The sequence below is a fragment of the Lycium barbarum genome, chromosome 3 (genome assembly GCF_019175385.1).
Source record: "Lycium barbarum isolate Lr01 chromosome 3, ASM1917538v2, whole genome shotgun sequence".
Taxonomy (NCBI): Eukaryota; Viridiplantae; Streptophyta; class Magnoliopsida; order Solanales; family Solanaceae; genus Lycium; species Lycium barbarum.
The window spans coordinates 145,069,876-145,140,727 of record NC_083339.1 but is presented as its reverse complement, the minus strand read 5'-3'; the positions used below and the strand labels follow the sequence as shown (position 1 = coordinate 145,140,727).

The 70,852-nt window shown below is 35.8% G+C and overlaps 6 protein-coding genes across 10 annotated transcripts in view; 2 read left to right on the top strand and 4 right to left on the bottom strand.

The window, feature by feature from the left end:
• LOC132633339 (regulator of telomere elongation helicase 1 homolog) overlaps positions 1-11,945 on the top strand; it is a 14,373-nt gene extending 2,428 nt beyond the window's left edge. The window contains exons 4-23 of one of the 3 annotated variants that reach the window (XM_060349677.1): positions 627-708; positions 783-930; positions 1,052-1,208; positions 1,421-1,597; positions 2,115-2,242; positions 2,382-2,427; positions 2,565-2,706; positions 2,800-2,954; positions 3,065-3,156; positions 3,238-3,345; positions 3,427-3,495; positions 4,717-4,803; positions 5,227-5,286; positions 5,393-5,508; positions 6,008-6,065; positions 6,150-6,255; positions 8,576-8,640; positions 8,735-9,322; positions 10,946-11,091; positions 11,339-11,945. In XM_060349677.1, coding sequence (XP_060205660.1) covers positions 627-708; positions 783-930; positions 1,052-1,208; positions 1,421-1,597; positions 2,115-2,242; positions 2,382-2,427; positions 2,565-2,706; positions 2,800-2,954; positions 3,065-3,156; positions 3,238-3,345; positions 3,427-3,495; positions 4,717-4,803; positions 5,227-5,286; positions 5,393-5,508; positions 6,008-6,065; positions 6,150-6,255; positions 8,576-8,640; positions 8,735-9,322; positions 10,946-11,091; positions 11,339-11,594 — 2,786 coding nt within the window. In that variant the 3' untranslated portion in view covers positions 11,595-11,945. Of the gene's footprint in view, positions 1-626; positions 709-782; positions 931-1,051; positions 1,209-1,420; positions 1,598-2,114; positions 2,243-2,381; positions 2,428-2,564; positions 2,707-2,799; positions 2,955-3,064; positions 3,157-3,237; positions 3,346-3,426; positions 3,496-4,716; positions 4,804-5,226; positions 5,287-5,392; positions 5,509-6,007; positions 6,066-6,149; positions 6,256-8,575; positions 8,641-8,734; positions 9,323-10,945; positions 11,092-11,163; positions 11,305-11,334 lie in introns of those variants that run through there. The other 2 variants (XM_060349678.1, XM_060349679.1) reach the window with 2 other exon arrangements.
• A 953-nt stretch (positions 11,946-12,898) lies between these two features.
• On the bottom strand, positions 12,899-14,479 carry LOC132634353 (transcription repressor OFP14). The gene is made up of 2 exons (XM_060350615.1): positions 13,940-14,479; positions 12,899-13,524 (listed from the first exon to the last, which is right to left on the bottom strand). The coding sequence occupies exons 1-2, from the start codon at positions 14,350-14,352 to the stop codon at positions 13,017-13,019; spliced, it is 921 nt and encodes a 306-aa protein (XP_060206598.1). The 5' UTR covers positions 14,353-14,479; the 3' UTR covers positions 12,899-13,016.
• A 2,528-nt stretch (positions 14,480-17,007) lies between these two features.
• Positions 17,008-19,383, top strand: LOC132634352 (uncharacterized). The gene is made up of 2 exons (XM_060350614.1): positions 17,008-17,166; positions 18,551-19,383. The coding sequence occupies exons 1-2, from the start codon at positions 17,106-17,108 to the stop codon at positions 19,186-19,188; spliced, it is 699 nt and encodes a 232-aa protein (XP_060206597.1). The 5' UTR covers positions 17,008-17,105; the 3' UTR covers positions 19,189-19,383.
• Positions 19,384-38,021: 18,638 nt separating this feature from the next.
• On the bottom strand, positions 38,022-41,537 carry LOC132633338 (uncharacterized). Its single transcript, XM_060349676.1, has 3 exons — positions 40,771-41,537; positions 38,608-38,679; positions 38,022-38,331 (listed from the first exon to the last, which is right to left on the bottom strand). Exons 1-3 carry the CDS (start codon positions 41,326-41,328, stop codon positions 38,329-38,331), a joined length of 633 nt encoding a protein of 210 aa, XP_060205659.1. The 5' UTR covers positions 41,329-41,537; the 3' UTR covers positions 38,022-38,328.
• Positions 41,538-52,666: 11,129 nt separating this feature from the next.
• LOC132633337 (protein ROLLING AND ERECT LEAF 2) lies at positions 52,667-59,513 on the bottom strand. 2 transcript variants are annotated; one of them, XM_060349674.1, is made up of 5 exons: positions 58,717-59,513; positions 57,727-58,285; positions 57,234-57,409; positions 54,320-54,543; positions 52,667-53,729 (listed from the first exon to the last, which is right to left on the bottom strand). In XM_060349674.1, the coding sequence occupies exons 1-5, from the start codon at positions 59,245-59,247 to the stop codon at positions 52,937-52,939; spliced, it is 2,283 nt and encodes a 760-aa protein (XP_060205657.1). In that variant the 5' UTR covers positions 59,248-59,513; the 3' UTR covers positions 52,667-52,936. The 2 variants fall into 2 exon arrangements, with proteins under 2 accessions (XP_060205657.1, XP_060205658.1); XM_060349675.1 differs by having other exon boundaries at positions 57,727-58,282; positions 58,717-59,511.
• Positions 59,514-60,847: 1,334 nt separating this feature from the next.
• Positions 60,848-67,499, bottom strand: LOC132633335 (uncharacterized). 2 transcript variants are annotated; one of them, XM_060349672.1, is made up of 9 exons: positions 67,182-67,497; positions 66,103-66,213; positions 65,396-65,469; positions 64,965-65,067; positions 63,937-63,987; positions 62,741-62,891; positions 62,454-62,592; positions 61,662-61,767; positions 60,848-61,568 (listed from the first exon to the last, which is right to left on the bottom strand). In XM_060349672.1, exons 1-9 carry the CDS (start codon positions 67,336-67,338, stop codon positions 61,411-61,413), a joined length of 1,050 nt encoding a protein of 349 aa, XP_060205655.1. In that variant the 5' UTR covers positions 67,339-67,497; the 3' UTR covers positions 60,848-61,410. The 2 variants fall into 2 exon arrangements, with proteins under 2 accessions (XP_060205655.1, XP_060205656.1); XM_060349673.1 differs by lacking the exon at positions 63,937-63,987 and having other exon boundaries at positions 67,182-67,499.
• Positions 67,500-70,852: the final 3,353 nt, after the last annotated feature.

The window sequence follows — 70,852 nt, the reverse complement described above, 5'->3', positions numbered from 1 at the left end:
GTTTTGCACAGAGTGATGAGTCTTCAATGTCATCCCGGCGTCTCTTGCATTTTATAATTTATATTACTTCTAAATTCACGCTTATAAGACCACTTTATGCTTTTAATTTATTGGAGAACAAACAAGCAAAGATGCAAATTTACTTGGTGAAACACGTGGTATACATGATAGGGCTAGGAATTTATTTACCTTTCTAGTTAACAAAGGTGTTGTAACAAGCACTTTTAATACTAAGTAAGTATGTATATCCAAATATATAATGATTGGGCTTATTGAGACCTCATAAAAGCTAGTCACTATGCATTTTTTTTTTTTGCTTGATCATAAATTACTCGGATAGACTCGGACTCAGTTATTAATTTATCTTATGTGGTCCTTATATTGTTGCATCATCTGTGCATAAACTCTGATAAGGAGAGTAAGCATCTGTACTTTGAATGTTTAGGCAGATATCTTTGAAGAAAATATAAAAGATGATTGTGTATCTAGCTTATGACTTTCTTTTGTTTTCTGCCGATCTAATACAAAAATATAAAAGGTGATTGTGTATCTAAGCTTATGACTTTCTTTTTGTCTTTACTGTGATTGGTGAATTATGACTGCTTATGCTGTCTTATTATATACAGAGTTCATGAAGATTAATCCTAGTCTCGGAGAGGAGCCTATTGACATAGAAGATTTGGTCAACATTGGAAGAAGCAGTGGCCCGTAGGTTTTTCCTGTGAGTCTTGTCATTTAATGCTGATAATATAACTGAACTCACTTCTGTTTTTTTTTTATAGGTGCCCGTATTATTTATCACGAGAACTTCACAAGACAGTGGACATATTATTTGCGCCTTACAATTATCTTATTGACCGCGGATACAGAAAATCTTTGAACATTCAGTGGACAAACAGTATACTTATATTTGATGAAGCTCATAACTTGGTAAATTGCACCTTAAACCGTTGCGTCAGTATTTTCTTAGAATGCTCACCTTTGCATCATTCTTCCGTTGTAATTCAAGATTCGATTCTAATTTTTTTGACGGCTTTCTCTTTTTGCCCAGGAAAGCTTGTGTGCTGATGCAGCCTCTTTTGACCTTTCTTCTGGCCTTCTGACAGCTTGCATCTCTGAAGCTAAAAAATGTATAGATCTTTCGATAGCAAGGAGGGAGATGTCAAGTGACAAATCATGTAATCCAGATAACTTTGCTATTCTCCGAGGTAAATTCGTTAATTGTTGAATGAAATTATGGTAGATGCATTTGACATGTTTTAATTCATGGGTATTGAGCGTATAGTTCAATGCCTCTTACTTTGATTTGTTGTGTTTGTTCTCCTCAGTCAGTTCATACTAAATTTACTTGTTCATCTCCTTTGTATCTGAGATAGTATATGGGTGCCACACACTCTTTAACAGTGTGCATCTCATGCAGCACTTCTTTTGAAGCTTGAGAAAAAAATTGCTGAAGTGCCCATTAATTCGAAAGAGTTGGGTTTCACGAAGCCTGGACCATACATTTATGAGTTTCTTGCTGATCTAAATATCACACAGAAAACTGCCAACATGCTCATTGATATAATTGAGGAAGCAACTGTACTTCTTGAAGAAGGTGAGTTCTTACTGCCTTGACCCTCTGAATGTAATTTACCTTTTATCAGATCTACTTTGGAATGAAAGGTTTGTTTGCGTCACTGTTTAACTTGGCAGGAAGATTAATAACTTTGCTTTTGATTCATTCATTTCAGATTTATTGGTCGAAAATTGTTAAACTAGAGTTGAGTTTTGGTTAGGAAGTTGGTTTCGTACCGAAAACATATAATCTTGTCTAAATTGTATTTGTTTTGAGAAAGTGTGCTTAATGTTTATGATGTGCAAAATTAGAATTGTGTCAGAAGCTAATGTACGTTTTTATATACCAAGGTTTAACCCCCTTTTGTGCAATGGAATTCACTTATTAAAAAATAGGAAATGTGTTTCATGAAATGGGAAGGGGGGCAGAAAAATTTTGGTTTGTTTTCAGCTTTTGTAGCCAGGGGTGAATAGCGTTTTATAATTTTTTTTTTTTTTTTTAGCTTTATACGGTGCTTCTCCATTTGAAATCACTGTACTCTTGCTCCTTTAATCAGATGCAAACACTACTGAAGATGGAAAAACAAACAAGTCAAAAAGCACGGTCTGCAGATTGGAAAGCATGGGGGACATTCTACAACAGATTTTCAGAGATGATGGGAACCCTCATGCCCAGTACTATCGTGTAAGTTTGGAGATTATGTTGCCTTTTTTTTTTTTTTTGTTGGCAGGCTGAAGAATGATTTTGTTGGGGACTTGCACGATTGTACTAAATCCTGATTCACAGTCAGTTGTCAGATTGAAGTTGTTTCACGTCTTATCAGGTTCATGTTCAGGAAGTTCAAGGAAGTGGCATAGATTCCCTTAAAGGTAGCCAAATTTCTCTTTGGCTTAGTGCTAAAATAGCATCAGTTGTTGGGATACTTATGTTCTTCATAGTTTTTTTCTTAACCATTAACCCTCCTCCTTCCCCATCCATATTTTTAATCATTGATTTTGTGCTGCAGGCAAGGCATCTAGGACACTGAGCTGGTGGTGTTTCAATCCAGGTATTGCAATGGAGCAGTTCTCCAGATTAGGTGTTGGATCTATCATTTTGACTTCTGGCACATTATCTCCGATGGATTCATTTGCTGAGGAATTGAAGTTGTGAGTCCAGTTTATCCCAAAATGTTTTTACTTACATTTTTGTTCTGGCATGGACTTTGGTTTCTTATCTCTTTTCCTTTCTGCTGCTTGTAGAGATTTTCCAGTTCGTTTAGAGAACCCTCATGTTATATCAGACAATCAGATATGGGCTGGTGTTGTACCCGTTGGCCCTTCTGGTTATACATTCAACTCATCATATAGGACACGTGATACAATTGAATACAAACAAGAGCTTGGGAATGCCATTGGTATGTGGAATGTGATGCTGGAGTGTGGTGCATGCTTAACTGCGAAATACTGATGATTTTTCCCGATAATGTTTTTGATGGAGGTTATTCTTTCTGATTTTATGCTTCAGTCAATTTCGCTCGCGTTGTACCAGATGGACTTCTTGTATTTTTTGCTTCATATTACATTTTGGAGCAATGCATTGGCTGCTGGAAAACTTTGGTAAGGATCTAGAACATCTGAAAACGGACATCTGTTTGGCATTGTTTCTGTGAGCCTAATGTTGGGCTATAAATTTTTCAGGGGCATTCAAACTCATTGGATTCAAGCACAATATGGGAAAGGATATGCAAACACAAGCTGCCTGTTGTTGAACCGAGACAATCTTCTCTTTTTCCAATGGCAATTGAAGTACGCCATACAATTTAGTAACTTTTCCTTTATCCATGATGTGTTGTCTGTATTTGACTCAGATATGTTGGGCCTTGACAGGACTATATGACCAAGTTAAAGGACAAATCAGCATCTGGGGCTGTGTTTTTTGCAGTCTGTCGTGGAAAAGTAGGTTCTACTCTAAAAATGTTTCTTAGCTTTACCGAATTATCTATTTAGTTTTGGATGTTTAATACAAGCTCATGGTATTAATGGGTAGCAGATGCTTCTGGAAGTCCTCTACATAGTTTAACTAGTAGTGCTTTGACATGATGGGTTGTTCTGCCAGTGTTGAATCTACGTTCTATCCAGCCTTCCTTTGCTGCTGCTTGAATCCCTAAGATGATTGTCTTTGGCAGTATGCTATTATCATTCTTGGAAGGGTTCATGGAGGACCTTGACTTTGTACTCAAAGTTTGCTATCAAAGCTTTTGTGCTTCTACCTGCATATTGTTGCTTAAGTTTGACGTTCAATCTGGGTCTGATAGCTTTTGTGACAAATGTATGCTGGGTTGTTAGTATGTGATGTAGATAACAGAGAACTAAAGGATCAGTAGGAAATTTGGTAATGGAGGTGTTCATGGCGTGTTTAAATTGATTGTTACAAGTGCAAATATTTTAAGCAAATATGGCTCCAGGGCTTTGGTTCAGTGGTAATGATGCAATGCATGAAGTGTGGGCTAGGCCGCACATCACGAGTTTGAATGCTGCCATTGACCTAAGCCTGTCATTTAAGTGGGAGCAGGGTAGCGGTGTGGGCCCATACTCCTCCGAGTTGCAAACCTCTAAGCACAATTGGGATTTGGCAAGCTAATTTATACGATGCTTGTCGGTTATAAAAGAAAATGAAAAAAATGTTTAAGACAATCTTGTGTTAGTGACATATCTCTATTAGGTAAGTCGTGGTATTAATTCTGCTTACTAGGGAAAGCCTACATTTTGTCTAATATAGAAAAGGGGGAAAGCTCGGATGACCAACATATCTTATTCCTTTATGCACACTGTTTTAACAAACCTATCATAGTTATACATTGAGAAAGATTTTAACTTAATTGTGGAAATTTCCTAGTAAAAAATGAACATTACTCATTGAACTTGTATATTTAAGTCATTTGTTACTACATAAGATGAAGCATACAACTGGGTATCTCATAAAAGACATGTCAAATGGCTTATTGACCAACCAATTATATTAAATGTTTGAATGTAAAAATGTAGTGCCTAACTGCCCATAGGTTCCTAAGTTCTTACATAATGGTATACATTCACGTTATCCTAGATCATTGATAATAGTGTTATAAATGGCACCCCTTGATCATGTTTCCTCATTATTGGTTGATTGGTACATAGGTGAGTGAGGGGCTGGATTTTACTGACCATGCTGGTAGAGCTGTTGTGATCACCGGCATCCCCTTTGCCACAATGACTGATCCTAAGGTTTGTGAACATACTCACTGCTATTGTATCGATTTTCTCGTTGGAGTTGTTCACTGATTCAAGTGTCTCTTAGTTTTTGTTTTATCAAAAACTTACATCTCAGTCACTTTGCATCGTAACATATCATCGTCAACAACTAATGTTTCTAATTTAGCTTCTTTCCTGATATCATTTGGTTTGTGGTAATTTTGTTGATCCAAATATATAAAAAAAAATGAGTTGAACTCAGTCTGTTGTCACCTCCGCATTGTTGTCTGTTCATAACAACAACAACATACCCAGTGAAATCCCACAAAGTGGGGTCTGGGGAGGGTAGAATCTACAGACCTTGCCCCTACCTTGGGGGGTAGAGAGGCTGTTTCCGCATTGTTGTCTGTGCATACAAATGTTAAATGAAACCTTGTGCATCTATGTCTGAATCAGGTTCGTTTGAAACGTGAATTCCTGGATCAACAGATGAACTTGCAACCAACTGGATCTAAGGTACAGGGCAAACTGAAAAGGTGTTTAGTTACTTCTGTGCTTGTTTCTTGTTGTAGTCCACCTTCCTAAAGGCTGAGCATTTTCATACTAAAAAGCAATGTAACAGGTCCTAACAGGAGAAGATTGGTATACTCAACAAGCAACAAGGGCTGTAAATCAGGCTGTGGGCCGTGTCATTCGGCATAAACATGATTTTGGAGCAATTATTTTTTGTGATGAAAGGTATATAACACCCTTTTTGACCAAATTGCTGTCATATATTGGAGCTATAAAGCCTATAATCAGGCTGTGGGCTGTGCCAAATTTTCACCAAATTGCTGTCATATATTGGCCCCTTTTTTCCTTATACATTTGACCAGAAAGAAGGGGCCAATATATGACAGCTTATATTTGCCTAGGCTGTAATGACATATGACATGCTTACAACTTAGTCAAAGCTGTGAAACAGGATAGATAGTTCAACGCCTTGGTTTTGATTGCTTAAGCTCTTTCTGATATTGAATGTATATACACACATACACTTTCATATTTTTGGAATTAAAGGCATTGCCATGAGTCAACTATATTTGTTAAAAGGAAGTTCACAATAGATGAGTCACCCACGGTATACTTGCGGAATTAGAGTTACTGTACTTCATTTTGGTCATCATTCTGCCTGTTGCGTAGAGCGACCTGTCAATTTTGAAGCAAGTATCTTTAACTTCTCCTTTGCCTTAAGCAGATTTGCATACTCCAACCGTCAGTCTCAAGTATCACGTTGGATACAACCCCATATCAAGGTTGAGTTGTTTAAATTGGTAATTTTTGCTCTATTTTTGTTTTTTCTTTTATTTTTCTAAATTATTAGCTTTTTGACTGTCCAGAGTCATTCCAAATTTGGGGAAGTAGTTTTCTCATTGACGCGCTTTTTTCGTGATGGAAGAATTCGTGGCCCTACAAAGCTAGAATTGATGCAGCCAGATGACAAGGGTAAAGCATAACTAGTTAAAGAAAATCAAATTACCCTGTTTTGGCTTGTTGCACTCTCTTGCTCATAGTTAATGATGCCATTTTCCCTGAACATCCTAGATCATTTGATGATACACATCTTACATTCTGTGTGAACAGTCCTTCGTTGACAATACCTTAGGATTTATATAGACAGTTCTCTGTAGATCAAAGGTTGTGTTGACAACTGGTTTCATTTTTCTGTTTAGTTATGGTTCAGATATTTTGGCGTGTTTATTTACAGGGAAAAGGGCCAAATTTACCCCTGTACTTTGAGAAAAGGTTTATATTTACCCCTAGTAAGTTATACTACTAGCCCGTATCTTTACCGTTAATAAAGTATTAACATTTACCCCCATCCCTAACGGCTGTCCATTGTGGCGTTGCCATGTCAATTAATGAGTCCATGTCAGCTGTCCACCGTGGCACCCCAATCTCTCAAAATTATACACGTGTCATTTCCTATTGGACATTGAATAACCAAGTATTTTCAAGTTTCTTTTCTTAATAATATCTCTTAATTTGAAATAATTTTGACTGGTGGGTCCCACTACCTATCTTTCCCTTCTCCTTTTTCGTCTCTCTCTTCAGACCCAACACGCCCCACCGCCGTCCAAATCCGCCATCTCCGGCAAATTGGCTCCTAACCCCCATATGAGCTCCACCGCCCCTAAAGTTTTGTTACACCATTGGTCCAACACCAAAACACCACCATTCAGGGAATCCCATTTCCTCTGTTTTGATTTTCAAAATTTTTGATGCAATCGTCCATGGTGTTCTGTCGATATGAGGTCGTTTGAAGGTTCGGGATAATGGTTCCATCTTTTTCTGTCGAAATTTTAGTACGACCCATTTCCGTGTTCTTAAAGTTTCTCAAACCCTACCAATGGAGGTTTTAAAGGTTCCCACAAAATATCCTAAAATCAAAAGCTAAATTTAATTTTGAAGAATTTAATGTTCTTCCGTTTGAAGAGAAAAAATTCTCTCACAATACAAATGTCTAATTCTTTCATGGGTAAATTTAATATTAAAAAAAAAAATATTACTTTCATGGGTTTAGTGATTATAGTTGATTTATGGTAGCTGTAGTAGTGGCAAGAGAGAGAAAGGGGATTGATTGGGATGGGTGGGGAAAAGAGAAAGAAAAAGAAGAAAAGGAAAAAGAAGAAAATTATAATGAAAAATTGAGAATTTAGTTATTCAATTACGTGGCATTTTTAATTGGGAAGTCCCTTGCCACGGTAGACAGCCGACGTGGACTCATTAATTAACATGGCAACGCCACAGTGGACAGCAGTTAGGGATGGGGGTAAGTGTTAATATTTTATTAACGGTAAGGATACGGGCTGGTAGTATAACTTACTAGGGGTAAATATAAACCTTTTCTCAAAGTACAGGGGCAAATTTGGCCCTTTTCCCTTATTTACAGGAGTGGGTGAGAGCATTTGATAGAAACAAAAAAGAATCTGAACTCAAATTAGCAGTTCAGTCTGTTTTTTCGGTTTTGGTTTGTTTCAGCATTGAAAAACACCTGATATTTGTTTGGTTCAACTGAAGAATTAAGTTAATAAATGGGTGTTTGGGCACGTGCAAAATAACTCTTCTTTAATTGATTCCTACTTTATCCTTCTACTTTGTGTGAATGACAGCTCCCTAGTAGAGTTCATAAAAAAATTAAAAATTTCTGATATTACCATCAAAGCCTTCTTAAGTGGCGGTTGATTTCTCATTTCATGTACTCTTGAGTAGATTGGATGATTTTTGTTTTGTTTTAGATACACAATCTCTTTGATGGGATAAGTCAATTGACAGAATCTTTTAGACAAACTTCGTAAATGAGTTTTGTTCAGATTTAATGACTAACTCTGGTTTATTTTATAAAAGACTGCAATTTGATAATGATCCCGTAACTCACCTATGCTCGATAAGTCTATACTCACTGTATAAGCACACCTCAACTGGAATTTCGTTTAAATCAGTTCAACCTCATGGATGACTCATAATACTGGGTGCTTAGTTATACCATCTTTTTATTGTGTAGGTTATAACTGTATAGAAATGAAAACAAGGAAAGGAAGCTACTTATTCTTTTCTTTGTCATGCTTTTGAAATGCTACTCAGTGATTTAGTCAAATTATGTGTATCTCCGCCTCCTTTCACTTTTTTTTTTTTTAAGTTGAGTCAAATAATGATTCCTCACTGAGGTAATTAAATTTGTAATTGTTATGACACATGATTGTCATTTTGGTTACCTATCGATTCTGGTTATTCTTCAAAATAAATTATCTATTCTCTCTTGCAGAAACAGTAAAGAGAGTAGGAAACTCCCAGTCTCAACTTCACTTTGATAAGCTTCTTACCTCTCTGGTATGCTAATTTAGTATCAGTGCATCTTTTAAAGTCAATATGACAGCAGTGCACATCTTTTCTGATTTCTTTCCTCCCTTGATTCTGTACTTAGGTCTCATCACTGGATCCTTGCTCTACTAATCAATTGTCTTCCTCAGTTAAGCAAGGCAATAGCCCTGGCAGGCTGGAAGACATACTTCCTGCCAATAAATCATCTCTTACGTCAGATAAGCTAGTTAAGAATCTGGCCGTAAAACATGCAAGTAATATGTTGGTCCCTGTACGAAAAGACATGCTAATTAGCAATCAGAAAATAATTGACTTGACGAAACATGAATTATCTGATGAACGACGAAAAGATGTTATTGCACCTTGTTCTCTGAAGAGGCCTCGGTTAACATTAACAGGACCTGATTGTCCAAGAGATCATTTTCGAAAGCCTCATGATAGTGTTGGCCGTTCCTCAGTTGCCCATCACTTGCTGTCAGAAAGTGACTCTAGCTATATATTGAAGAATAAGAAGTCACAGTACTCTGAGGAAAAAAGTACACAAAATAGTAATTTAGATAGAGCAAACCTTCTTGAAGATGAGATGACACCACGAAAGACCGCAGGGTTAGTTGATCTGCAAAACGAAGATGGCATTCATTGCTCTGCACCTTGCAATAATGAGGAGAAAGGATCTGCTTTTCTTGTTCAGGTAAATGCTGGAAATTTACTCTTGCTTTATCAACCTCTTCATGTGTACTAGCGCGCTGGATACCGTGTCTTTCTTGCTTTAACTGCAGTTGTGGAGTTTCTGTCTTTTGGTCTATCTCAATTTAGTGTCAGTGATGTTGAGCAACTAAAAGTTGCCTCTGCATATAAATCCTATGTTATTTAATTTATGGTGATATTTTGCTGTTCTGTTTGATTCTTTTTTGGAAACACTTTGTTGATTGATATAGGAAAACATAGAATATCATGGTACTTCACTATCTTTTATCTATTTCTTGTCGCAATTTTTTTTTTTTTTCAGTTTCTGGTTTCACAGGTAACTTGAAATTATGGTACATTAAGTAATCATTGACTATTGAGTGAGTGGACAAATGTGACCATGCTGAAAAACCAAGTTGACAAAATTATGGAGCAGAAGGAATTCTAATACATTTCCACTTTATATGGCAGTGATTTAGGAATATTTTCTTTGGGTGGTTGGAGATGCAGATTAATATGAGAAGACTTAATAATTTTGGTATGAAACAGGGTCTTTGTCAGTCACTAATGGATAAACTGGGATACACCAGTCACTTGGACAAGACGCAATAAGGCTTACCGAATCCGTAGGTTAAACACGGTTATGTTTGATACTCAAGCTGCATTCCAGGGCTTTCCTTAAACTTAAGAAAGAACCTCTTCGATCTAGACAATTTTCTGAAACTGTGAAGTAGTGGAGTTATATGAATGCTAAGTTGGCTTAGCATTGTTAAACGGAACTTGTAAGGTCATTCTTTTAATGTTTATGATCTGATGTTTCGTCTGCTCTGGAGTTGTTTGCTATTCTTTTGAGGTAAAAAGGTCCAAAGTTTCAAAGGTCGAAATTGAGCAACTTTGCCTTGATTTGAAACTTTTGTTCCATTCATACCCCTCCAGCTAGGAAAAAGTCTCGTATTTGCCCTTGCCATTAATGGAGCTCCCGCGTGAAATAATAGGTGGTCTCCACGTGTCCAAAATTTTCAAGTAAAAAGGTTCATATTTACCCCTCAACGTTTGACTTTGGATTAAATTTATCTTCCAGTTGAAGCTCTGTTACGTCAAGGGCAAAAAACGAGACTTCTTCGTAACAGCAGAGGCAAGATTAGACCAAAAGTTTAAAGGAGGGCAAAGTTGATTAGTCTCGGATAGTACAGAGGCAAATGCGACCCTTTTACGACAGCAGGAGATTTGCCTTCTGGGTCGAGCTCGTCGCACCGGGCTTGCCTAGTGCGGGTTACCTCTCCTGTGTGGTTTGCGAGCTATTGCACAGGAACTGGGTTTACCCTGTGCGCATCCGAAGGGTAGCGGCTGCAGGTTCCCATGTCATCAAAAATAAAAAAAATGCGACCCTTTTCCCTTCTTTATATTGTTAAAGTTTCTACACATCAACTTTTTTTAGTTTAATCTTGTACAAGCTCATTGTTCAAAAGTTACTAAGCATTGTTTCACCAGAAAAGGCAGTATTCCATTGGGCTTGAGATTTTCCTCCTGCTTGAATTTATCTTTTGTAACTGTCAGACTTTTAAATTAATAAGTAACAAAATTTGGAGTTATTAGTTGAGCGTCTACACTGTGATCTCCTATGCAGGTCAGAGAAAAGCTTACTGATACAGAATACCATGAATTCGTCGGGTATATGAAGTCGCTCAAGTCTAAAGCAATGAAAATAGGCCAAGTTCTTCAATCTATCACAAGATTATTTTCTCTTCCTGATAGACTACCTCTCCTTCACAGGTATGATCTCTACAGTTAACTATTTTCTCCACTACAAGCATCTGAATTTCAATCTAGTTGGTTATGTTGCAGATTTAAGGATTATGTTCCCGCGAAGTACCATTCCTTGTATGATCAGTATTTAAAAAGAAATCATGAAGTAGCTGGCTCGTGAGGAGCAAAGTCATCCTAATATAGTCAATGAGTCTTCCGTTCTAATAAGGAAAACTCTCACCCCCCCCCCCCCCCCCCCCCCACTCTTAGGCAGGCACACAGCCATAAAGCCAGCCAGTATAGTAGGTCCATGTGGTGGACTCGGAAGGAGCAAGAGAAGAGAAACAGAGTATACAAGGAACGCCCGGTATGCTTGTAATATCGCACTTAAAGGAAAAAACGCCAAGTGGTTTCTTCTCATATATTCAACCTATGATGGTGTGCTGGTGGAAGGTAGTACCAATGAAAAAATCGAGGTGCGTGCAAGTTTCATAACACCATTGTTGTGGCAGCAATGTATAGAAGCTTAATGTGGAATCCAGTGTAGTTGGGAGTTCCAATCACGAACTAGAATATCCTCCATAGGCACTTGATTTTTAGGTCATTTAATCCTCAAGAGTGGATCAAATAGGAGACGTGTAATTTATGTAGCGACAATTGGACTCATAATTGGCAGGTTGTTTATCTATTTGACCTGTCGTACATTAGGAGTCTCGCGTTTTGTTTCCATTATGTTTGTCTTAACTGTGTATAGCCTGACTGAGACTCCAGTCTGGGTAGATACATTTGTTTTGCATGCATTTGAAATACCATTGTATATTCTAAATTCTTTATCATTTGAGGATTATTCAGATATTCAGAATATAAAGAATTTTTGTGCTTTTTATGTTTAATTTTAGTTTGTATTTAATATTAGTCTGAGATGTAAATAGACTAGCATGGTCCGTTCTAACTTGCTTGAGAACGAGGTGTAGATTTATATGATGATTATGCTTGTATACTTGTTGAAGGAGCGTAACCCTTCTCTCTCGACTGTTGGTTCGTTCACTTCCATGAGCGTCGGTGGGTAGAACATTCACTTCTCGATTAAGGGTGTGATTGGTATGATTTTTTTTTTTAATGGGAAAAATAACCGATTTTCTCACATTTTCTAGTGTTTAATAAGCGGAAAATAATTTCCAAAAAAGATAAACGTGACATTCAAATTAACTTTTGGGGGGGCGTGGTGAAGGGGTGGATGGAGGTGGGAAGGCAAACCATTAGTTGGAAATGGCCAGAGAGAAGTTATGCTTTAGAGCTTCGAGCCCGAAATTTTTGTTCTTAACTAATGAAAATATCATGTGCAAATACCTTTGTAGTTTGTCTTTCATAAACTTAAGAATTTCATCTTTGAATATGAAATTGAATTGCACCTTTGAATATGAAACACGAAAGCTCCTGATTATCCTGAAGATCAACGTGAAAGGACGGAAATCCTATAATGGAAGAGGAAAATGTGTTCTTAAGAAATTATTTTCAAAACATTTAAGTAAACTAAATATGAAAAGTTGAAAAATATTTTTCAGAAATATTTTCTTAGTACCAAACAATTAAAACTTGAGTGGAGCAAATAAATGGAAACGATTAAAACTTGAGTGGAGCAATAGACAAAAGGAATTCTAGATATTCGCCCGGCCTCTCGAGTGGATAAACAAAGGATTTACCTTATTATATATTTCAGGTTTCTAATAAATTATTATGAACATCTGCAATTATCTTAACTAATTTAACACTTCACCGTATAGAAAAATTCAACCCCTTAGTTAAAAAAAGAAGAAGCTAACTTAACTTTTAAATAAAGTGACTTGACGAAAAATAAATATTGATGTTTGCATGTGAAGCAACAAAAAATAACAATTCATTGTTCCTCCCCCTATCAATACATAAATTAAACATGTGACTAATTTCTTACGTTACGTATTCCCTTGGTTTAATTCCCCAGCCAAATCCAATGCTCGAACATTTCGTGATATCACCGGTACTCTACCTGAATTTTCACGTAAAACGACGATCTGGTCCACAAACGCATTAAGTATGTACTTGTACGATTTCTTATCGTTCAAATTTAGATAACAAAACAACAACTCTTCCATAAATTCCCAATTGATTTTTCCTCTGTCATTCAACCTTGCCTCCATCATTTCCTGCATCGATTGCCTGAAATCGTCGTAAGGACTTGGAGAATACGTGACGACTGTAATAAAATCATCCGCATTCGTTGTTTCCTTTGAACAATCGGTACTAATTGCTGATGATTCATTTGAAACGGTGTTAGTCGTGGTGGTTGTGATGGCAGAGGTGGATCCAGTGTCGTCAGAAACTGTCATGCTTGTACGTGCTTCTTCGATTAGTGAGCTTGATGATCCAGGTGCCATAAAAAACCGACGAGAGCAACGAAGATTTGATGGCGGGATGACATACCTGTTGAAGATATAATTGGGAGTACTGATTAGAACTGTATTCTATCAAATGAGATATCGCTACTGAAAAAACAGGAATCAACGACAGACAAATTCTGCAGTTAAACAACAAAATCTGTCGCTAATCTTATTTAGCATCGGACGAATTCGGTAGCTAAACAACAAAATCTATCGCTAATCTTATTTAGCGACGAATTTTTAGAAAAATCTGTTAGCTACGAATGGATTAGCAACAGAGTTCGTAACTGATTCAAGTTTTTTTAAATGGATTCGTCACACAATAATTCAGAAAGATAGCTAAGTAGATAGAGGTTCTGGTTCAAATTTCACTGCTTTTCGTTATCTAAAAGTATTTTCACGTGCTTAGTTCAATAAAAGAATCAGACTCGCACATGAATAATAAAAATGTGTTATACCTTGGGGATTCGGACAAAGAATTCGAACCTCCTGCATTTTCTTCATTTTTTGGAGCAATAATATCTTCTTTCTTGCCCTTCTTCACTATGATGCTATTGTTATTGGATTCATTACTAGTTTTGGCTTCAATTTCAGTATCATCATCTTTGGAATAAAAGGATTTGAAGTTCTCAAAGAGGAAATGATCAATATCTGTAAGTGTTGCAGCATCATCTTTGCCTTGTGCATGCTTATCTTTGCGATCAACAGCCGAAAACGATGGCGTTTTGGGGTGCCTACATCCTCGAAGCAACCAACTAGTAGAAGATGAGAGAGTTTTATTGGATGAATTAGAAGGTTGAGGTTGTGGGGTAGGTTTATTTTTTCTCTTTGAGAGATAATCTGAGAGAGATTTTTGGAGTTGCTTAGGCATTATGCTTTGTGTGTGTAACTTAATTGAAGCAGGGATCAGTAAATATGAGAATTGGCGTAAATTAATAGGTTAAGTAACATTGAGTGCATAAACCAATGCATTGTCTCTGAAAAAGAAAGAAGAATGTATAAATAAATGACAAAGATGAAACGGTTTAGACATAATTAATTAATCTAATTAATGAAGTGCTTGATGGATGTTATTAATTACGAAGAAACGCACTGAGATTTTTTGTTTATGTTCCTTTTGGGGATGGTGGGGGAAGAGTTTAAGAGTGCATTAAATCTCAATTTTCTGTTTTATATTGCGTTATATTTTATGCAGTTCTACTATTTCACAAATAGCCAAGATTCTCTTGAAGCTGAAAGCTTGAAACAGAGAATTTATACAGCTATCTTTGAAATTGCTGTTGGTGTGTTTTACTTTTCTTTCTAAATTTTAGGCAGTGAAATTCAAAAAATCAAATCTACACGCTTACTTACAAGTTACGTACAAGGTAAACAAGAAGAAAAATAACCATAAATAAAACTAGCTTTCAGTTTATATGAACCCGTTACCTCAAAGACCTTGGAGTTTCAATTTTCGAACTTAAACAAAACTTTTTGTTCGCATTTATGCATGTATAGTTACTAATATAACTAACAAGGACGAATTAGTGTTGCTACTCAAAAAGGTGTACATTAATTTGATTTCTTCTTATAACCTATGTAAATGCAAACAATGCAAGAAGAAGGGAGCAAAAGGAAATTAGGGAAAGGATAGATTTGGTGAGAAGCTCAAAGATAGCCCATAGATGTCAATACTTAGATTCAAAGTTGTGTGACTAGTGTGTTATTTTTTTTTATTTTTTTTGTTTGAGGTCTAGTAGTTCACAACCCACTTGCTAGTAGATTTCTAGATGCTTTCTAGTTTGTATGAGTCTTTTTTTTTTTTTTTTTTTATCGTTAATCGTAATATTTCACAATATATTAAGCAAGAAGTCAAATTCGAAGTGAAAAAAATAGAAGAGAAGATAAAAAAATATTTCTCCAAGTTGTTCTTTTTTGGGATGACTGTTTAGTAGATGATTTTTTCATTTTTTTTGCGCGGATTGCCCTTCTTTTGGGGTGGTCTTTAAATTTTGCCCCTCATATTTGTGGTCTTTAAATTATGCCCCTCATATTGCTGGTCTTTAATTTTTGCCCTTCGCATTGCAACACTGAGCGTTCACGCAGAAATCATGAGGTTCTGAGTTCGAACTCCCGCTCAAGCATAAATTAAAAAAGAAAACTGCAAGGCGAGGTTTGGGTCGCGTGTATGCCGGACCCGGCATAAACTTATGAAGGAATTACCAAAGTTATGCCGGACCCGGCATACTCATGTCTTATGGGCAAACTTGGCATAAGTATGCCGGGTCCGGCATAACTTTGAGATCTCATGTCAACTTTTTACAGATTTTTAGTGACATCAAAATGCTCTATTGAAATTCAAGTGGTTTTTGTGTCAATGTGGCCTAAAGACTTTCTTTGCTACATTTCCTGTATTGGATATATTATAACTGCTCTTGTTAATATATTATAGGGTAGTGTTAGAAAAGAGTAGTTGTCGTGATGATTTTGTTCCATTATATCTACCTAGTTTTTCATGAGTATTAACATTATGATAATTGTTGACAGCATTTGCAAGACGATGAGTGGAAGAGGCCACGCACAAAGTTTTTACCATAAAGCCTTTTAGTTCTGTAATAATATTGGAAGGAGGACAATGAAATTCTTCCTTGGTACCCTCATCAGGTGGAGGCATACTTTTAATGGGAAAACTTTTATGCCGGACCAGGCATAAACTTGTGAAGGAATTACCAAAGTTATGCCGGACCAGGCATAAACTTGTGAAGGAATTACCAAAGTTATGCCGGACCCGGCATACTTATGCCAAGTCTGCCCATAAGGCATAAGTTTGGTAATTCCTTAACAAGTTTATGCCGTTGGGGGCATACTTTTAATGGGCAAACTTTTATGCCGGATCCGGCATAAACTTGTGAAGGAATTACCAAAGTTATGCCGGACCCGACATACTTATGCTAAGTCTGCCCATAAGGCATAACTATGCCGGGTCCAGCATAACTTTGGTAATTCCTTCACAAGTGTATGCCGGTGGGGGCATAACGAATTTAAACTCTGCCTTGCGATTTTTTTTTTAAATTTTGACTGTGTGGGGATTCGAACCTGGAACCCATGGGATTTAGCCGAAGGGCAAAACTTAAAGATTTCAAATATGAGGGGCAAAATTTAAAGACCACCCCAAAAGATGCGAATTGCCCTGATTTTTTTCCCTTTTCAACTTATGAATTTTTTAGATCGTAGTCTAAAGATCTCTTTTTAATAAACTGAAAATCTTGTATGAAAACATCAGACAACGGTCTAAAGTTTTGTAAACCTTAAACAAACAGTTTAATACTTTCAGTCCCAAGAGCTAATATTTGCACGATATGAAAAATTAGGACAAAATCTAAATGATAGCCTTAGTCTAAAAAGGGAATTCGGGTAAAACAGAGCAAAGAAAAAGGCCGATCACATTTTCTTGGGCCCCCAACTAAGGGAGAAGACAGAAATTGGCCCAATTTCAAAACTAGCCAGCAACAATTCTAGAGTTGACGTTGTAGAGGAGGTATACCCGGAGAACATGACACGTAGCACATAGAAAGAACAATTTCTGTGTTTGTAATTTTTCTATTAACCATTGAAGGGTTAGCGAGATGATAGAAAATATGGTATATGGAAAAACAAGAAAGAAGGCATAATGTAATGGAGAATCGCGACTCACATTTTTCATCAGGTAATAATCTCCCTTTACAATCTTATCATTTGTTTTCATGAAAATGGATCGTGAGAATTTTCTTTCTTTTGCTGAAACGTATACCGACAAAAAATCATCCTTGTTTTTTTTTTTTTTTTTTTTGGTATTTTGATATTTGAATATAGGATGCAATTGTTTCTCCTATGATGGGGGTCTTTAGTTTGCATGGTACTTATATTTTTACCTTTACGTGATGAAGTGTATATATAGGAGTTAGCATCCTTCATGTTATCATGTACATTATCATGTCTCAATCAAGAACTTGTGCTTCATCAAAAGATAAGTATTTGGTTAATCTATGATGGGGAAGCTATCAAAAGTTCAAAATCACGGAGATTTTATAACTTTTCAGATTAGAAGCTTGCAGATTTTCCAAGTTAGGAAAAATAAAGGTGGCTTAATTCCCATGCTTAGGAGTTATCTTATCTCATTGCTCATTTGCTTGAAGCTTTGTAAGCGTGAAGGGGTTGACGGGTTGTCAACAGATTTGCAACAAATGACCTTTCTAATTCTAAAGTAATGGATAGATTTTCTCTTTCCATTTTAATGGACAGTTCGGCCTTAAAGTTCAATATCCAAATTGAAAAGTAACTGATTAGTTCAACTGTTCAATATATGTTTGGTTTATTGGCGTTAAGACTGTTAGTTATGATTTGAGTTTCTTTAGCGAAAAGTAGGTGATACTGCTTAGCCATGTGATTTTTATTGTTTACTATAATCCAATTAGCTTCTCTGTACTGAGCTCCGTGATGCTTCTTTAAACCAGTGTCTTGTCAAAAATCGCCTCTTCTGCTACTTAAGTTCTTTCCATTAAGCTCTGTGATTCATTTCATCGATTCATTCCCTTAATACTCATGAAGGGATGGATATTAAGCCCTGATTGGCTTTCTATTGAGGGAATTTTTTTGGTTCTCTATAATGTTTGATGAATCTATTTTGGAGCACCTTAGTTGCAACTTGTGAAAATTATAGATGGAGTGGTAGAAAAGGTTTTATCAGCGCCATCCTAGCAAAGATTGGCCGAGCATCTTATGTGTAACATGTAGCAGGATTCTAGTTCATTCTCCATCTGTATTTGTTTCTCCATGTCACACATGGTTCGAATAAAGTTTTGCACTGCCTTCCATCAGGGTACAACAGTTCGCATAACAGATAAAGTTCCTTGTTTTACTCTTTATAATAAAAAAGGATTACAGAAGATGCTGAATGTTTGATATCAGCTTCAGTTATATAACTTCCTGCCGTCGATTCACTGCTAGGAGAAGATCTTATAGTTATAAGAAGAACAGTGCATATGTTGACATAATTTCAACCTGAATAAACTAAAATCATCTTATATAGTGGATTTTTGTTGGTTTTGCAGCTAGCTTGGAAGCTGCAGAGGATTATGAGATTGAAGAAATTTCTCAACCGAATATTTCTGGTTTACGAACAAGAGAAGAAATATCTCTAGTCCAGAATACTGATTGGGAAGTTGGAGCTAAAGGGGATGTATCTGCAAAAGCTAAGAATGAAGTACAATCATCACTAACCAAGCCAGTGGCTAAAACATCAGCAAATGTTGAGGACCCTGAAGTGCTTCCAATAAAACGCAACGGTTTCCTTCATTTATTTTCTCTTAGAGAAATCAACTCTTGCATTCTGATATGCGAGAATAAACGAGTCATTTGTTCTGTCATGATTTCGTTTTTAGTTGTCCTATCTTATGCCCATCTCCCGCATAGTATAGCAAGGTCAAATAGCTTCATTGCCTCAAGGCCACTTTATATACTGCTCCTAACTGATTTGACAATAGTGATTGCACGAATAGTCCGAAAGGAAGTAGTTCCTGAAGAAAGGGCCGAAGACATGAGAGAACGAGTGAAGGATTTTGGACATAATTGGGATGGAGCTCTTACGATATTGGAATACGGTTTGGTTTTCTATCAGACAATTCGTGCAATCTTCATAGACTGCAGCTTCTATTTGGTTATTGTTATATGTGGCTTTTCTCTCATATAGTTTTCCATAGAGCTATCTTGCTAATTCTTTTGAAATTGGTAAAGGAGGAGCTCAAGATAATTTGCTTTTTTACCATTTATTCACTAACTTTTTGCTTGTATAAAATGGCACGAGACCTCATGTTCTATGTAGCCGGTTCCATTTTCCAATTTTACTTTGTAAATTAATGTTTGAATGGTTTATAGAGGTGATCAAGCTGACAAGGTCTTTGTTGTTTTTATTACTCAATTAATATTCATTCAAATGAGTATATTGCATCCGCTATGGGTTATTGGATTAGGTAGAATTCAATACTTTGGGTAGAATCTTATACGAAATGTGCAAAAAAAACTTTTTAAGTATAAACTGAGTTGGATATCCAGTTTCTCAGTTTAGAACTCACAACGTGCCTAAATTCTACACTAGTGATAGTGTGTCGACCTTTGAAGAGTTGTTGCTAGGCAGTACTATGTGATAAATTGATAGATCAAATTGGTGGGTATAGCTATGCATATCAGGGTTAGTTGCAAGTGTCAGATTTGTATAAGAGGACAAGATTGTTGGTAAGATTTCCAGGTTTGATTAAATGATAAGGGGACCATTAAAATTAAATCTCTAGGACGATTCAAGCTGAAGAATGGAGCCTCCATCTGTATTGATAAAAGGAGAAATGTTGAGCTTTTAATTAATGCGTGTAAAGTTTGCTGGTGAAAAGTACAATAATAAGATCACACATATAAATGCTACGACAAGAAAATACATCTATGTGGTGAAATTCATCAACTGACTGGCAGGAGATTGGCTTATTAGAGTTGTGCGGAAATTATATGCAGTAGTTACTGGATGCAAGATTATTGCTTGATATGTTAAAATGTGACCAATTACCTTCTTTTCTGCCCTATTTTTATACGGCATTATTATTATTTTTATGTCAAACTTTTTTCCGGCAATTGTTAGAATATCTTTTTTAACGTCGGTAATTGTTAAATTTATGTACTCCATATAATACTCGACCTTTTATTTAGTTATTGAATGTAAACAAAATTAAATTCAATGTCCGAACAAATCAATGATTAGATACACCAAAAATTACATTGTTTAACTTTCTCGTTTTAGATTGTTTGACTATTGTACTCTAAAATCCCTTTTGTCTTTGAGTTGGAGTAGTAGCCTTTGTGCATGTTGGTCGGGAATTGCCCATTTTCAGCAAACAGGTTCCAGTTTATTATTCTTTGTTAAGCAGAGTGCAAAATATTTTTCCAGTGACGTGATGTTTTGTTAGATTCTGTTTTTGTTTGTTTGTTGTTTTTCTTAAAATCTTAGGACATCAAGGAAACTACCATTTCAATAAAGAAAAAAAGTCAATTAAGCCTTATCTTCAAAGTTCACGGGAGAGAGTGAGGATTGTGGACAAGTAGACTCTAATTACTTAAATTGCGATACATGATCCCTACTACGTACCTACATCTCTGGCCACATTAGGCTGAAAAATAAATACACAACATGTGTCTTGAATATACCCTTTTGTCACTTAGTTATGATTAATAATTGATATGTATTTTTATCTAATTTATTACTTAATCATTGATCAATTCACGTAATTTGGTGCAAAAATTGTGTGTGGATAAGTTTTTCTTGCATCCGGTTGTGCAAAATGCAGATAGAGAATAGTTTACGCTCCTAACGAGATGTAAATGACTTTATCAGTGCAGCTGCGGAGTCACCTTGTTCAAGGAATGTCAATTAACACCTCTTCACTGGTTTTTTTTTTTTTTTTTTTTTTTTTTTATATATAATTCATGTATATATATTATATGTTAGATCCTTTTGACTTTTTCAATCCGCCACTGTATCAGATGATTGATGTTTAGGCCATATTCTTTCAATACAAAGGGCTAGAACTTAGTAGCCATTAATGATGGCCTTTCTGGTTAAGCAAAGATTAGTCTTTTCGCAAGTTCAAATGCATTGCATAATGAGATTCAGGATGTCAAATCTTATCAAATTGTTACCTAATAGGTTGATTAAATATAAGAATTTTCTCACAAGAAGCAACACCGGGTCAGGCCTAATGCCTAAATAGTAAATAGCCATACTCTTTAATTAAGGAAAACGTCAAGTTCACTGAACATGGTTTGTTGCCTGTTGGTGCTGTCCCTTGATATATAGTGAATAGCCCATCTCATATTTTACTTATGTTTTTGTCCCTTCCATATACTCCAAATTTCTCAAATTGACCATCTTTGTGATTTGACATCTCAACTACAGCAACCAATTCATGGATTTGGAGAGGAGTAGAGGACTTGGAACCTAACCTATACCAACGATTTAGAGAATCTGTCCTTAGACAACTAACCTATACCAACGATTTAGAGAATCTGTCCTTAGACAATGAACGCTTTTCATTCTGATTTCATTATGTATTTTAGTAACTAGCCTATTTCTTATTTGAAAAAAGTAAAAGAATGCAGCACGAACAACTAGAATACAAAGAGAGAATCGGGCCAAATGACTCTTTATCGTAACCATCGTCCAAACAATCAATCACAAAGTTAAAACTTTTAAAGAATTTTCGTCTAATTTAACTTGAAAGAAAATATGTTCAAGAAGAGAAGATTTCAACATACTGTCCTGTATATGTGACATGTAAAATCATGAGCTTTTATTGAATCAATCAATTAAGCTGTAAGTTCAAACTATTTTTTGTTACCATTTCACTCTATTTAGGTGGTGGACCTTTACCGCAGATTAAAAGTTCTCTAAAGATAAATATTCTTTAAGTTTTACAGTTATCCTTACACCTACGTACAATTTTCTAACAAAATCAAAAAGACTTTTGCAAGATACTCGGACTAATTTGAGTGTAATTAACAACAATAATTAAGCTTCAATCTCAACTAGTTAGTTTTGCCGATCTGTGTATCTTTCTATTTCATTTTTTTATATTCTTAACTAATCTACGAGTTTATCTTCATGAAATGGAAATCACCAAAACGTCATAAAGCTTTCAAACGCGCAGTTAATTAGTGAGTAAGATGCTAAGACTATAAAAATAAAGAGGAAAGGCAATTTGTTAAAGGTGACCATCATACATTCCAAATTGTTGAATTTTTTTCATCCTTCCATATGCCCCTCACATGCATACAAGCTCTTGTTTGGGATGAATCTGCGGCTTGGAGGGACCAACCTGGGTCCCTAGTCCATTAACTTCCTATGTGCTAGTGTTACCTATATTCAACACCTAGTATTAAATCCTAAATTAACCATTTGACCAGAAGAATTCATTCCCCTCTTAATTAGTCGATTAATTAAATTGGGCTCTGCCCTATGACTATGAGATAATACTAAAGAAGTAGCTCAGATTAAATACAAATTCAATGGCCACAACTCGTGAACGAAAGATTCCATCGTCACCCAATCTTGTTGAATAATATATATATATATATATATATATATATATATATATATATATATATATATATATATATATATATATATATCAGATATTTACAAATATTTTTCTATTGTCTAGTTATTACAATATACTCCCTCCGCTTTAATTTATGTGGCATTTCTTTATTAGTTCGTATAAAAAAGAATAATCTCTTTCTATATTTGGAATAATTTACCTTTATGCAATGATTTATAGTCACACAAAATATATGTGACTTATTTGACATCATAAATTTAAAAACCTTCACTACTTTTTTAAACTTTGTGTCCAGTCAATTGAATTGAGATAAATTGAGAGAGAGAGAGTACTAACTTGACGTCTTATAGTAGGAAACATAAACTTCGAAGATTCTCATTATTATAGGTTGGTACCTTTACATCAATTGGTATCAGAAGATGTAACCACATGATCGCCCTACCTTAGTCAGATAACTCGAATCTAAACTATGGAAATGAAAAACTGAGTGCTTTTTTCTTTTAATTGGCTCTAAAAAGTGAATTGATCAGATTTAAAAAATTAACGTAACCGAAAATTGAGATAAAGAGTTAAAGATAAGAGGAACAAGTCAAATGCAAGTGTGAAAGCGCATCTGGTATCGCATGAAGACAAAAAAAGAGGAATCAAAAGAAGATTTTATCTGTAAAGCATCTTCCTTTACTTGTGCATGAAGTTCCCCACTAAAACACAACGTAAACAATTAAAACAGAGTCAAACACATTTTCTAAAATATTTCCATTAACACCGAAATTAAGGAAGAATTACATTACAGTTACAGCAGAATGACAATAACGCCGTAACTAAAGCTGCTTCAATTGTTTTTCTCCTTTCAGTAATGGTCGTTCTAATCGAGTTCAGGTGTCTGAAACCATGATGACAAACTTGAACAAGTACAAGGGTCTCCCAAACCATTCCTGTCTTTCTTTTTTCCTCCATTAAGCCACTAAGTCATTTTTTGGGGAAAGATTCTTGAAGGAACAGCAAAACGAGCAGAAAATGATCGAGAAAGGTCATCTTCATCAGCAAAAATAGAACTCTGATCGTCAAAATTCTGAGAATAAGAATGAGGATCATAAGTAAACCGCATTGAATTAGAACAATCGAAAACTCGTTTCCTCTCTTTTCTGATTTTCCTCCATAAAAATCTCCATATAGGTCCTTTGTTCGATCTGTTAACAGGCAATTTATAGGAAACGAAGGGGTCGTAGTCTTTGCTGAAATCGCCCCATGACCCGAAATCCATAGGAGTAGACAAAACAGAGTGTGAATTTGAAGGTTCTTGGGATTTATGAGTGACTAAGATTTTTTTATGTCTTATAAAGAGGGTAAATTGCAAAGTGTGGAAACAGAGTGGACTATTTATAAAGAGGAAAACGATGTATCTCTACAGTCCAACTGTATGGTCGTTGTATAAAATGGTCCAGCTCAGAAATAGCACGTGACATGTTCAGGGGTAAAATTGTCATTTCGATAGGTTCTACTATGGATTTTAGGGATCGTTTGGTTCAAAATCACATAATTCTGGGATTATAACTATGATGACGAGAAATTATAACCGAAATAAGTTGAAGGACCTTTTGTATAGGTTAGATAATTCCATGATTATGACGTAAAATTGATCCTGCTTTTAGCTAATATACTGAACCATATACAGGATAGATTTATGTCAAATTTAGTATCGGGAGAACCCACTTAATCCCTCCAAACAAACGGCCCCTTAGGAGAAATTATTTTTTAATTTGTTGTGATGAACTGATAATTAGTTGCTATTATTTTTAAGTTGTTGAGCTTTAATAAATCTATTATCATTAATCATGCAGATATCATGCAATTAAATTGAGATGTTTGACTAGAACATTTGATGAGATCACATGGCCTTAATTAATTTAGACAACTCAGATTATGAACCTTAGTTCTTATCTGAATGCTGGATTTTACCCGAGCAAATATTTATGCTTATACCGATAACAATAACTACGTCTCAATCTCAAAAACATCAAAATTAGTTGTATAAGTTCTAATATTTTCTCGACTTTACTTGAGCTCATATTTATGTTAACAATAACAATTATGTAGTCGACTATATGAATTTTCACGGTCTATGTAGCTCCAAAATTTCAGGGTCTAAAATATTTGAGAGAGAGAGAAATTGGATCTTGCATATCTTTGTTTTATTCATGTCCTCTTAGTACTCGATGTTATCTTATATTTTCTCTGTTTCTGTTTAGCCTAAAAAAGAAAAAAGAAAACAAAAGGGCAAAAAGCGGAGTGGAAATCATTTACAAAGAGTCGAGAAACTGGTCTCTTCTCTTTTGCCGGGGCCTGGTGGAAGAGGGAGGCAAAAAGGAGAAGAAACCTTAATCAATTACAGTTGAAAATTGAACACGCCAGCGGACGTGGTCATGCAGAGGCAGAATAACAGTAGAAAAAGAATGTAGTTTTTACTTGGGCTGGTGAGAGGTGGCCCCAAATGAATTTAATAGGCTTTCTCCAACCTTCTTTCTCTTCCGTGTATCCAGGCCCATTATGAGTATATGGGCCACGGTAAGATTTGCACTTTTTTTTTGCCCGGATTATCCTTCAAACGCGCTGGTCTTTAATTTGAAAAAATGATCTAATAATATTACTTAAGACTCTATATTACAAAATATAAGGATACTTTTTCTTATTTTAAAAAACATACCAATAAATTTACAAAGCATAAGGGATTTGAGTTTTCAACATACCCACAATTTTGGGCTTAACTTAAGGAAGAGAAAAATTAATTTATGAGCCCCACGATTTTTGGAACCTGATTTTAGTTTCCTTCTTCATCAAAATTTTTTTTTTTTTTTTTGTTTCAAGGTGTGATTTTTCCATCACTCACTTAACTTCAACCACAAATTCATCTTCATCAACCCACAAATTTCTTGGTGTATGAACTTCACCTATGATTTCATTCAGTTCTCATTTTAGGTATTTTCAAGAAGTTGAAAACAAAAGAACTAAGTTTTTTAAAAAAAAAAACTTCATCTATACTATTTTAAAAGCATGAATATAAATGTTGGTTGACCAAAATATCCTTCAAATATTGAACGACTTATATACCCTTTTATTCTAATTCAACCATGTTTGTATTGGCTATTTTGGTAAACATAATAATTGAAAGTAGAATTTAAAACAAATACTACTTCTGAATTTTGTTCCTAATCTAATTATTAAAGAGTTTTACTATCGTGTTCAAATAAGGATATATCCAACCAGTAGCCTTATTGGCCTAGGATTAACTTTGTGATCGAAAGTAAGCGTTGTCCGTATTAAAACTAAAAACGTTAACATAGAAAATGATTAGATTATTAGTAAATCATATTTTAATAGGCTTAGGTATTACATCACCTCATACGTTTTGTTTTTTAAGATTGAAGAAGAGTTTATTCTATTAAATTAAAAGTATTTATTTTGTGACACAGAGTATAGTAAATGTTGGATAAAATTATAATCCTAAATTTTTTATCCAACATCTAGGACTTTAAATTTGAAATTAACTAATAATAGAATATTACTAAATTAGACTAAAATCATATTGATAAATTAGTTATCTCCATTAGTACTTATAGATAATAAAGGAATTTTTGTATTCAAGTATTAGCTCAATATAAAAATAATACAATTTACAGAATTTTTAGGCATAGACGATAGACGAGTAAATTTCATCGGCGGTTATTTAACTTTGAGTTTATCACAGAAAGTTTACTTTTCTATTTTGCAGTGCCATGTCATATTTTCAACATCAAATATAAAATTCAGGTGAGATTTACTTTTTAGTTAACTTGGCCAAAGCTGAATGACATTTAAGCAATAAAAGATAACAAGTAATTTTGTGTGATAAACTTTAAGTTGAATGACTTTTACGTAACAAAAAAGAGAAAAGTGTTTTTTTGAGTGATAAACTTTAAGTTGGATGACTTATGCGCAAAGAAAAAATGGGAAAAGTGTCTTTTTGTGTGATAAACTTTAAGTTGAACCACATTTATGTAAATGCTAGAATAATGACTTTTGTATGATAAACTCAACGTTGAATGGCAACCAGATATTTTTATGAGAATCGATATGCTTAAACAAATTAGGAGGATGAGAAAAAATACAAGAATATTTATCATAATTTTTGGTTATCTTTTGCAAGTCATAAGATATAAAATGTCTAATTGAAAGAATATACACGAAAACTACCATGAAGTCATAAAAATTTACGGCGATGGGAGAACTTGATTTTTCCGTTTTAAATATTGTATTTTACTTTTACAATGAACTTAAATTTGGATGAACGTGCCTTACACGAAATATCACGTGTTAAATAATTGTCACGTCCCAAAATACCCGCTAGACGTGATTGGCACCCAGCAAACACCACCCGCCAGGCGAACCATATATCATACTCTTAATCATTTACAAAAGCACTAAAAGAAAATAAGTGCAGGTCCAACAACGTTATTAATGATAAAAATGCGAAATCGCCAGCCAAATCCATAATCGATTTATGAAAACCAATCAACGCTAAGATAAAAAAGAATATCTAGCCCACCTCCCACGCTAAGATTATGGAGCATCTAACAGATTTACATGAGTTTGAGTGACGGGCATGTAAACCCAAAATAAAAGAAATAAACTAGATAAATGGCTGCCTCCATAAACAATGCGGTGGCTCACCTCAGCAACAGAATCCACTCACGAAGTCTTCAATTACCAGTCTCGTTCTTAACGACAGTATCTGCATGGACATGAAGGTAAGGAGTGAGTTATACATAAATATAACCCAGTAAGATCCTCGACCCGCCACTTCAAATACCCCTGGAACAAGTGTTAGAAAATACAAAAACTCAACAAGCACAAAAATATTATGCACATGAATATATCATTATATAATAGCAACCAAGGTCCAAACCACTGTTTATCAAATATATTATATATCTCAACACAATTTACACTACGAACCGTCATAAGTGGAAGTTAAAGAATTAGTCAACACTATGAATCCACGGCAACATACACAATGTGCCAAATATGTCAGGAAGCATACACAATGCTAAGGGAAGCATACACAATGCCCCAATATCATCAAGAAGCATACACAATACTAAGGGAAGCATACACAATGCCCCAATATAATAAAAAAACATACACAATGCTAAGAGAAGCATACACAAGGCCCCAATATCATGGCTCACAGCTATATCACATCACAAAATAATTTATAAAGAGAGTTTTGGATTATTTGAAAATAAAGTATATGCGGTTGGCCTTAAGGACCACCGGTTTTGCAAAGCACACGCTCGCTCCAACACATGAACTAGACAGACAAAACATATTTTTAAAATGGGTTTTGAAAAGCAAGTACCCAAAGCTTAAAGTCTCACTTACCTCAAATTCACAATTCAAGCACACTTCCCAATAAATCAAAACTGCATTCTCGAATCTCTGGATTGCCTCAAACTACACAAAAACGGATTTAGAATGGTCAAAACCTTTAGGGTAAACCACTTCTATATTTTTAGAGGCTTAAACGGTTAAAGTCAAATTTTAAAGGACGAAAACGCCCTCTGGTCAATGTGTTCAAAACCCGACAAGACTTATGTTTTTGGAAAGGCCTTAACAAAAGGATTCCAACGATATATAGAAGTCTAAAATCCGACGCTATTTGCCCTTTCAAATCAATGATTTTGGTTGAAGAATCCTAGAGCTAAACTTTCTCAATTCCTCAAAATATTCCCATGTTTTCTCCACAAAAATTCACCCATAATTACGTAATAAACTTAAATAAAAGATTAGAAGCATTACCTTGATGATTAGGGTTGAAAATCCCTATTTTTCTCTTTTCTTTTCCTCTCTTTTTCTCCCTCCCTTTTCTTTTCTTTCTCTGCGTATTTTCTGCTGCTTTTGCCTTTTTTGCTTCTTTTACATAGGCTTCCTTTTTCTTTTTAAATCATTCTTCTCTTTTCTTTCAAATTTGGGCTTCAGCCCTTCCTTTTTTTTTTTTTCCTTTTCCTTTTTGGGCTTGGCCCACTAACGGGGTCCAACATGATTAATTTGGTTACTCAATTTAGTTAGTCTTTATGGTTTGTATATTTTGCAAAGGATATCGCGATTCTCCTTAGTGAGTCTCCATATTTTTTTTTTCGCTTTATTTTCCCCTTAATTTCTCAATTGTTATTAAAATTTGTCTTATTTTGGTTATGTCCGCCTCTTTTTATATTTAGTAAGTTGACAATTCAAATATCTTACATGTCAAGTTTATAATCACAAGATTGAAATAATATTTATTATATTATACACATTTTTAATTTAGAACCACAAGATAGTCTACCTTTATTTCTTAAATTCTGTGTCTAGTAAAATGTAAACACTTAAATTGAGACAGAGGGAGTATATGCCAAATGAAGGAAATGAAAGGACAATTGAGATACTGCGGACACGTGGGGACTTAAAAAGTAAACACACAAGAGGTATTATTAATGTTAAACTTCTGAAATGTACACATGTTAATCCTGACTTAGAGTACAATTTCAATTGTTTTTTGTTGTCACGACCCAACCCCGTGGGCCGCGACCAGTGCCCGAGCTGGGCACCTATACGTACCCGATACCCCAAATTAGCATATTAACAGAATAATAATATAATAATAATATTAGTGGTCGCTACAGAATTTAGCAGAAAAGCAGACTTGGCACACATAGGCCGATAAGGCCATCACAGAACAGAATATCCCAAACATATGTACAGAACCCACACAGATGTATCCACAGACCTCTACAGAACATATCATAATCATAAGACGGGACAGGGCCCCGTCATACCCTGAACAAAGTACATATCCAGATAGCAGTGACAGACTGTACCAAAAGATGGGCTCTGTAGAAGAGAGCGCCCCAAATAGCAGAAATAGGATCCTAAACGTGTGGATCAGCGAACCTGTCGTCAGTACCTGCGCGGCATGAAAACGCAGCCCCCGAAGAAAGGGGTTCAGTACGAAATATGTACTGAATATATAAAGCGGAATCACAGAAGTCAAATCATAATGGTTACAGAAAATGAGTACAGAATCCAGAGTGTCAAATGCATATTTCCAAAACAGACAGAATGCGTACAGAAACATATGTCATATCATATCATATCATATCCGGTCCCTGACACGGGACTCGGCAGACAGAATGTGGCCACCCTCCGACGCTGGTGCCACTATACAGAGGAATCAGAAAAAGGGGCGTGGCCCCGTATCATATAATGTCATATCAAAATGGCCATACAAATCAGATCAGAATAGGCGGACATGACACATCATACTCCACAGACCCATGTACGCGTATACCTGCCCCCTCACATCGGGACGCGGCGAACAATGCAGAGAATTACGCTTGACAACATATCCTGGCCCGGGCTCAGTGTGGGAAACATTGGGACATCCACGAATGGAGTAGTGAGAGACTAATGCAATTTTAAAATATAATAAATGTTTTCAAAGACTCGATGAAGCGTATCAAAGACAAACAAATCCAATGGGGTCGGACGGAATCATAATAAATGTATTTCTGATATCATAATAAATTACAGAAGTATAACTTTCCCGAAGTCATTCCGAGTGTCAAAATAATTTATAATATTTAACAGAATATTTAAAATAATATTCGTTAAGCGATTAGTAGGGTAATTAAAACATTTCTTTCAAAAATCGCTTAAAAAGGAAGCTTTAACACATTAGGGGCAAAACCGTAAATAGCGGGCCCGCCTTGGGACAAACAAGGCGGCGGGCTCAAATTGTGCCCTCTAAGCATATAGTATCACCTAAAAAGGTTATACAAACATTCTATGACTTTCTGAATAATTTAGAGCAAAATTGCATAATTTCAGAAAAAGCGTATCAAAATGGTTCAACTCTACTGAAGGAAAAACTGAAATTTTGTCTTGCGGATTCCGAGGGCCAAGAGGTCCTTCGAGGCCCGGATCCGACCTAACACACTAGGGGCATGCCAAGGGAAGAATTGGGTTTGCTTTACATACCTTTCACGCTCCTTAAGCCTTTCCAATCTCACTTCCCGTTTCGTCGAAAAACTGCAATTGGTCAAGTTTACCAATTGTGAATTATTAATGCCATTATTTCAACTTTAAGCATATTTGGCTACCGAAATTTCGGCAGCACTTCCCCTATACATATGACACCCCGAGAATTCAACTCGGCTATAAATCATCAACAACAACCCAAACGACAACAACAATATCAACAATGAACATTAAAAACACAAATATCCTTCAACTAGTCATTTTTCTCACAAGTTGACATAATCTTCAATTCAACCCAACTTTCAACTAAGATCAATAATTTCATATTCAACAACCATCATGATCATCACCATATAAATCTAAAGACATCTCATACCATTTCCCTTAGGATATACACTTGATATACATGATATACACTTTTCCGCCAAAAGCATAACTTATGCAAAACATCAAATCTTTGGCATATAATTTCATAACAAGTTTCCAACTTCCAAATTCATCAACCATAATCATAATTCACATCTTAACAACTTCATTTCCATAATATCACAAAATTATTCTAAAGTGACATAATCATCTACATTCCAACTTCAACCAAAATTCATTCAACTTTCATTCCCAATATAATTTCCATCATAACCACAACTAGAATGCAACATAAAATTCAACTCATATATGTATACAACATATATACACCCATGGCTACATATATATATACATACCCACTTTGCAAACTTCCTTATTTCCATAATTTCTACTCATTTCCACATACCACAACATAAACAAACCTTCATAACATAAGAAAAAGGAATTGATTCTTACCTTTTTCTACAAACTTCTTCACTTGAACAAGTTGTCAACTTGAAGAAATAAGTGCTCCTTCTTCCAAAACAATTACACCAAGTTGTAGAGGACACTTAATTTAGTAGGAATTCAACAAGAAAATAATTTTAGAGGCAAGATTTTGAGGGGTGATTTTTCTATGGCCAAACCCGAAATGCCCTCTTTTTGTTCTTGTTTTTCTCTTGTTTTTCCTCCTATTCTTTCTCTTGAAAGTTCTATGGAATTTGGATGATTAAGTGGTCTTTTATTCATTGACCACATGACTTATTTCCATGGGCTTGGATCCTTTTTATGGACCATGGCCGAATGGCTCCTCACTTGGGCCTGAATTTTTTTTTCATTTTTTTGGGCCAACTCGGTTGGTCCCGAGTTGGGCCTAGCCCACTGACCTTTCGACCTTAAAACGTTCATATCTCCTTGTACCGACGTCACCTGGGAACCCACGACCTATGGATGGAAAGCTAATTCAATTATCTACAACTTCTATTTCAAGGTATTTTCGAAATTCCAAACTTACAATACAGTTTTTGCCCCCCCAAAGTCAGGTCACCCGAAAACGTTTTCTTAAAAATATTCGTTTGGAGGGTTTCCACTTTGATTTGGTCCAAAGGTACTTCATGAGTTGTGTTTAACTTTACATATGTGATTCATATGACTTTTCAGATGTTCCAAAAAAAAATCTCGGTATGTGGGCCCCACCCCAGCAGATGCTCCGAGGTTCAAAAATACGGGATATAACATTTGTACAACCTATTGTTGCTGTGTTCGTCCACTTGGGCGTTTGTTGTTAAAAAATAAAAATAAAAAATTGTCTTATTTTGGTTATGTCCGCCTCTTTTTATATTTAGTAATATAAGTTGACAATTCAAATATCCTACATGTCAAGTTTATAATCACAAGATTCAAAGGATATTTTATTATATTATACACATTTTTAATTTAGAACCACAAGATTTGAAAGTCTATCTTTATTCTTGAACTCCATGTCTAGTCAAACGTAGGCACTTAAATAGTTAAATTGAGACAGAGAGACTACATGCCAAATGAAGGAAATGAAAGGACAATTAAGACACTGCGGACCTGTGGGGACTTAAAAAGTAAACACGCAAGAGGTAGAATTAATGTTCAACTTCTGAAATGTACACATGTTAGTCCCTGCTTAGAGTACAATTTCAGTTGCTTTTTGTACAACTTATTGTTGTTGTGTTCGTCCACCTTGAGCGTTTATATATAAGAAGAAGAAAAATATATAATAGAAAAATAAACATATATTTTTAGTAATGTGGCCAAGTAATATGGGACGAAGGGAGTACTTTATTTTTAAAGAACGTGAAAAGTCAAGTATAGTAATGTGACCAAGTAATATGAGACGAAGGGAGTACTTCATTTATTAATTCTTAAAGAACATGAAAAGTCAATTAATGTGGCCAAGTAATATGAGACGTAGGGAGTATTTCATTTATTAATTCTTAAATAACGTGAAAAGTCAAAAGTGAACAAGTAACAGTGCACGGAGGAAATAAATATGTATCGGAGAATTAAAATTGAAGTGCATACATATATACATGAGAAAAGAATAAATATTCAGCAAGAACGTGAAAAGTCAAAAGTGAACAAGTGAAAGTGCAAGGAGGAAATAAATATGTGTCGGAGAATTAAAATTGAACTGCATACGTGTATACATGAGAAGAGAATAAATATTCAGAACGTGAAAAGTCAAAAGTGAACAAGTAAAAGGCAAGGAGAAAATAAATTTGTGTAAGAGAATTAAAATTGAACTGCATACGTCTATACATGAGAAGAGAATAAATATTCAGCAAGAACGTGAAAAGTTAAAAGTGAACAAGTAAACGTGCACGGAGGAAAATGAATGTGTCGGAGAATTAAAATTGAAGTGCATACGTCTATACATGAGAAGAGAATAAATATTAAGTACTATGACATATGTCCACGTGGGATAAAAAAATAGCCGGGTAAAGTGTACAAGTTATATAGCTTATGATACAAGCATTCATTGCGTGTACAATTTGTAAAGCTTTTGGTACAAGTTGGTGATGATGTGTTGGTCCTCCTTACCCACTTATATATAATAGAAATATTTGTTACATTTCGCTTCTCTGTGGTCAAATTACATAAACTTTAACAAATATTTTAAGACTCTTTTCACTATATTGATAGGAGAATTGCAATTTATAATATTTTCCGTATATTTTTCGAATATCTAAATTTTAATTTTAAATTATTGAAAATCTAACTCAATTTAGCTTTGAAATTACTTTGAAATTAGTCAAACTACCTTTATATTTTGGGACGGAGAGAATATATTATCTTTCCTTATACGTTCTGGTAAAATTAGGGTAATTTTGGAGCCAAATTTTATTATTTTACAACTGAAGTGTTTATTAGGTATTACAATATCTTGTATCCGTAAAACGTCCAAAATTTTATTTCTTTAGTAAGCTCATATACACTTATTATCCTAAAATTATTTTCAAATACAGTTTAAGATATTTTATTTTATTAATGTACTTTACTTATTATTTACTAATATTCTTGTAGGATCGTTAGGTTAATTTTTGTAAAGATTCTAAATTAAGGCTATATTTATTGTAGTATAGATTTGAAGTTATTGAAATTTCTTTTGTTGTGTTAGATGATTCTAGAAAACAAAAACATGAGTTTTGTTAATACAGGTGAAAATAAAATACATTATTAAAATCTTAAATGAGTTTAGTTTAGCGCACAATGAGTTAGAAGTAGGGTGGAGCTAGAGTGTCGGACAGTTTCAATCGAATCTGATAGCTTAGGTTCACAAACTTTGTATTTATCTATAGATTATTGATTTAGTATCGAATAAACTAAAAAAATTAGAATTCAGAACTCAAACTCCAAATTTCGGCTCTGCATCTGAATTGAAGTGAAAAATTTCATTAACAACGAAAGTTAAAATGTTAAGAGTTTGGGCTCGAGCTTAGCACGGACCTCACGGAACTAGTATATATATATATATATATATATATATATATATATATATATGCTCTTTTCATTGAAGAAGCCAAATTTCTCCATCAAACTTGAACAATCTACAAGTGACCCCATTTGTGTCATTTAAAAAAAATTATAGTATTAAAAAGATTAAATAAATTACTTAAAATTCTCCCTAAGCAAATGAAAGCCACAAGCAGAAAGATTTGATAAAAAGCTGCTCCCACAGTTTTGTCATAATTTCAACTTACTATATGCTAACCCGATGCCTTATAGGAAGTTGTCGATAAGGCCTCTGGAACCTTGTTCTACAACTCACTCGCTTTCGCAGTTTCTCGAATTATTTTCAGCAAGTATAAATAACAAAAACTTCCAAAATCAGAATTCAGGTACTATCTGGGCCAACGAACAGCAAAATTTTGCTTCAGCCAACTTACTATAAACAGAACACAAACGAATAAACAACAAGTGGTTGGAATCTCCGGCAGCCGCGTCACTAAAACTATTAGTCCAAACAACCCAAGCCAAGCCATGTGTATTCTTAACCGATAAGTCTTCTTACCAGGAAAAAAAAGCCACTTGATTCCCATATATAGCCTCTTTCCATCTCCACCCATTAATTCTCCTCCAGCGGGGTATATTATGCACAAAAGTAAAACCATATTTCCCACTAGCAAAAGCTAAAGATAAAAATCAAAACTGCCAGTCCTTATCCGTGATAAATATGAATCAATCTAAAGCTTCTTTTTACTAATAAAAAATATACGTTTCCGCTTTTCTACTTTTCTTTCCCTCCCTTCCTTTGCGATACTCTTTAAGTATATATTACGTTGTAGTTTAATGTCAATCAGGTCCTCCATCGAATAAAAGATGTGCTACTCTGGGGTTCCTTATTGGCATGATAAAAGAGAACGTCGAGGACGATATATTCATGTTGCAAGGGAACAAGTTCCGGCACAGGTAAGTGTAGCATCAACTGGAAGCAGAGGAGCTGGTGGTGGTGGACTGAGGAAGGTTCAGTGTGTTTGTTCCCCAACACACCATCCAGGCTCGTTCAGATGCAGGCACCATCATTCTGATTATAAATGGGTTGCTCGACTGGGAAAAAACCCTAATCACTTAGGTTCTTCTGTCGGCAAAGCTTTATGACAATTCCGCTGTACAAATTTGCATGTTTTTAGTTTTTGTATTAGTTTGCCTTCTGAATAAAATGTATCGTCTTGTTCATAACATCTCAATGATCAGTTGTCCATTTTTAGCATAGACAAATGGTAAAACAGAGTGTGTGTGTGTATAAAACAGAGACTGAGATTATCAGCACGTGATAATATTATGTTGTTATATTACCATGGTTTTGCTACTATTACACAGAGAGATCTGGAATAATATTTCCATCTTAAAAGATGACTTTTGCTCCAGGTAATTCCCTCCCAAATTTTGTAACCTGTTCATTATGTCGATCAGTGTTTGTGTAGATACATGCTTGGTCAATTTTTTTTTTTTTTTTTGCAAGGCTCAATTAGTATTGTCTCCAATATCGGAGACTTGGCCAATAGAAGCTTGATCAGTTCTATCTCAGGTCTTTTGTTACTAATTTCTTTTAACTTAACTTCCTAAGATTATACAACTTTATGTCCGAGTAGTATTGGGCTTCCAAAAATTCTTGAGCAGTTGGAAGCTGCTCTCCTTCAGTATTTAATGGGGAAAATTAGAAGACATAATCTAGAACATACAACAAGAGTAAACATAAAGTAAAGGAGAAAGTCAACCTAGTTATTCCAAACCTCAATTTCAATTTCTTCAAATTTGGGGAGCTTCTAATCAAGCAAAGAATACAACAGACGTCACGAAATAAATTCTTATGAATCAATCTAAAGCTTCTTTTTAGTTATACGTTTCCACTTTTTTACTTTTCTTCTCCTCCCTCCCTTCCTTGCGATTAGCAATACCGACCAGCTTAGTTATATATTGGTGCTGGTGAATTATTCTCCACAATTCAAATGTGCTACTCAGAAGTTCCTAATTGGGCTGGTAACCATGAAAAAAGAGAACGTCGCGGACGATATCTTGCTGTTGAGCGGGCACAGGTAAGTGTAGTATCAACTGGAAGCATAGGAGGAGCTGATGGTGCTGGATTGAGGAAGGTTCAGTGTGTTTGTTCCCCCACAATCCATCCAGGCTCATTCAGATGCAGGCACCATCATGCTGATTATAAATGGGTTGCTCGACAGGGAAACAAGCCTATTTAATTAGTTGCTTCTCTTGCCAAGGCTCCATGACAATTCTGCTGTACATTTTTTTGTTTGTTCTTGTATTGGTTTGCCTTCTAAAATAACTTTATCATCTTGTTGATACTATCTCAAAGATCAATAGTTTGACACAGCGGTTTTTCTCTTTTACATCCGAGCTAAGGATATTCGTTGTGTGGTCCTAGTTACACGATCCAGCATCTTAGACAATCACTTTTTAACATTTGTTTTGAATTATTGAATTGAAGTTATGTAAGAATTGATTCACAAAGCGTCTCTCCATAGAGATTGCAAGATTTTGTTGTGACATGTGGATTAGTGTAGTGTACATCTGTCTCACATCGAATATTCCAATAGGAGAGGGGCCTCATGGAATAAAGCGAGGGCATTTAAAAAGGTAGGGACAACGTTGAGGGTTGGGATCCCCTCCAATAGAGGATCCTCTAGTAATGCTCAATGCGGTGCTTAAATATAGCCACGTGTCCATCTACTAAATTAAGGGTCCAGATTGTTACCCTTTATTCATTTTTTGTTTCTACGTTTCCACCATCACTCTACTTTGCTAGGTTGCATTTTTTCTTTCACAAAAATGTATTCCTTCATCACTGTCTTTCTAGATTACAGTCGAAACTGTAATTTCAATTCTATTACTTACTCCCAACACTCTCTCTTTATAGAAATTAGAAATATTATAATATGTAAGGGGAAAATGGAATATTTTTAAATTACACTACAAAATATAGAGAATTTGGGTAGTGAAATCTCTTAGAAAGAAGAGTACAAGCTTTTTATCCCATCAACCGAGTGTACAACCAAGCTATTCAAACCAAATACACATCCTCATTTCAGTTGCAACCGACGGAGCTATGAAAATTTCAACCCAAAGTTTATAACCTTCGAAGAGTACTGTCTGATTTAATACTGTAATATAGAGAGGAATAGATTATATTTACATATTCACATCAAGAACAAGAGTGTTAAGTAGCGGGTGATAGTAAAGAAACAGGGTTAAAAAATGGAGTCTATGGGCTGTTAGGGACGTGGGTTGATTGTGGAAAACCAAAGGTGATGTATAATGAATAACAATCTTGACCTTTAAATTTGTAGTTAGACACGTGGCTTTATTTAAGCACTGTATTGAGCATTACTGGAGCATCCTCTACTGGAGGGGATCCCAACCTCAATGTTGAGCTCATCGCTTTGCACTGGTGAACCTACCGCAAAAAAAAAAAAAAAAAAAAAGAGAAAAAAAAAATGGAAAGAGAGAATGTGTGTGTGTGTAGAACAGAGACAGATTATTAGCTGCACGTGAAAATACTTTATGTCGTTATATTACCATGGTTTTCCTGGAACAATGATAAATGCTACTATTCCAGAAAGAACACGTCAGACGTGTTAAATATTGTTCCCCACAAACACGAAAGCCTTCATAATTACATTAATGGGGAACCAAATATGCAGTTCACAAAATATCCAAAACCTTTGAAACGTAATCAAATGCACAACATGAATATGACCATAGAGCATTTACACGGCCTCGAGCAGAGTTGGATACTTGCCCTCTATCCATTTCCATAATTCACAATTCCATCACGAACCGAGTCACTGTTAGCCAAAGACAACAAAGTTTACCACCGAGTGTATTTTACGTTATCAATATGGTAAACAAGCAACAGCTATCGTACATTTTGGCTTCACATAACACTGCGGGGGTTTTGGGTGATTGACGCTACTGATTTTATAACTTGGACAAAGAGTACTTGAGCAGAAACTTCTGAGAAGTATCTAACAATTTAACAGTAATGCTCCTATTTTTGGTTGGTCTATAACAAAACGAATACCACTAAGCTAGCTATTAAGACACAGAACAAAATATCATACCTCAGGGTAGCAGTTCTGATGAGAAATCGTTTCATTGCGTGTATCCACAACAATTTCACATGACACCTTCCCCTGCAAAAACACGATTAAAATAATTAAAAATCATATTCTGATTTGCAGACCAGAATATCTGAACGAACAGATTTAACATATTCCCTTTCCGGCATCCAACTGCCCACCACATAAATAATGCATAGTAAGGATTCTTTGGAAACTTGGGTTCCAACACAAACGAATCCCAGAAACAAATTTAAGTGGTGAGAATATTGCAAAATCATCAAGTTAGGAGCTTCTGATTAGCGAAGATCTAGATAATATTTTTTTCTTTTCACCAACATGACTGTTAGCGTTGAAAGAATGTGGAGAAGTCTATCACCCTTGAAATGAAATGAAGGAAATTCCCCCTTACTTGCACTAAAGAGCAGAAAGCCCATCACAGACGGAGTTTTCGAGATCATCAATTAATTGGTGATCTAGATAGAGTTCATGTCCAAGATGAAAATTCTCCCTTACTCGTACTAGAGAGCAGAAAGCCCATCAAAGACAGTTTCAAGATCATCAATTAATGGTGAACTAGATAGACCTATCAATATAATGGTGATCTAGATAGAGTTTATCATTTAAGATGAGATTTCTGAATGACAAATCGAGCCAATAGCACCAAAATGATATAGAACTACCAAACTGAATCAAGCAGAGGATAATATCAAGATCCACCGTTAAAATTGTTAGAATCAGATTCACGGAAGACCGAAATCATCTTGTACCCAGTACTTCTACAATCAAAACCAAAGTTCATTCTACTGGTAACAATTTTTCATAGTAGATATCAAGTAGACAAAGATAAAATGCGGGTTCACTAAAGTATCTCTAAACAATAACACCAGTAACCATGGGAAATGAGAAATCTTAAAAATCAATACGTCATACAAGGAAATGATCAAAAGTGCTATCACGTAATGTCAACATCAAATTACGTCTTTTGGTGCAAATAGGTCGTGCACTTCTATTAAGCATGATTATTAGGAGACGGGTTAAAAATATGAAAACTTTGGTACTAGTGGAGAAACACATAAGGGTGAATCACGGTTCATGTTGTAAAACTGTAGAAAAGAATGACCTTGTGTGGAGTACAGTAAATATGAGGCTCTTGAAACACTCTCTTTCTGGTACTTGAATATGCAAAAACTTTTCTTTTAAGAAAAGTAGACAACATTATGGGATGAAGAGAGCTTACAGGAACAAGGGATCTTTTAGAAGACATAATACACATATATACTTCAGATAAGTGAACATTTGCCAATCCAAAGAGATACCTCGGATATCCTAACCGAAAAACAAAATCACGTGTTGACATAGTTCTCCAATGTAAACTACGTACTACAGCTTATTTCCTTTTTTATCCATGCATATCTACACATAATGAACTTCAAATCCCGTTAGCACAAATTACATTTGCTCCTCCCTAACATTGTTCCTAGATTCTTTGAAGCGAAGCAGTTGTATTGCTCAGTTCAGATACTTCCTCCGTCCCATTTTAATTGTCGTTTCAGCTCAAAAAATTTATCCCAAAATAATTGTCACTTTAGGAATTCAAGACTAAAATTGACAATAGTTTCCAACTACTCCCTCCGTTCACTTTTACTTGTCCAGTATTCCAAAAATAGATTTTCACTTTTACTTGTCACTTTTAGCATATCAAGACAAAACAATTTCTTTTTTCTTGTTTTACCCATAGTATTAAATACTCACTTCAAATCATTTTTCAAATCCAATAAAAATATGCACCAATTAATATGGATACATCAGTAAATTATGCACTTCATTTATTATTTTTTTAAGAGGTGTGCATAGTCAAAAGTGACAAGTAAAAGTGAACGGAGGGAGTATATCCGTAACATTAAAGAAGTATGCACAATATTTACGTGGAAAAAATCAATCTACCTTTACTAAATAAGGGTAACTTAGTAAACTACACCTTGATATTTATTGATTTTGCAATGGGCGTCAGAAAAAGCTAAAACAAAAGTTAATATGGGACGGAGCGACGGAGGGAGTATCATTTAGCAAGCAAGTTAATACATCAGCCAAATTAATCGAATCCCAGAAAAAAAGATGGAAGAAAAACTCAATTAAGTAATGCAATTATATATGAGAGAGTACCTTTATGGGAATATTAAAGAGGACCAAACCAAGGTCACCACCAATCTGAGTAACAGTATCAAAAGTAATAGAACCTCTAGCCAAATCCTCAATCAAGGGTATTATATCAGTAATCAAACAAACATCAGTCAACTCAAGCGTAGCATTAATATACGAAGATGCCCTAGCTTTAATACGACCATAATCAGATATAACATGTCCCAGTTGCTTTCCCCTGTAAGCTATCGAAATCACAACTGATTTAAAATTGACGGAATAGAAGTTTCTATTACGAATTTTGACAGTGACGTCTAAGGTAACGTCGAATGCGATTTTAGGGAATGAATGGATTTTGAAGCGACGGAGACGGAGACGGGAAAAGGAGAGTTCTGGATCGGATGGGTAGAGGAAGAAGATTGCCACGGCGATGAGGAGGAGTGCGGCAGCGATGTAAATGTAGCGGCGGAGGAAGAGGTGGTTAGGGTTACGGTGGTAATGAGGTAGAACGATGATGTATTGGGGGTGGGTAGGGAGGGGGTGGTAAGGGGTGGGGGGTGGATCGGGGAATTTAGAGGTCATTGTGGTAATTTTATTTATTTTTAAATTTTATTTTGTTGGGGGGGTTTTAGGGATGAAGGGGGGGATTGGGGAATGGAGATATAAGGAAGGAGAAGAAGAAGACGAGGAGGAGGAAGGTGAGTTAGAAATTGGGTGTTAATTGTCGGATTAAGACTCTTTTAGTTTACTCATGTTGTTGCGTGTTTAATGATTGGTTGATGTCTTTCAGGTTTGCTGCAATTGGAATTAATTTGCGTTTTTTTGGTCTCTTATTACTCTTATATGTATTAATAAAACGTAGGTGGTGCGGAGGGGGAGGAAATAATTTGCGTTTACACGGTCTAATTCTAGTAGGGAGTATAACCCCCTTTTTGGATGGTGGTTTTCGTGGTTCATTAATGTATGGTTTTCTAGAAAATCATATTTGTTTTCATTATTCTTAAAATTATGTGTTATGGTGTTGTAAACTCGTGGTTCATTCCATGATTATATAACCATGAAAAGTCCTAATTTTTGAAACCACTAATTTGGTGATTTTTCCGTGGTTACGTATTTCATTTCTCCATTATACCCTTCACCCTCCACCCCACCCCACCACTCACCCCCACCCCTGCCCCACGCTATCACCCACCCCTGCCCCATGCTATCCCCCACCCCCACCCAACCCCACCCCCACAACCACTCACCCCCACCTTACTACCCACTACCCCCACTCTCATCTCACAATCACCCACCTCACACCACCCACCCCTCCCCCACTCACTACCTACTTATTTTTTAAAGTTCCTATTTTATTCTTTACCTGAGTTTTATTAATATATATAAATTATTTCTAATTAAGAGTTAAGGGTATTTTAGTAAACTTACAAGTTATTATACAGTACCATACAATCAAACCAAACAATACAATTTTTTTTTTTTTGGCAATAAACTGTGAATTATTACCATACCAAACCAAAATATTTACAAACTAAAGAGTAATAGCGTCTTAACCACCTTCTAGGAAGAGTGTTAAGTACATTTGGACCTCATAGATCTTACCAAAAAAAACAAAGCCAACAGGCAAATTTCAAACTAATTACACACCTTATGGATCAGAACTTGGCAATTCCTAGCCCTCCTAGAACTAGCCACTAATCTTAATCTCTCCTGCAACTCCTTCTGTATCTGTACGACGGTAAACTCAGCATTAACACTTATTTGCCTAAATTGCTTCCAATTTCTTGCTTGCCAGGTGTGGTATACTATTGCTCCATACATGACAGCCACTGTCTCCTTCCAGAATTGTCGCCAGTGTCTTCCTTTAATCCACCCCAAACATTGCTTGGTTGTCATATTCGGTAGATTCACACCTACCCATGCACAGTCTACGAACAAATGCTTGTGTTTTTCAGCTACTCCTTCCTCACATAAGCAACAATTGATATTTTCAATAGGAATGTTCAGCCTTTGTAATCTCTCCTTGGTGAGTAGTCTATCTTGATAAGCTAACCAAACCAGCACCCTATGCCGAGGCATCATTACTGAACTCCAAATTAGTTCAGCTTCCGGAAGTCTATGTAGTGTGCCCAGCATCACGTGATAACTATTAGTCATAGAGTACGAACCAGTTGGATTCAGCGTATGTATATCATTCTGATACCAATGCATCATCACTTCCTTTAGAGAGTTTAGCTTCCTCCAATACCAGCTGCAATTTTGAGGTGGAGAATGTTCCCAAATGTTATCAGTTGTCTTCATATAAATCTCATGGACCCACTTGACCCATAGAATGTCTTCTTTATTTGCCAGTTGCCATAGCAACTTACCAACCGCTACTATGTTCCAAATCTTACAACTTTTAATATTTAATCCCCCATACTTTTTTGGTACGCATACATTATCCCACGCAACCAAGGACACCTTCCTCTGTCCCTCCTGACACCCCCACAAGAATTCTCTACACTTCCTATCTACTTCTTTTAGTACACTTTGTGGAAGGATGAAAACAGCACCCCAAAAATTATAAATTGAGAACAGGACAGCATTGATAATCTGCAGCCTCCCCGCGTACGAAAGCTGCCTTGAGTAGCCATTTGTTATTCTTTTAGTGATCTTATCCACCAGTTGATGACAATCAACTTTATTCCACTTCTTAGAGGATAATGGTAGTCCTAGATATCTTATATGTAGTGTACCTATTGAGAAACCAGTACTTGCCAATATACTTGCCTTAGTGTCATCATCCATTCCGGCTAGAAATATGTTTGATTTCTCCAGGTTTGCAACTAGGCCAGTGGCTGCACTAAAATGTTTTAGAGCTTTCATCACTCTATTAATAGAGGCTAAGTCTCCTTTACAGAACACCATTAAGTCATCTGCAAATATCAAGTGTGTAAGTTTGGTGGTCTTGCACATTGGATGGTACTTGAAATCAGGTAGATCACTCATCTTCTTGAGTGTTCTAGTAAGGTACTCCATTACTAACACAAACAATAATGGGGACATGGGGTCTCCTTGACGCAACCCTCTTTTACCTTCAAAATAGCCATATCCTTCTCCATTAACTTTGACCGTGAACCTTGTTGAGGTAACACAAATCATAATCAGTTGCACAAATGGAGTTGGAAATCCATAGCCCTTTAAAGCTTCTTCAATGAAATCCCAGCTAATCATATCATACGCTTTCCTTAAATCAATCTTCATCAAACACCTTGGAGTAGTCTTTCTTGAGTAATGTCTTAACATGTGTATTAGAGACCTCCCTTCCACAAACGCAGCCTGATTACTGGCCACCACCACTGATATCGCTTTTCTCAGCATCATACATATCATTTTAGAAATGCACTTATAGATTACATTGCAACAGGATATAGGTCGAAACTGGCTTGCAAGTTCTAGTGCATCCACTTTGGGAATGAGGGAAATGATTGTAGAGTTTATTTGTTTCAGCAGTTTCCCATTTTCAAAAAACTCCAAAATTGCTTGAGTCACATCATTACCAATGACACTCCAAGCTGCTCTAAAAAATCCACTGCCATACCCATCAGGCCCAAGGCTTTTATTTATGTCAATACCAAACATTGCTTCTTTTACCTCCTCAGCAGTATAAGCTTGCATGAGCAGCACTTGTTGAGCAGTATTTAGAACACAACCATTTCCTAGTAGGTTCCCACTAGCTTTTGTTCTTTGTTCTTCCTTAGTTCCCAGTAAGTTCTGATAGTATTCGACAAATATTCTTGCAATTTCTTGTTGATCATTATGCATCACGCCTTCTTTATCCTCCATTTGTATAATGGCCTGTTGTAACTTTCTGTGTTTGATGACTGAGAAGAAATATCTTGTATTATCATCACCTTGTTTAATCCAGGTTGCTTTGCTTCTCTGCATTAGAAAACATTCAGCCAGATATGAAGATTGTCGAAACTTCAAAAACTTCACCTTTTCCTGCTCTTGTAGAGTTCTATCCAGTGGCTGCAGGTGTAATGCAGCTTGGGCTTGAGCAAGGGCAATTCTATCCTTATCAGCTTCTGTAATGATATTCCTGAAATGCTGTCTATTCAGGCTCCTCAGTCTTCTCTTTAGTTGTTTCAGTTTTTTCACCACTCTGAACATCTGATACCCCTCAATCCCCTGATTCCATTCCTCGTTTACAATGTCTAGAAAGTTAGGATGACTTGCCCAAACATTACAGTACTTAAAAGCTGGTCTGGATCGCCTAACCCCATTCAGAGGGGAGATTTTCACTGGGCAGTGATCACTCACACCCTCTGGAAGAAAGTTAGCACTATAGGTAGGCATGGTTTGTAGCCATTCACTATTTATAAACACCCAATCAATTTTTGAGAATACTCTAGTGTCCCCTCTATCATTCCATGTATACGTACACCCTTGTCTAGGCATTTCTAGTAAACCACAAGCTTCCACACATGCATGAAAATCTACTATTTCAGCCATACTTACTGGATTTCCCCCTATTCTGTCACCAGAGGAGAGTACGGAGTTGAAATCTCCCATAATTATCCAAGGAGTTGTATTCCATTCATTCAGGTCTTCTAAGTATCCCCATAAACTTCTCCTCTCTTCCTTTGTATTAAAAGCATACACAACAGTCATTATGAATTCCATATTCAACCTGCAATTTTTCACCTTACAGGTTACAGCTTGAGCACAACTACTAATTTGTACCACCTGAAAATAGTCTGGTCTCCATGTTATCCACACCCTACCATTATAGTGATCTCCATGATTCGTTACAAATTCCCATCCACCAAACAGTTTACTAGCCACTGTCACACCCCATTTTAACCGGGTTGATTTAAGGTAGGAGTACAACATATTGGAGATTCCTATTTGTTTTATTTAAGGAGTCGCCACCTAATTAATTTAACGGTGAATTAGAACACCTAGAGTTTAACTAAGGCAAAGTTAAAACTAAACCTCAATTAATAGTCTGCTTAACCAATGTGATTCTAGGTAAGGGCTCTATATTATCCTAAAGGGAAGGGGTTAGGCATCCTTTAGAATCCGTTAATTTACGGTTATCCGACCAAACTTAGGTTAATTAATATAGACTAAGCGCAAACATAATATTAAGAGAATAATTTGTAAATTATTGCTAAGATCTTAAAAGAAAAAAAATGTAATAATGCTATTTAAAATAATACTTATAAATATTACTAAGGCTTTAAATGAGAAATATTAGCTAGAATAAGACTGATAGAAAATATGATAATTTATATAGAAAGGAAATTTCAAATGCCATTTAGCAAAAGAAGATTTGAAATGCTAAATAACACTTAAAGATATGTTGATATGATTTTAACTACTAATACTATTTCAAAATAAAAAAACTTGTAAAAGATAATTTGCATGAGTAATAGTTTTAATAGAAGACTTCGCAAATTTGAACTTTGAATAAGATAGTGTGATATGAATATGACTATGTAGAAAAATCTAGACTATTTTTTAAATGGAAAGCAAAAAGAAATGAGTTTTCTTTCTCTTTTAATTATCTTTTATTAACTATGTTTAATTAAATGCATAATTGATTCGAAACTTGAAGAGTTATTTATGAATATATTTGAGTTTATATTTACGTAATAGTGACGTTTGGAAACGTTTATGATGAAAATATGATTCCTTTTACTTAAAATATAGAGTCATGCCATTTTGCAAATCAATTATTCCAAATAAAATAAAACATGAAAAAAAAAAAAAAAGAGAATAACTTATGGAATTAATTGTTAGTCTTCCTTAAACTAAATTACCCATTACTAAAACTAAACCTACTAATTCATTAGGATTTATCTAAACTAAGAAAACAAAACAAACAAAGAGTTAGTTGCACAATACAAATTAAATGCACAAAATGAATAGAGGAGTAGATAATTTAAATGGGCTCAGCCCATTTTTTAAAAAAAAGAGCTGCTGCAATCGGGGCTGCTGTTGTTGAAATGGGCTCAGCCCTTTTTTTTAAAAGACTGCTGCGGATCTGCCTGCTATTGGGCTTCGACCCAGAATTTCCGTTTCTTTTTTTTGTTTTGCTGCGAGCTAGGCCCGATAGGGAAATGAACTCGAGAATATTATGTTGGGCTTTTAACCCAACACCGAATGCGGGAGAAGAACGAGTCCCTCGAACTCGTATGCGATGGTCATGCAAGAGATGAAATGAAAAGGATTAGTACATAATCGATAAATAAGGCTAAACGAATATAATGTAAATAAAACAGACCAGTGGAGTATGTATATAATATGTATATTTGTCCTAATCTAAACAAGGGACTGGAAACCCAACAGAAAGAAACGAGATAGAGAACAACTAGCTTGGACACTTGGGACAATAATGACTTAGCCGTGCCAACACTTTACAAAATGTACTGGCAGCACATAAATACTTAGGCAAAGCAAGTATCCCAAATATCCCAAAAGGGAAGGTGTATAACTGAACAACAGGTATCGACCAAAATAAAGGTAACTCAAAGGTTTTGAATATGTTATTACACAGAACCATACACAAGTGTTTAAATATCCAAACAACCAGCTAGAGGGTGAAGCATGCTGAGGCTCTAGGAAATTGGTTAAAGCTTAATCAGGGTATAGCAACTTTAGGAAAAACTCATGCTCATGAATACTAAAAGGTCCAGTTGCTAAAGCGAGAACTGATACACTCTACTCAAAGAAAGAGTAAGAATTCACGCTCTCCTCATTTACCAAAATGTACAGGGGACGAATTTTGAGCTAAAGGGACAACGACTCACATATCCAAAAGGAGCAGAACAAAGGGAAACGAGGTGGTTTTCTACAGATCTCAACATATTTTCCAACCTAACAGACCTCATATTAATCAACTTTAAACTAGCAAGGGGATAACTCTAACAGGTGCAAAGGAAATGAAACCATTAATGATTCATATTTCAATCAGCACCTTGAAGAACACAAACTTCAATAAGACAAAAACAAGTACAATAACTTTTAATTACGAAAGCTTACACTTATCCAACTTGGTTACCAAGGAAATTTAACACTTAATCCAACCAGAAGCTAAAGAGAAAATCATAAACAAGGACTTAACTATTCATTACTAGATATAGCAAATACAAACAACTAAATGGTGAACTAAATGAAAACAGAACTCAAAAAATGAAAGGAGGAAGGAAGATTATTGAATTAATGACCTAAGTTACTTATCATGGAAACAACTAAACCCAAACAAACTAGAATTTAATGGACAGTAACAGAACCAGGAAATAAAATGCCCCTAATAGAACCCGGAATTAAAATATACTGGAATAAAACTCGGGAGTAAAATATGGACAAACAAGAAGATTACTCAGCTATTAAAATGAACCCGATCACTATCCTAAGCTGAGGTCAAGCTTGCAGCATCTTATCTTAAACTCTAAAGAGGTACAACCAAAGCTGTTGACGTAAGAGGGATGTTCTTTTTAACTCAGTTAACACACTACTAAAGAATATCGAAATGACTCAGCAATTTGGCCTTTTATAACACCCAACTGGAAATGTAATTTCCCCGCGAATGCTAATAAAGCAGATTCAGGGAACGCAAAAAAAAAAAAAAAAAAAAACACTAGCGAACGGGTTCAGCAAAAGACCATAAGCATGATTCATCACATCCGAATATGTTTTCCACAAACAAATACATCTATTCTAAAATGTGCGAAGAGAAAGCATTAATCTACATTCTTGATGTGGACAGCAGCAAAATCATGTTTGTAAGAGCAGTTGGACTAAAAATCTCGTGCCTTTGTATATCAATGAATTAGAAGTCTAAAGCCATATTTTCGAGTAAAATACTAAGTATGCTAAATATGCACCAATCATAATCAAAAGATAACGAACTTCCTGTTCTACGACAGCGGGCATACGACATTAACAGAGAACCATCCCGAAACTAAAACATTTATACATGCAAACCAGGAATCACAGATACAAATCACAATCAAATCGAAACTAAAAGGGGAAGAAGAAGGGGATTGCACTGACCTTCTTCAAGTGCAGCGAATCTGAGGTGCGGAGTCTCGATTTACCCTCGAACACCACTAAATCCGAACTTGCGCGCGCTCGGATTCAAACAAATATTAAGGCAAAACAGAAAAGAATTTAGTGCTTGAGATGATATCTAGAAAATCAAAAACTGATATTTTAAAGGGAAACTGAGTTTGTTAGGGTTTTCCTTTGTGGATAAGAGAGAGAGGAGCGTGGAGACAGAGTGTAGTGGGTGACAGAGGCGTGGGGAACAGAAGTGAGTGGAGGGAGCGTGAGGTGAAGGAGGAGCGGCGGCTTTAGGGTTTGGGGGTAAAGGGAAAGGGAGAGAGAAGGGCGGGGATGGGGAGGAAAAAAATGAAACGTTGAAGGGGGTATTACCCCCCTTAACTGAAAAAGAAAAAAAACATTTGGGCCGGGTCATAGGGTATTGGGTTGGGTCGGGTAGTGTATTGGGTTGGGCTGGTCCATTTAAAATATTGGCTGGTATTTGAAATGTGGGCTAATCGATTTGGGCCAGTGAATTAAAAGAATGAGCTGATTAAAAATGTGGCCAAGTAAATTAAAACGTGGACTGGTTTTGTGAATTGGTCCGAAAATAGCATGAGTTGATTGGGCTACTATATTTAAATAAAAGACCTGTTTAAATAACTTGTGTTAAAATATTACTTAATATAAAATATGCAATAATTAGTGCTCAGATAAAAAATGGCGTTGTAATAGCCGTGTAATAATATTTCAAAAATTCACAGTAAATAAATATTATTATTTAATTATGCAAAGATAAATGCGATGCGTGTGCGTAAGCTGGTAAAATGTTGAAAGGATAAAAATTGTGAATTACAATAATAGTAATAAATAATAATAATAATAATAATAATAATAATAATAATAATAATAATAATAATAATAATAATAATAATAATAACTGTAATAGAATAATGAAGTGCCGGTGTTGATAAATGCTAATAATTATGGTAAAAATAAATACATATTTTTTTAATTTTCTTAAAATATTAGAAGCGTAAATAGGTATTTAGGAGGAGAGGCGGGACAAAATTGGGTGTCAACAGCCACTTTCCCCATATTGTTTACTTTTATTTTTGTCTCTACTAATCCTACTAGTCCAGCGCATTCCTTGCTACAAAGGAGTTTGACCTCCTTTTGCTTGTTAGGGGCATTCAAACCCCTAACATTCCAACACAACATGCTATCCATTCCCAGAGAGAGGAACAATCCCTCCCTCTTGCCCAACTGTGTTCTTTCCCAGTTGAACGTGCGGGTCAATTTTATTTAGTACTTGAAAGTGATTCTGTTGATTCACACTCTGTTGTTGCACCTGGTGTGCTGGTTGTCTACTTGGACTTTTGGTAGTCTTCACTGGGGTAACCCACCCTGTAAGTGGTTGCCTTTGTCGAGACTGCCTGTTACTAGTTGGTTTGCTAGTTCCCACTTTTTTTTAGGCATACTAGCAGCTTCACCTTTCTCAGGTTGTTTTCCATTTGATGCTGCCTTTGTCCCTGGTTCCATCAGTGTCCCCGTACCCGTATCATTTTTGGTCTGTGTCCCCATACCCGTATCTCCTACCTGCGCAGTTGGTGGTTTCTTCCTCCTACAGTTTTCTTCATCATGCCCATATTTTTTGCAAAATTTGCACAGCAAAGGTTTCCAGTCATATTGCACTCTTTGCTCTACTATATCACCCCTTTCATTCTTGAAGAGGATTTTATCAGGCAACTGTTGTTTAAGTTCAACTTCAATCAACAATCTTGCAAAGTTCAAACCTATTTTCTTCTCCGTGTGTTGGTCCACCATTAGAGGTTTCCCAATCAAGCTTCCAATCTTACTAAGCCCTTTTGGGCTCCAATATTTGAATTCCAGTCCAGGCAGCTTCACCTATATGGGAACTGTGTATAATTCCTCTCTGCTGAACTCCATGTCAGGATTCCAAGCTTTCACGATGAAGGGTTTGTTGTCAAAATGGTAGATTCCACCTTGTAATACTTCATCCTTCCCCAAACCTGTATAAACCGTACTAACACAATCCTATTCTTCAACATCGAGATCTTGTTTATGCCGTGTTTCCCCCATAACCTTCGTATGTATCCATTCATTACAGTAAACGGGGGATAGGCCCCCAACACGTAACACACAACCGCATGCTTCCAATACTCAATTTCAGTATCAATATCTTCAATTTCAATTTCACAGATTGAGGACTCACCATGTACCTCAGGAGCTACATAATCGAGCTTGAACCCAGCTTTAGACATCTTTTTAATGTCAAAGTTGTCCCATACTGATCCTTTACTGGTCAATTCTGGAGATTCCTCACTTTCATCCGCCCATGACTTCCTTGGACTACTGGGTCCTTGAATAACCGCTTCCTATTCCTGTTGTAGACTCGACCCACCTTTGTCAGCTATGGTAGTTTTCTTAACACTCATCTTAGTTAGGGCAGCCGCTACGTCTGTCACTTTAACAATTTCTTCAGCTTGATTTTCCCCTGTCCCACTAGATTCAACAATTGTTTCAGTGATTCCACCCTCTTCATTGGCAATTTCTACCAGATCTGCACTTGATCAGCTATGGTAGTCACCGTAGTTTGCTCATCCTTCTTTCGTTGCGTTTTAGAACCGTTCGCCTTTGCTTGCAGTGCCATAAGTACCTTCTCCGTGGGAATCCGAGCTCTCTTCCCTATGGACGGCGCACGTTATGCTATCATGCGCCTAGAGAGTTCGTGAACCTTTTTTTTGGATACTGATGTTATTAAACCACAACAAACGATACAGTCTATCCAAACATTGTATTCATTAATACAGTACAATACAATACAATACAACACCATACTGTACCATACCATACTGTACATTAATGAACCACGGGAAACAACCATCCAAACAGAGGGTAAGATGATTTTTAATATTGAGCTATACCATTTTTTTCTTCTTAAATCATTCAAAACTAACTTAACTATTTCCTCCATCCATTTTTGTGTACTCTCTTCTGTCATAAATTATGTAATACACTTTATTTTTTAATTTATTTTAATTTTTCTTTTTTTTTAGAGAAGTCAATTGTGGTAATTTGGTGGGGGGTTTAGGGAATGAAAGGGGATTGGGAATGGAGATATAAGGAAGAGAAGAAGACGATGAGGAGGAAGGTGAGGGGAGTCGTGCGTCCGTCACTGTCAGAAATCGAGTGTTTCTGTCGGATTAGGACTCTTCTATTTTACTCATCATGATAATGATTGATGTCATTAAGGTTTGCTGCAATTGGAATTAATTTGCCTTCTTTTGTTGGTCTCTAACTCCTACTCCATGTACTAAGGCTAAGTTATTTCGCTTTTATTTGTTCATTTGTGCATATTAAAAGAAGGATAATAATTGACATACATTAATTAATATGAATATTATAGTAAAACATACACTTCATATATTCTTTTTTATAAGGAGTGCAAATTCTATTATGGACAAGTAAAATTGAACGGAGGGAGTAATACCCAACCAATAATCACTTACTTGAAATCTTTACATCTATAATTTCTATATGATATGTAATTAATATTGATTACTTTCAAGAACACTTAATATCAGGGATAAAATTAATTAATTTCATCTTGATTTTGTATAATGACAAAGTATTTTGAGATAAATATTCTTAGTAACCTTGACAACTAATATGAGACGGGAGGAGTATGATTTTCAATTTTTGGCTATACACGTTTTTCCATCTGATATTTAATTAGAAACCTCTCTGCTCTGTAATCATACATCAGCTATTCAAAATTCTCAAGCATTTATTTGGAACTCTAATTTCGATAGCACGCACCTCCTTGAGATGATATATATCAGGCACTTTTAGGCCAATGTCATTTATAGACGAGAAAATGTCGCGGAAGTTCTCATTGCTCTTTCAAGTTCATATGTCAGACTTGAATTGACACAACACCTCCACGGGAAGCACATATTCTGAACTTACAGCTTCTTGACATATTCTGCCAGAAACTTTAAATCTTCTTTGATCCCATATACGAGAACACTACAAGTAATGAAATAAATCACACCTCTCACAGTTGTGCCATAAAAGGCAATGCAACAGATAAACAGTTTACACTACAACTACTTGTATACAGTATCATCAATCATGAGTTGCCATTTCTATTACGATGCTTTGAGATAGACCTCAATTCCCTGTACATATCAGCACAGGCAAGAGAAAATTCTGACATTGCCACGAAAAGCTCAGGCAAGCGGCTTCTCAGACTTGTCAAAGACTTATCTCTCACCTGACGACATTGCCTCTGGTATGTATCCTCCTCGTCTTCCAGCCTCTTCCTCAGCGCCTCTAACTGTAGCTGCCGATCAACCACAAGACTATCGTCCTGCGTCCCCTCTGGATCCATTTCATCTGACGGCATTTTACGCTGCATATGCTTATGATACCAATCTTCATATTGCCTAGTCTTCTTGTTAAGCTCTCTCCGAGTTTCCTCACACCTGTTCTTCAGCTTAATCTCCTCCTTTTGGTATTCAAAGATTGTATGTATGACAGCTGAAAAGTTATCAATAGCAGTTCTAGCCAACTCATCAGGAAGCTTCTCGAGATAATCATGCCAGGCATGTATTAGTGCCAAAATTGGCGGAGTTTGGGGTCTTTGTGGTGACGAAACCTTTTCTTTCAGATTTGTGTCTATAGGGATGAGATTTAGCTTTAACCAATTGTTAAGAGCTTTGATATACAGTTTTTGGTAGGTAACCAATTTGTCAAACTGTGAATGCCACTCTTGGACAACAACATACAACTGCAAAGTTCGTTCATGATGGTGATCAGTTGTTTCTTTAGGGGATTGAGATATATCCAAATACCTCAGCGCTTGCACAATCATAGACTGACTGACATGATATCCTCTCATGCTCTCCCACATTATAGCCATCCTGCAATTGATAACAAAAATTTTCAGGATAAAACCTTGGGATTGAAATCTATGAGTTGGCACCTTTAAGTGGCCAAGGTGGGGAAATGAATGAATATTCAAACATACTTGCTGCCTAGGTGTGTTTGGTATTATTCAACTTACTTTCACAAAAGAACAGCTGCAACAACTTGACCTTGTTAACGTCTCATTCTTATTGACACATTTTACAGACGTTTGGGGATAACCCCCACACGGGAAGGGATATAGACCTTGACTCAGAGAACTAGCTCAGATGAAAGAGCTTTTTATTTTATTTTTTAAATTAGAAAAAAGTCACGGAAGAAATTTTGCTTTAGGAAACAGCTGTCAAACAGGCAGAGTTCCATCTAGAACAGATTGCAATATGGCTTGGCCTATGCACACATCTAAAAGACTTACCCTTCAACCAGAGCAACTAGCTCAGATGAAAGAGCTTTTTATTTTATTTTTTAAATTAGAAAAAAGTCACGGAAGAAATTTTGCTTTAGGAAACAGCTGTCAAACAGGCAGAGTTCCATCTAGAACAGATTGCAATATGGCTTGGCCTATGCACACATCTAAAAGACTTACCCTTCAACCAGAGCAACCAATTTTGGATAAAGTTGCTCATCACGTAACCGATTTATCTCTGAAACAGTAGAATCCATCGACTGCATGTCGACAATGTATCTTGTGTGTAGATGACTTACTGTAGCTTTCACTCTCTCCAAGCTTTCTGTATTTGTACCACGTTTCTTGAGCTTATTCAATGAAGCGACCTTTCTCTGATATTCAAGTTTCATTTGTTCTCCTGCCTGTGGAGGATCACCAGAAATCCATGAGAAACAGCATATCAGATACCAAAGTTCAGGGGAATCTTAATAGCTCAGTTGGTTGGCTGGCTACCTGAATTTTCACCTTATTGGTGAGGGTTCGATTCCCCACCTTGTAATCCCCTCTTCTATTTCCCCTTCCCCTACCCCCAATTTTTTTTTTTTAAAAGATATCAAATTTCAAAACCCAAATAGCATTATATAATTTCCTTCAACTTCATAATATAATTTAAAATGCTCTAATTGAAACAATGAAACTTCACTTACTAACTTTCGAAAAAACAATTGCCAATAATCAGGGACACAGACCCCTGGCGTGAAACTTGGCATACTAAATCACTTAAGACTATAAAGCACCTTTAATACACCAAAAGAAGAGTTCCAAAACAGAAATGGGAACATGACACATAAGGCGATACATCCTTGATGACCGAGTTGCTAACATAAGGAAACACACTCTAGTGGTTGCTATCCTAGCCCATAATTTTGTGACCCTCCCAACCCGTCCAAACTAGCGCGGGTTGAGCTAGAAATTATAGAGTAGACTGATCAAAATGAGTGAACTCAAAATGACCTTCAAACTATTGGGTTTTAATGGCTAAGCAATTGTAAACCAGGGATTAAAAACCAGCTCAAACCCTATGGGTTAACCAACCACCCAGACCCAATGTTCTCTCCTTCAGTTCTTCCCATTATTCTTCAGAGCACAGCCAATGCTTTCTCATGCAGTCTCTATCTCTCTTCTCGAACTCCTCTGATGGCTCCTTCTTTTGCCTCTCTTCATCTTCTTGATAAAAACCTGAGCTATTTTCTTTGAAAAGTTTGGTAGCAGAAGTCAACTCTTCTTCTTCAACAATTGAATTGCACTGCCAATTAGGTTTTGACTGGTTAAAGGAGCAGCACACTTAAGATTAGTGTCTCGATATAGTTAAACAGTAGGACAAATGCGATTGGAGTTCAATCTGTGTTGTATTAGGACGGTTTTTTCTTTTTTAAGATTATAGGTTGTTTATATTATAATAACTCCAGTCTGAATTATAAGGTTAAGCTTTGACTATCGACTATCTTAAGATCAATATTTAGAAATTTAAAGGGAATCAGAAAAATTTTATGGTTCTTGCATTTGACTGCCTAGTCTTGGAGCAATTGAATCTGTACAGGACAACTCAGGGAAATGTTGAGAACATTCTCAATTCAGGACAACTTCTGAATGCACTAATGTTCTTTTTGGATATATTACATCAATCTTTCAAAGCATATATTTATAAAAGAGTCCTCTGTGTGTGTCGCTTTAATTATGCTCGTAAGAGAGAGTGTGTGTGTATCCCTTTAAGTATGCTACCAGTGAGAAAAGGCACTCAAATAAATCCAATCAAGCCAATAATATGCAACAATTTGTTGAGTTACTTAATTTTTTTTCCCATACAGTCACGAGACTTCCAATATGCTTCACATATACAACTTTGATTGAACTATTCACAATGGCCATCTAGAGAGATCATATGCCGTTAGGGGGGACAGCTCTTGAATAGGAAAGAACGGGAAAATGGAAGATGTGAGATATTGAAGAAAAATAATTAATTGAAAAGAGGTTTTAGGTTAGCTGGATGGGACTACAACCCATTGTTTAGCCCATATTATTGACTTAACTCATTCTCTCCTGCCTAAATTTTGCCACCCTCCCATTTTACACCCCCCCCCCCCCCCCCCCAAAACCCCCACAACATGAACTCTATGGTCTTGAATACCCCGATAAAGCACTCTTTATATTGGGTATCTTTACTAGAGGCCAAAGCATCATGCTGACCTGGCATGTTCAACCTCAATATAACAGATAAGAATATATTTAAGTGGAGTTGCTCCTTCAGATCTTCTATTTGGACACCTTAGTTTAGCAGGAATTCTATGCTACATAGATGCTTCATTTGGCACTAATCAACATCATGGTGTAACTCATACCTCAATATTGATGCAACACATTACAAGACCTATTTTTTGAGTCAGAGGCCTTTCAGTTAAATTATCATTTTGAGGTGCTTACAAGTGTGTATCAACTCCTACATGAAACATTCGAAAAAATGCTCCTAAAATCTCATAGATGAAGCCACCTGGAGCTGGAAGAAAAAAATAAAAGGATCCAATGTATCCTGACGTTGCAAACACCCCCCCCCCCCCCCCCCCCAAAAAAAAAAAAAAAAAAAAAGCCCCTCATATAAAAAGGAGAGAGAGCATAATGGAAAAGAGGGAAAGGAATCTAAAAAGGAAAATCAGTAATAGCAAAAGAAGACAAATAAACTAGAAGATTTGCTGCAACAGAAGTGTAACGGTGACCCTTCCAACTAAATAGAACCCCCCCCCCCCCCCCACCCCACACACACAAAAACTCCCCAAAACCAGAACCCACTTCTGGGACTACACTGGGTATGTTGTTGTTGTTCTATTCAGCAAAAGGAGATTTATTTGGCTAAGCAGAAGATCAAAATTGAAATAATCACTCAAAATGATTTGATTATAAGGAGAGAAACCACTTGGGAAAAATGCTGAAGAAAGAGAAGTGCACCTAACGGATATTACTGAATCCATAGTATAATGCAACAGAAAAGATACGAGAACTACACAGAATCAATTCTTTGATGATTAGACTCATACAAGAAAGTGATAAATAAACAAACCTTCACTTCATCATACAGTTTTTTCTCCCATGCAAGCATCTTGTCTAACACTGTTGCATGAGTTTCATGTTCTTCTGAATCGAAGTCGTCCACCCCATCATCGGCATTTTGCAAACCTCTGAAGGACCTATTCCATGTTATGACACGCATGACCCTCGCAGAATGATCAATGTGTCCTAAAAAGCAAAAAATCACAGAGATTTAAACATTGTCATTAAATCTACAGACAATTCAAACTCCAGGAACAAAAGTTTATTTAAAGAGTTTCTCTCATATAACACTGTCATTGACATGATCCGTCAATGCAAATTTTGTGTTGACAACCATTGCACCATTGACCAGAAAGTAAAACCTCAATAATTGTGTCTAAAATCACACTAAAAACATAGCCCATCAATTAACAATAATTTGATCAAGGCTTGCAACTTAAGGAACACTTGAATAGCAATGAAGATAATCCTGCATAATTCTTATAGAGAACTCTTGAATGTACCTCTATTATCGGCAAAATTTGAGTGATAATGCAATCGATTTGCCTCGAGCATCTTAGATACTTCTTGAGCACTCTCAGATGCCTTAAGGAAACAATCATCCAGCTCAGAAAATATCTGAAGAAGGTTAAATTGACCTCCCCCTTTCTTTTTACTCTCTCCTGGAACAACATTTTTCACTCTTTTCCCAACCTTCGTAGCAGCCTGAGGCGGAGGAGGTGGCTGTGACGGCGGCTCTGCTACCGTTTCCACCACCTCTGCCTCCTCTGGCATCTCATTTTTCCTCACTATTTCAGTTTCATCAGCACGTACATCGTTTTCATTTCTCTTGGTCCTTTCCTCCATCTTTCTCCGCTCCAATTCATCTCTTTGAATCCTATTCTCGTCCTCCTCCGCTAGTGTCGACCCTGGTACGTTTTCCATTGAAGGGAAGAAATAATCCCACGAGGCCATCCCCTTGCTATCTGGTGGTGGTGGTGGAGGCGGCGTCCGATTATTCTGCTGCGGCCGAGGTGGAGAAGGAGGCGTAGGCATAGGCAATTCATCATCCCCGATACCCTGCTGAAGGAAAATATTCTATTCTTAAACTAATAAATCATTGAATGCTCTCTACAAATAATTCTGCACTATATGAAAATAGCTAGCAGCATCCCTATTTCTAATAATAGTACGAAGCCTACTTTAACTCAAAACAGGAAAACCATATATAAATTTGACTATAAATCCTAACTAGACATGAATTCAAATACCAATGAATACTTTTCAAAAATATACAGCTTTTGAAAATATTTATGCCACATAGCCCAATATACAATAGTATTATACAACATTATACCTGGGAAAGAGCATTATACATAATGTATAAAGTGTATAAAAGGTGTTTATACACAAATATGTTGAAAATCTGGAGTTTTTTTATACACAAAGTATGGGCTACGAGGCGTAAATATTTTCAAAAAATAGACATAGACCGTAATTTCCCAACACCTCACCTGTCTATGAGATGCTGAACCTCTCCCACCAATTCCACCACCGCCGCCACTACTTTTGCTACTACTCCGATGCCTTAAATTATGCGTACTTTCAGTATCCATATCATCATCTTCATCCTCCTCCTCCTCCTCAATAATATCGGATCGTTTCGGGTCGGGTTTAGGGATTGCAATTTCAGGCATAGTAGCAGCACGCTGTAAAGGAGAAAGTGGGAAATTCGTAGGATTAGGAAAAGGCGGTAGTGGAGGTGGCGGCGGCATATCTAACGGGGCGGAAGATAACGGCGGATTAACGGTGGGGTTGACGGCGGATACGGAGTCGCCGGTGACGGCGACGGCGGAAGGGAATTGAACTTCGCCGTGAGCGTAATCGCTTAGGGCGGCGCCGTTATTTTTTAAGGACATGGTGTAAGATGAATGAGCTGCAGCGAAAGCGTTGCGAAATGATACGGCTTCTTTCATAAAGTGTTTTCTCTCTTTGCATCTAGTCACTGTTTCTTCGTTTTCGATCTTTGATTGTGTACAACCCATTTTTTTTTTTAATTTTAGTTGACAAACAACGGTGAGAGTGTATATATGTGCATAAATTTACAGACGAAGAGATTTTACTAAGTTGGAGAGTATTGAGATGGGATCAGCTTTGCAGAATTGAGGAGAGTAGCAGCAAACTGGGGAATTCTGTACAGAGTCAGAGAGATGAAGCGAGAGAGAGTATACTTTTTTGCTTTTTGTTTGTAAAGAAAAGGGAAATCCAGAAGGAAAACTACTAAAGGACAAAAATGAAAACGGAAAAGGGTCAAAAACGACCTTTAAAATATTACAAATGGCTAAAAAATTGTCTTCCTTCCCCCTATATTAGATCAAAATGTCATTTCTTCCACTTATTTGGATCAAAATGTCATTTCGTCCATTTATTTGGATCAAAACCATCCCTAAGTTAAATTTGTAAGTGGATGATATGAAATATTTATATTTTTAAATTAAATATGTGGCATTATTTTTGTTGGTTCCCGTGTAATTAGACTCAAAATATTTCACAATCTAACTTATTAATTAATCCAATTTAAAAGACCAACGCTTCTTTTTCATCATCAACCATATAGAAACAGTAGATTGATTATTCTCGATCTTCGATTGTGTACCCCCCTCCCCCCCATTGTTCTTTACCTTTTTCCTAATTCACGCAAAGCTAACAGTCTATATCTGTTCATAAATTTACATCAAACCAGATTTTACTAAGAGCTGAGATGGAATCAGCTTTGAATTGAATTGTGTAGAATTGAGGAGAGAGTAGCAGCAAACTGGGAAATTCTGTACAGTCAGAGACAGGTTGAGAGAGAGAGTACTCTCTTTTGCTTTTTGTTTCCTAAAAAAAATGGGAATCCAATTAGGAAAACTACAAAAGGAAAAAATGAAAATTTCAGGTTTAATGGCACCGTCTACTTCTTCAACAGCGACGTGACGTATCAGTAATTCGTTTCGTACCCCGAAAAAAAGGGACAATAAAATTGTTTTCTTGTCAGTGAAACCTTTTTTCAACTAAATGTTTCTTTTAATATAAGATTACGAAAAATATTACATTATCAGGCTTAATTTATTTTCAACCTCAAAGAAAAGGGTTTCTTCGGAGTATTCAAGAAATTGTCCGAGCTAAAGTAGTCAAGTACGCATCAATGTTTTCGAACCTAGAACTCACTAAAAAAGGCACTTAAGTATAATGATCTTTCAGTTGCTGTTGTTACAGTTGTTCAACAAATGTAGGAGCAAATCTTTGTTCTCTTCCCTTTTCCCTTTAATTATTTTTTCGTGTTGGGAGGGGTTGAGCAGAAGCTTTCAATACAAGTTTAGGTAGGAATGAATAATAGTGCACTTATTAAAAGCAGAAATTCCAGTGTTTGCATCCAGTTGTTTTGTTTATATAGTTGGAAATACGGAATTCACTTTCCTTAGTGACTCGAGGGGGTGTCTTAATCAGCGAAGTAGGTTCAAGCTTTGAAAATCATGATTTAAATCCCAGCAAAAAACAAAAAGCTCTAGGTAGTTTTTTTCTCATTTGCCTAACTCTTATATGACAGATTTATCCAGTATTTGTATCAGTGAGAGATAAATAAAAAATACATGATTGCCCACCACATTTTTTTAAAAGAAAACGAAAAGAACTTCCCTTAGCTAGTAAGTAACGACAAGACAGAACAGAAAGGCGAGGACTGGAAGACTTTTTGCTAGCTTTTGCACAGCTAAAGTATAAAGTGGGTTCCCAAATGGAAACAGCACCATTTCAAAGATTCTAATATTGCATGTGACGCATCTTTGGCTCTTTACAAAAAGTCAGAAACCAAATTTCTCAAACCTCTACTATTCTTAGTTATTTATATACCTGCAAATTGCTCCACATGAACACGCCACTTGCAGTCTACGAATATGTTTTGCAAAAGAGACCGTTGATGCTAACAGAGCATGAAAATGAATTTCAAGTTGATAGCAATTAGCAACTGCAGTCAGAAGACCTTTTTGGTATTGTTGTTTAATCTGTTTTGCAAAAGTGACAGTTGATGCTAATAGAGCATGAAAATGAATTTGAAGTTGATAGCAATTAGCAACTGCAGTCAGAAGACCTTTTCAGTAAGTATTGACGTTTACTCTTAAAGACAAACCTTAAGGTAAGTTACTGAAGAGAAATGTTACTATCAAAATTCAGAAGAGTGCTCTATGATTTAACTTAATTTTCCAAAGTTCAACATCATGCCCTCTATTGTAATCCCTTACATAACATGGAATGTGACTCAAATCAATCTGCTCGCCAACAAAGAAGGGCTCGGGTGCACAATCAAGCTGCTTACATCCTGCATCATCTGCCACAGTAGTAGGATATCGTAAACATATAGGGGCGACGAACTGCTAATAAGTGATTTTTTTTTTTTTATCTATTTGCAACTCCCTGCTACCTTCTCCAGTGATCATGTAACTGCGGAAGTGTGAATATCCATTTGCAACAACATCAAGATCATCAAGGGTGAAGTTGTAACGCTTTTCAAGAGCCAAGTATAGCACCTGAAGTAAAGGGCAATACCAGAACCAATCAACCACTATGCTTTTATGATCTCTCACTCTTAAAGGTGCCAACAACATAATGCAATAAAGGTATTGGAGACCCAATATGAAAACAAAAAAGGCAGCAATTTCTAATGCAAGTGACTACCTGCAAGTAACAATAAAGAACAGAGGAGCCAAAATGCAGGAAATAAATGGCAAAATGGCAAAAAACAATATTCTGTTGCCTCAATTGCCACTAAGGATATTTTACTCTAGTCTTAATGCACATTCAACACCTTCCAAGGTTTCAAAATTATGGAACATCAGAGAAATATGAACAGGCTCAACCCTTTTCTTTGATCTCACATAATGACCTGCTAGCAATCTATATATCATGCTGCCAAGCTAAATTCATGAATCTCAGTCCAAACTTCATGAAGATTTTCATCATTTTTTGAAGCAACAGGTTGAGATTTCATTTTCAACAAGCTTTTCTATTATTTATTCCAATTTTTTGTCATAATCTGTTTAATCTTGGTCATATGTTAGGGTGCGAAATGAAGTAGAGAACATATCACAATTTGTGGTGGTGCTTGTGGGTTGTAGTATGATCCTCGATGGAATACTCGAGGTACGTGCAAGTTGGCCCCGAAATCACTGTCACCTAAAAAAAGTATGGAGTACTCAAGTTTCATTAATGGTACCTTATCCGGGTTGTCTGACATTAATTTCTTTAGGATAATGAAGAATGCATCAGTCAGGTCATCGCTGTAAATGACATCAGCAGCTAGAAGCAGAGAAGCTTTCTTGAGTTCTTCAATTTCTGATTGGGTACAGCTGTACCTGAGCAAATATGGCTGACCTGCTTTAGTACTTATATTCAAATGTTTAACATTGCTAGAACCACCAAAAAAGGTTAGCAGAAGGTAGTTAAAGAACTCTTTTGAGATGCAATTCTAGCTATCTCTTATAGTACAGATCGATCAATTACCTTCGTTTAGATGGTGAAGCATTCGACTCTTGAGGAGGCCATGAATCTTTCCAATCAAGTTCACGTACGTGAACAGAATCCTTCCCATGGAATATTTCAGCATTAAGATCCACATTTTTCTCACAGTTCTCAAGTACCTCGTCGCCATGGTCTGTCACATACAACTTAGGGCTTAAACAGAAAATGTGACAAAAGCTTGCCAACCTTAGGGCTCTAACTTAAGGATACAGTTCACAGCAGCAGCCATAGGAAAAAAAAAAAAAAAAAAAGACAACCATAAAACTGGCGGTGGCTAGTTTAAACTCCAACATATGTTAAATGAAGCACCAATAATACTAAGCAGATGGCCTAGCATACGGACCTACACTTACCAAATAACATTTCTAGGCATGGAGCTGTCACCACCTAAGTATATTGAAATGAAGTGCCAATTTCTAGAGAACAAATGCAGCCTCACTTAACTAATCGCAGAAAAGGGTGTAATAATAAGCAGGCACCTAAAGCAGCAATAAGATCCACTCCCCACAGTTGCCAAGTACTTCATCACCACAGTGGTAACATACAAGTTAGGCTCAAATAAAAGATGTGACAAAAGCATGGCAAACTATATTTTAAAGTTATGATAGACAATTAGGTATAAACACAGCAACAGCCACAGAGACAAGGATGACAATACCATAACCTTGATGGTTACTACTGCAAACTTCCGAATATGTGAAATGAAGCACTGGTAATACTAAGCAGAGGACTTAGCCATAAAGGGTGTACACTAGCCAGATAACATTTGTGAAAGTGGAGCTTTCGGTACATAGAGCTGTCGGTACTTAGAGAATATAGCGCGTCTCATGACCAGCAGTGGAATATCTTTCTTTCTTTTATTTTCCCTTGGTTAAGAGACCATATTTCCTCTCATGATAAAAAGAAAAATGTAAACTCAACCAAAGAAAGTAGATTAAAAAATAAGTTACCAAAATCCCAAGAAATTATATATGGGAATCCAAGTAATATATTTGAAAAAGAAATGAAATGGAAAAGCTTCTGAAGCGATTGAAAAAAATGTATGAAAAAAAAAATGACTCTACAAAGCAACTGGAGAAAAGCAATATGCCGTGTATGAGAGACCAAAGACCATAGCACATTGAATAAAGGGATATCAGGTGAAAACATTTGAACTTATGCATTTCAATCTAGAATACCTGTTATGAAGACAGTTTTAGCAACACGGGCAAGCAAAATACCAACTAACCCTGATAAAAACATTGAAAGAATATATTGTCATACAGCAGATACTAATGCTTTAAATTTGAATAAATCTAGATACTTCAGCTCAATCTGCAAATTATTCAGTTACAAGCAAAAGAAAACCTTGAGACTACAATTTTAGTTATTCAGTGGTACACAAGGATACCGAGAGGATCACAATGTTTACAGACCCAATAGGATACTGTTTATTGATCCTGATAGGGTTTCCGATAAGAGGTACCTGATAGGCTCTGGGATTTAACACCGGGGTACTGCAACCATACCCACATAGGCACCCTTTTTTATCACGACCCATATAAGAGGTATTTTATACCGTATAATAAATAGAAATTTAAGCATGGGTTGTTGATAATTGTTTGCTAAATGGGAGTGCATACTATATAATTAGGTGTCCATTAATAAAAGGTAAACAAGGCTAAGAAATGTAAAAGATACATATTGCCCACCTCAACAAGTTGGGGATTGAAGTGTAATAGTAATTGCTATTGTTGTAAGGTTTAGAAAAAAAAAAATGCCCCCAAAATCCAAGGCTTTGATCCAACTCCAGAGAGATTACACCACGTCAGATATAGTACACACGACGTGTTCGAAACCAGGTTACTGCATCAATCTAGGTATTCGAGTGGATAACGGTAGAAAGGTGGGATGATTATCCTCAAGTTTCAACTTGAAACAGCATAATTCTTGATCATCAGAATAATGTCTTTTTTTAAAAATATGGTCAGAAAATTTTAGTTTTCTTTTTTCTCCTAGAGTTTTTGAAGAGCAATACTGACAATATATTTTTGTCTTTTCCATTCAATTTTAAAATTATTATGGTTTTAGGTAACTTGTATCAGGCAAGTAACCCATCTTGGCATCACTATCCAGCGAATGGGGAAGTTTGCAATGAGTAGAGGTACCAACACTGATACTATAAAGTATAAACAGAACAAAACAAATCAAAGGTGATAAAACTAACCTGTACCAGCACCAAGCTCCAATGCAATAACTTCATCAAAATCAGATGACATAGAAATCACATGCAACACAAAATCAGCAAGTACTAGTTCTGCTGTCCAAACCTGATTAGGAAAAAAGAACTCAATGAATAGCACGTAAAGCAATCGAATCTTGAGATAACTTAATGAGGACAATAGGAGATAACTTAATGAGGACAATAGCAATTACTGACATTTAGAAATATACATTTTTTTATCAATAGAAGATGTGCTCACACAGTTTTCAGTCATTGTATTCCCTCGTACCAATTGAGGAGATACAAAATATGGGAAATGTCATAGGCTTGTAACATACTCTCTTTAAATAGGGGGAGAGAAGCTGAACGGAGGAATGATAGATGAGGACAAGAAAAGACATAAGGACCAACGGATTCTGAAATTTTTGGATTACCTGCAAACCAACTCTAGGAATCGATGAAGTGATATTATGCTGGATGGTCAAGGCAAGATGATGGCTAGGTGATTCTGCAAGTAAAAGGAAAATGACATATAACGTCTACGGCTATCTGATATGAAATGGTTGGTGGAGGGAGTGATGAGAAGCTTGGGTACATAATCAGTGACCCCATCTTATTATTCAAAGTTTCAAACCAAGCATATGCAAATTTTTCTTAAGAGTATTCATCTGAAGTAAATTTAGAAAATTCAACCAATATACCCTATTTTATTCTAAAATCAGTAAGAGAAAATGCGCTTCTCATCGAGGTAATATTTGTGCTTTCTCGGAACAATTTCCCCTGAATTAACTGAGCAGAGCTAGGTTGAATATTGAGGATATCAAGAGAAGAAAGCATGTGCTGTTTGGTATTTGCATTAGTTTGTGATATTATAAAGTATTGGTGGACTACATGAAAGCAGTGTAATGACACGTCATCCCATTAAATTTTAGAAGTAGTATTATTTCATATCAAACCTTATCCAGATTGTACATTTTGAGATTGAGTAAAAGAAGTCATTCTTTTCGACATGACTAAATTAAAGAGTAGGTGAAACAAAAGACGGGTGCATTATGTCACTTGTAATATATGGTGGAAAAAATTACGCACATAAAGGAGATTTCTTGATAAGAGCCTTACTTTTGAGGTGCAGACAACTTACTTTTGCGACGTGTTAAAATAAGATCACCATCTTCATCTAAGTCAAACATGGTAGATGTAGAAACTGATATATCCTTAACTGCATCAGTGTGTTCCCTCAAAGTGGAGTTCTCTACAAAGTTGAAAATAACACAATCAAGATCCTTATTACACACAGAGTAGTCCGAACATGTACATACACTCCAGCAAGCTTCTGTAATTGCTTCAGACTTTTAGGCTACACTAACAACAAACTAAAGGTGCTTCTGGCTTTTCCAGTCCTATAAGAAGCCACCTCAATAGTCTCTCTAATTTGCAAAGTACGTATGACTTGGATGATATATCAAAAGAAAGTAAGAAGAAAAAAAAGGTAAAGAACAAGTAGAGAAAAACAATTTCATAGTAATTATGATGATAGAGGAAAACAAAATTACCATTCACAATTGTACTGATGGGGTGCTTAATTGCGCGGACTTGAAGATTGGAAATACGAGTTCCAATCAAATAAATCTCAATAATCTAACCTCAGTACTAACATCACTGTTGAGTGTTCACTGAGAATATCTTTCATTCGTGCAATTATCATGACTTACCCAAAATAGTACTCCCTCTGTCCCAATTTATGTGGCACAGTTTGAATTTCGAGAGTCAAACAGTTTAATTTTGATAGTGCATTCGAGCATGAAATCTTTAAATTTTTTTAAAATAAAATTTACATATTTAAAAACTACGTAAACAGTATTATAAGTCACAATGATTGATAATTCAAAATATTTAAAAGATACTCTATCCAGATAAAAAAGAGTGTCCACTTAGACATGTGCACACCCTTTAAGAAAGAAAGTAGTAACTCCCAACAAAACTAGGTAATTTAACTAAATTATCCCGAATTAAATAGGTATTAAAATTTGATCACATAGCAATTCTTCGTTGATTTGTTAAGCGGACCCACTTTTTTACCAAAAAAAAAAAACATGTTTGAATCTTGAAGGTAGCACGTAATTTGGGAAGGAGGGACCAGAAATTGTGCTGCAATGAAATGTTCGTCGTTGCTTAAGTAAGAGATATTAGAGTGAAGGTAAATAGGGAAATTAGAATTACCGTGGGGAGGTGGTAAGGAGATGGTAAAAAGAGAGATATGGGGACCGGAGTGGTTAGGAGGGCAGCCAAGGTGAACTTCACTCATCACTTGCTCCTCGTCCCTCCACCTCACCACCGCCGACGACGACGGCTGTTGAACACCGTCTTCGCGCTCCATCCAATCAAACCTTTAGATGTAACCGGCTCCGACCGCCGTTAGTTTTTTTCCGGCCACGTTGCTCAATTGGGTTTTCCAAAATTAATTAGGTAACACGATTAATGTATTAATTCGTAGAGAAAATGTAAAATACTAGTATGTTACTTTCCTTTTTGGGTTTTGTCCTCGTAACTTACTCGGCAAAATTAAAATAATATTTTAATATATTATACACATTTTAGTTTAGGATCATAAAATTTAATAGTCTTATTTTATTTTTAAATTTCGTGTTCAGTTAATTTAAGACATTTAAATTGAGACGGAAGGCAATAGAAATTCAACACATACATTATTTGCCTATATTTAAATGGATGAAAAGAATTATTTTTATTTTATTTTATTGTTCCTTTTGATTATTTCACTTCTATTTATTTTAATTTACTAATAACAGATATAACACCTTTCAATTTTCCAAAAAAAACATATGACACCTTTTATATAGGGAAAATGACATGCAAATCCGTTTATGATTTCCAGTATCTCATTTTAAGATACAAAAGGTGTATCTATTACGAATCAAATTATAAAATGTGTTTAGTGTAATTTACTATAGATACTTTGTACGTATATATTTTAAAAGAACATGTTTGTCTTATTTTTAAATACTGGGGAGTTCTCAAATGTGAAAACACCTTCCAAAGAAAATTCAATAATCACAATTCTCCAAAATTTTGTTTTGAACAAAATATTTCTTAAACATAACATTTTCAAAAGTTTAACGCCACCAAATTTCTCTCTGCATTTGTTACTAAGGATTGAATCATTGACAACATTTTTTTTTTGGTGCATATTTTAATCTTCCATATATTCCCGCATTCCCTTCCACCAAAGAATAAGATTTTACAGTGCATAGATTAGTTTATGCTATTTGCAAGTTAACTACCTTAAGATGCATCATAAAAACAACAGCTTGAGGTGTAGAACAAGCTCTGATACTTGAACTAATGGGACGTGATAGGTCTTTTGAGCATTTTAATATTATTTAATTGACATGTTAAAGTGTCTCATTTTCTTCCTTTGACCATGTCATTCACGTTGGTAGCATTAAGAGGCATTGAATGGTACGTTCTGTTGCTGCATTCACATTCTAATCCTTTTTTGTTTGTGGCCATTAAGAAGCAATGAGTGGTCTGTTTCTTACCCTCACGTTCTGGTGGAAAAATGAGGCCATAAGTTTATTTGTAACTCATTTCTCCATTATCAAATTAACTTACCCACATTCTTCTTGTAACTTATGTAACCTCTAAATAATAATTCTTCCATTTATCTATCTACTTTACTACCCTATTCATATCAAATTAATTCAAGGATGATTTTTCTAGCTATAAATAGTTAGTCATCCTTAACTTGTAGAGGGTATAGGAAAATATATACTTTGGAGAGTTCTTAAAAAGTGAGAAAAGTTAAAAAAAGAGTTTATTAGTTGAAGGAAGGTGTTCTTCTTTTTTGTGGAGCTTTGGTCTCAACATCTTGTCAAGAGTTTGTTGAGTTATACGACGTGATCGGGCTGTTGTATCTTGGAGGGGACAAGTCAGAAAGATTACTGCTGGACCGGTAGATTTGCTGCAGTGGGCTTGAATCTCCTTAAAGAGAGCGAGATATCCGCGCCTCAGCCGAAGATATTTTTATTTCTTCATTTTATTTTTCAATTGTAATTGTAATTTCATTGTATTATCACCAACAATTTTAAGGAGATTCAAATGGCTACAATTGAAAAATCTGCAGATGTCAAAGTAGGAGATTTTAACAAGCCATTTCGGTTCAACGGTACTCATTTTAAGAGATGGAAGGGTAAAGTACTTTTCTACTTAAGTCTTCTCAATGTTTCTTATGTGTTATCTGAGAAGAATCCAAACAAAGTAGATAACTCTTCCATGAATGATGAAGAACTTATTTCTCTTCAAGAAAAAATTGAAAAGTATGAGGAAGATTCATACAAGTGTCGGTATTATTTACTTAATTGTCTATCAGATAATTTTATGATTATTATGATAGAACTTACTCTACTGCAAAGAAAATTTGAAAAGCGTTGCAGAGTAAATATGATACCGAGGAGGCTGGAGCGAAAAAATATGCTGCTAGTAGATATTTTCGTTTCCAAATGGTGGACAACAAATCAGTGGTAGACCAAGCCCAAGATTTTATAATGATCGTTGGAGAGCTCAGGTCCGAGGAGATAAAAATTGGAGATAACCTTATTGTTTGATGAGATAAAAATTGGAGATAACTTTATTGTTTGTGGCATAATAGATAAACTTCCACCTTCATGGAAGGAATTTCAAAAAACTATGCGCCACAAACAAAAGGAAACTCTCTTGAGACGTTGATTATGCGAATCCGCATGGAAGAAGAGGCAAGGGGCCAAGATGCACTTTTGCAAATGGAAGAAAGTAACTTACAACCCGTCACAAACAAGGTAAATTTAATTACTTCAAATAATGCTGCTCCTAATGCTAACAAAAATACCTCTATGAAGCCTAAGAAAAAAATATTCAAGAAAAATAATGGTAGACCTCCGAAGAAAAATAATGATGGTAACAACCAAGTACAAAATCAAAAAGCACAAAATGGAGGACCATGCTTTGTCTGTGGGAAGAGTGGGCATATTGCTCAATTTTGCAAGTTTCGTAAACGTGGTCCTACACCACAGGCGAACGTTACCGAAGAGCCACTTGTGGCGGTGATAACAGACATAAATATGGTTGAAAATGTTGATGGATGGTGGGCTGATTCTGGTGCAAACCGTCATGTCTGCTATGACAAAGATTGGTTCAAAGTGTGTACTCCATTTGAGGAGCCCAAAACCATCATGCTTGGTGATTCTCACCCTACTCAAGTGTTTCGAAAGGGAGATGTCAAATTGAGTTTTACCTCAGGAAGGGTGTTAACTTTAAAAGATGTACTTTATACTCCTTCCATGAGAAAAAATTTGATGTCTAGTTTTCTTCTTAATAAAGCAGGCTTCAAACAAATTATTGAGTCTGATCAATATGTAATAGTGAAAAAAGGTATTTTTGTGAAAAAGGGGGTATGCTTGTGATGGAATGTTTAAGTTGAATGTTGAGATGAATAAAGTTACTAATTCTGTTTACATGCTTTCTTCCACTAATTTTTGGCATGCTCGTTTGTGTCATATTAATAATCGTTATGTGGGAATCATGAGTAGTTTAGGATTAATCCCAATGATTAAAAAGTATTTTGAAAAATGTGAAGCTTGTAGTAAAACTGAATTATTAGAGTTAATTCATACTGATATTTGTGAACTTGGAGGAATTTTAACTCGTGGAGGAAATAGATATTTTATCACTTTTATTGATGACTTTTATAAGTATACATATGTTTTCTTGATGAAAAATAAAAGTGATGCTTTTGAAAATTTTAAAATTTATCTCCATGAAGTTGAAAACCAGTTTGGAAGAAAAATAAAAAGAATTAGAAGTGATAGAGGTCGTGAATACGAGTCTAATGAGTTTAG

Bases quoted from the DNA above. Each gene is read 5' to 3' on its own strand.
- LOC132634353 (XM_060350615.1), bottom strand. From the start codon at position 14,352: ATGCCTAAGCAACTCCAAAAATCTCTCTCAGATTATCTCTCAAAGAGA. The intron at 13,525-13,939 runs GTATAACACATT...TATCTTCAACAG, and splicing joins TCTTTGTCCGAATCCCCAAG to GTATGTCATCCCGCCATCAA.
- LOC132634352 (XM_060350614.1), top strand. From the start codon at position 17,106: ATGGAAAAACAAGAAAGAAGGCATAATGTAATGGAGAATCGCGACTCA. The intron at 17,167-18,550 runs GTAATAATCTCC...TTGGTTTTGCAG, and splicing joins CGACTCACATTTTTCATCAG to CTAGCTTGGAAGCTGCAGAG.
- LOC132633338 (XM_060349676.1), bottom strand. From the start codon at position 41,328: ATGACCTCTAAATTCCCCGATCCACCCCCCACCCCTTACCACCCCCTC. The intron at 38,680-40,770 runs GTACTCTCTCAT...GTGTTTTTGCAG, and splicing joins TCTTTAATATTCCCATAAAG to GGGAAGGTGTCATGTGAAAT.
- LOC132633337 (XM_060349674.1), bottom strand. From the start codon at position 59,247: ATGGGTTGTACACAATCAAAGATCGAAAACGAAGAAACAGTGACTAGA. The intron at 58,286-58,716 runs GTGAGGTGTTGG...ATTTTCCTTCAG, and splicing joins GTTCAGCATCTCATAGACAG to CAGGGTATCGGGGATGATGA. The intron at 53,730-54,319 runs GTAAGTCTTTTA...TATCAATTGCAG, and splicing joins TTGGTTGCTCTGGTTGAAGG to GATGGCTATAATGTGGGAGA.
- LOC132633335 (XM_060349672.1), bottom strand. From the start codon at position 67,338: ATGGAGCGCGAAGACGGTGTTCAACAGCCGTCGTCGTCGGCGGTGGTG. The intron at 66,214-67,181 runs GTAATTCTAATT...TCAACTTTGTAG, and splicing joins CTCCTTACCACCTCCCCACG to AGAACTCCACTTTGAGGGAA. The intron at 62,593-62,740 runs GTAATTGATCGA...ATATTTGCTCAG, and splicing joins GCTTCACCATCTAAACGAAG to GTACAGCTGTACCCAATCAG.